The 55809-nt window shown below is 41.7% G+C and overlaps 1 protein-coding gene across 1 annotated transcript; it reads left to right on the forward strand.

Moving 5' to 3' along the window:
- Positions 1–799: 799 nt before the first annotated feature.
- Positions 800–26565, forward strand: LOC100694386 (zonadhesin). Its single transcript, XM_019356494.2, has 45 exons — positions 800–997; positions 1413–1615; positions 2434–2578; positions 2967–3160; positions 3250–3391; positions 3650–3894; positions 5891–6039; positions 6515–6643; positions 6730–6868; positions 7032–7173; positions 7562–7758; positions 7947–8085; positions 8635–8751; positions 9034–9158; positions 9587–9732; positions 10184–10327; positions 10457–10564; positions 12619–12788; positions 13334–13536; positions 14082–14226; positions 14389–14636; positions 15160–15337; positions 15448–15556; positions 15859–15953; positions 17369–17545; positions 18291–18499; positions 18584–18728; positions 18834–18931; positions 19022–19168; positions 19271–19435; positions 19563–19690; positions 20704–20975; positions 21054–21262; positions 21446–21590; positions 21687–21934; positions 22025–22154; positions 22247–22442; positions 22714–22875; positions 23121–23251; positions 23607–23809; positions 23892–24027; positions 24105–24248; positions 24676–24772; positions 24986–25029; positions 26351–26565. The coding sequence occupies exons 1-45, from the start codon at positions 883–885 to the stop codon at positions 26404–26406; spliced, it is 6969 nt and encodes a 2322-aa protein (XP_019212039.1). The 5' UTR covers positions 800–882; the 3' UTR covers positions 26407–26565.
- Positions 26566–55809: the final 29244 nt, after the last annotated feature.

The raw sequence follows: 55809 nt of genomic DNA on the forward strand, positions 1-55809 counted from the left end.
TAGCACGCAGTACGAAAATGTCAGCATACCGAAAATAAACTCCACCTTAAACTTGGTTTATCTGACTCCGATAGACTGCAGGTCATAACTTCTTACCTGAAGTTCAGTTCACCTGACACGCGGACCGGCGGCCGCTTCGGGTCTCTCCTCTTGCCTCCCTTTTCCTTCATCCACCTGCTGGCCTCCACCACTTGCTAATGTTATTGAATCTGTGGAAGCTCCGCGATATCCACCACACGAAGTAACGAGTAACGAGCCTATCTAAATCCCAGTACGAGTAACGCGTTCCTGGTTTGGCATAATAACTAGTTACCGTGCTCGTTACCACAATAATAACGTAGTTACTGTAACGCGTTACTTAATAACGCGTTAGTCCCAACACTGATTATTGTAGGGCCTACCTTATATATAAAGCGCCTTGAGGCGACTGTTGTTGTGATTTGGTGCTGTATAAATAAATTGGAATTAAATTTGAATTATTACTGCAGAGGTATTTGACCTTCACAATGCACAGTTATTGCTGCTTCTAGGGGATGCCTTCTTTGGGGATCTGCCAGGCCCGGGAGCCGCCAGTACCCAGCGAGGCCTTCCCCAACCGCAGTTCAATTCATGTTTAAGCCATTCACCTTTTTCTAATAGAAACACTGTCAAATGTAAAATGAGCATGTGGCCCCAGCTAGTGAATTGTTGCTAAACTAATGCAAGAGTTGTTGACTGTTTCACCCCAAATGTAGTTTGTCTGTTTGTTTGTTTGAACTCAGATTTCAGTATATATGAGCCTCTGCCTTTTCCTGCCTAAACTAAGTGAATGTTTTTCTCTGTTCCAGGGAGTGCATCAGTGTAGTTAATCCCACTCCATTCTTCCAAAGCTGTGTGTTTGACATGTGTCAGTTCAATGGCCAGCAGCACGTGCTGTGTGACCAGCTCCAGGCCTACACTGACGCATGTCATAGTGCTGGAGCCAAAGTCTACCCATGGAGGACTCCAGACTTCTGCTGTAAGTTTGAATATGAGATATACTAAATATATCTATATGATATATGATATTTTAATATTAATATCAGCTGTGAACATCATAAACTGTATATAAAACATAGTCACAGTGACATCACCCATTGGCTTGATGAGCCCCATTCTGAAGCATGAATGAATAAAGCCTTGAATAATACCTTTTTAAATGGGATGCATGCCGTAGGTTCTCTTTTTGGAAGTTGTCTCCACCTGTAAATATAACTAACATATATTACATCCTGCTGACCAACATTATAATTGAACTTATAATCATATTTATAATTGTATATGGAGGAGAGGTTAAGATACATCCTACCCCCCCCCCCCCCCCCTTCCTCTGTTGCCATTTGTCCACCATTGTCTCCTCTCATTATTGTTCATCCCTGTGTTTGTCCACACAGCTCTCACCTGTCCTCCCAACAGCTCCTACTCCCTTTGTGTGAGTTCATGTCCTGAGACATGTCTTGGTGTGGTGGGACCACCTGGCTGTGAGGAAGTGTGTGTGGAGGGTTGTGAGTGTAACCCTGGCTTCATTCTCAGTGATGACAAATGTGTGGAACTGAGAGACTGTGGTTGTGTGGACCCCAGTGGAACCTATCACCCTGTAAGTGGAAACAGCCTCCAAGCAATTAAAACCACATTCCATTTACCCTTAAAATGTGCTAAGCTCATGCTAACATCATTTTCAGTTCTCTTTATATGTACCACTTCAACAGGAGAGACACCAAAAGGGCACAAAGACCTTACAGTACAAAAGAAATCAAAACTCAGCTAAATTAAGGGTGCATAGACTGCAGTGAGCTGTTGGCACAAAAATACTGGTTTTACAACAAAGGTTTTTACTTTCAACTTATCAAGCACAGATTATGTTGTTTACACTGTATTTTACCTGACTTTAAAAGACACTGGTGTTATAGCATTTGTGTTTATGTAAGAGCATTTATATACTAGAGCCACCAAATTTAGCAAGCACAAAATCAGTAAATAAATGAGTGTAGGTTGGCTTAATTAGTTAATGGCATACAGAATCCCTGGTTTGAATCCAAATCTATATTAGAAATCTCACGGGAACTTTTACGAGGCGTCAACCCATTACCTCAAGTCTTAAAATCCAGACATGCATCCATCCAGGCTCCACATGAGTCATCTTTAAGGTCTTTCATTGTCTGAAATTTGGTTTGATCTCTTCTCCCGCCATTCCTTCCTAATTTTCTGAACTCATCCACTCCACTCTCTGGATTCCTTACCACCTTATTGAGGCCATGGGCTGTTTATCTTTACTCGCCTGCCTACCAGTTATATTTCTCTCATTTGGATCTAAATGATATTTATCATTTAGATCTTTATATTCATGGGACATACAAGAGAGAATTACATGACAAAATTTCTGATTATTTTTTGCATTCTGTGTACATTTGTCAGGTGGGCGATGACTGGTACTTGGAGGGTTGTGAACAAAAGTGTACGTGCCACAGTGGAGGTCTGCTACAGTGTCATAACACCAGCTGTAACCCAACTACTGAGAGCTGCAAACTACAAGATGGAGAATATGAATGCCACCCTCTGGGTATATTAATCACACAGCTTCACATACATCTATAGGATATATTATATTTCTATTGAGGCTTCTATTGAGGCTTGAGCCAGTTATCCATCTTATACAGCGGCTCCACAATCTGCGATACATGTGTTTATCAGTGAGTGAGTGTGACAGAGAAACAGCTGCATGAATGCATGGATGTGTATTATGGTGTCAAGTGGTTTATCCGACTGGTCTTAGAAATGCAGTAAATAAATGCAGTCATTTTAGCAACAGGTGCTCCAAACCTCCACTGTCTCTACTGATATTGTTAGTTTGGACTGAGTTTGTTAAGACTGCATAATAACTTCCTACCTTTTTTGTTCAGGAAATCGTATCTACTCAGTTTCCAGTAATCCTTATTCTTTCTGTACAGACCTGTGTCCACCTAACGCAGAGTATATAGAGTGCGGTCCAGCTTGCATTCCTACATGTATGGAACCCTCTACCAACTGTTCTGGCTCCTGCATCACTGGGTGTTTCTGCAAACCAGGCTTTGTCTTCAAAGGACGGCACTGCGTGCCATTGGACAAATGTGGTTGTTTAGATGACAACAATAACTATTATGAGGTCAGATGTCCTAGTTAGTACTGTGTACTGTGTACATTTACAGACATACAGTATACTTTCTCAGTACTGATTGTGTTCATTTTATCCAGCCTGGTGAGATAGTATTTGGAGACGGCTGCACAAAGCTGTGTCGCTGTGCAGGGAACTACACTTTGGAATGTGTTGATAACTCCTGTGACCCCACTGAAGAGTGTCGAGAGGTTAATGGTGTTGCAGGCTGCTATCCTAAAGGTAATAATGTTTGTTGAAATATTAAAGAATTTGGACTGGAATGATCCCTTGCGCCTTAAGAAAGTATCATTTAAGGAATGGATGGTCTAGCCACACCTCAAGACAACATTATTTGGACTGGTGCTCAACTGTGATTTAATGCACTGTAATAAATTACATCAGCAAAAGGAGCACCTTGTGTTGTGCTTTACAGTCAGTCGGAATAACTTGATAGTTGACAGTGTGGAAATTACAATTTCTTATTTATTATTCCTTTAGGTACATCCACGTGCGTCGCATCTGGTGATCCACACTACACCAGCTTTGACAAACGCAAATATGACTTCATGGGCAACTGCAGCTATCTGATGTCTAGTCCATGCAATGACACAACTGTGCCCTACTTTGAGGTCCATACTGACAATGATAACCGGTATAACAGGCCGACCATCTCCTATGTGAAGGCCGTACATGTATACGCACAGATGGTAAAGATCTCCATTCTCAAAGGTGGCACTGTGCAGGTAAGACATGAGAGGAGGAAACAGGATGTTTTGCATGTCAAACCCAATCACACTATCACGTTATCAGGCACTACTGCATTACAAACAAACATCATTCTGTGGTACAAATCACTGCACATGCTCAGGAACACTTCTGAAAACCACTGCAATTGACCATGGAAAGAAAGTTGCACTTACACTTTGCACTTAGTTTCTCCTACACCGAGCGACACATCGGGCAGCTAACGATCTCCATCGATGTCGGTCAGCAGCGACTGCTTCAACTTCATCCCAGGCAATGTCAACGGTTTTCAGATCATCCATAAACGTTCGACGCCATGTGATCTTTGGTCGGCTTTGCTTTCGCTGGTTCTGCCGTAGGTTTCTTCCTGTTAAAAGACGCCACTGTCACCAGAGTGCTTGCTCATAGGGGGTCATATCATTGTTGTTTTTTTTCTTTGTATGTATTATTGTAGTGTCCACCTTACAATATAAAGCGCCTTGAGGTGACTGTTGTTGTAATGTGGCGCTATACAAATAAAATTGAATTGAAATGAATTGAATTGGAGACGTCGGAAGACCCCGGCCGCCTTCCCTACTCTGAAGTCTACATCTTGATCAGGGATCCCATCATTCGAGATGATGCTTTCGAAATATGTGAAATTATCCACCTCTTCAGCATGTTGTTGATTGATCAACAGGAACATGCGTAACCAACTTGGAGTACCTTCGTCTTCTTGGTCGTCGTTCTTCATCGCCTCCCTCTGTAAAGCCGCAGTTAACTCTTGGAAGTCTTCCTTAGTCGACCCCAGCAGGGCAATGTCGTCCTCGAAGTCCAAGTCGGTGAGATTGTTCGTGACAGGGGACACCGATGCCAGTTTGGTCAACTGATCGTTGCATGATGAAGTCAGTTACCAACAGGAAGAGGAAAGGCGATAGCATGCATCCCTGTCGGACGCCAGTATTGATCTTGAAGAAATCCATTCAGAAATCATCTGTCCGGGCGCAGCAGCAGCAGTTGGAGTAGAGACCACAAAGGGTGTCTACAAACTGCTGGGGGATTCCATATTGACGTAGAATAGCCCATAGAGTCGGCTGATGGACGCTGTCAAAACCCTTCTTGAAGTCGTTGAAATTTCAATGATCATGCGGAGGGTGGAGATGTGCTCGACGCACGACTGGCCACTCTGAAAGCCAGCAAGCTCTTCTCACAATCGTTCGTCCACTGCATGTCGTAGCCAATTTAAAAGAACGAGGCAAAGCACTTTCCTGGGTATCGACAGCAGCATGATGCCCCGGCAGTTCTTACAGTCGCCCAAATAGCCTTTCGTAGGAAGTTTGGTGATGACGCCTTTTGTCCAATCATAGGGTACACACGATGTTGACCAGCAGGTGTTTAGGGGTCTTCTAAGGGCAGCTTCCAACTGGGCTTCGTCGTGCTTCAGGATTATGGGGAGGTACTCGTCCAGGCCAGCAGCCTTTCCACTCTTGAGGAGTTGGATCGCTGTCTTGACTTTAGCATCGCTGATTTGTCCGATATCGACAAGAAGAAAATCCATGGAGGGTGCAAGTTCTTCGGCCTCAAACAGGTGGAGTGGCTCGGGCTGGTTTAAAGTATCGCAGAACTGTTTGACTCAACGTGGGTTGCTCAGCTGCAGTGAGGAGGACTCATCCATTTTTGTCTCCGATTGGGACCAAGCGGCCACCGGGAGCCCCAGTTAGATCTCGTACAATGCAATTTAAGGTTTGGGTATCGTTCTGGTCGACTGCTTCTTGGGCTTCCATGCCTTTAGCTTCGATCCACTCTCACTTGTAACGCCGGCAGCTGCGTTTGACCGGTCAGGCAAGATCTCAGTAGGCGGCCATGGCCCTCTCAGAGAGGGACTGTTGTTCATACATCATTGGCATAATGAGGGAACGTCTCTTTTTAGTTACAAATAGTAATGTTGTGACATAGGTAATTCAAAAATGAAAATGTTGGCCAGATTTGATGTACTGTGCCTATTTTCCCACACAGGTTAATGGGACCAATGTCAATCTGCCACTGTCCCCGGCCCCTGGTATTTCTGTGTTCAAGTCAGGAAAACACTACACTGTCTCCATGAACTTTGGTGTGATGGTTCGCTATGATGGAAACACCTTCATGGACATCAAAGTGATCGAAGAGTGAGTGAAGACCAAATTCATGGTTTCCTTAAAAAATGGTGTTTTAATCAAAAATTCACCAGTCCAGAAATCTACATCCCTAATAATACAACTAAAACAATAACACATATTCATATACTGAACATGACTCCTTTATCTGTAACCAGTAGTAAGGTGATAAAGACAGAGATTAATGGCACAGCTAGGATAGTTTATTTAAGCAATCTAGCAGAGGCAACACAAACAGCTCACTCAAAATTTCAAGATAGAATCACACAAAACTTATCATTTCCTGACTAGTTCATTCTATGCTGATGCTGTCAAACGCATCAAATGTGCATGTCCGATCGTTTAGTCTTACTAATGTGTGGGGTTTAGTCTACTGTTGAAAAGCAACTTGGCTGGAATTAAAACACGTTGTAAGACGTAGTTCTGACTGAGTTGTTAGCATTTCTTGCAAAAGACTCCAACACAATTATTTTACTGTAATCTGCAGCTATCAGAACAAGCTGTGTGGCCTGTGTGGCAACTATGATGGAGATACTAAAGATGACTTCCGCAAACCAGATGGAAGCTTAGCTGAAAATACCAATGACTTTGGACACAGTTGGAACATGAATCCAGAGTGAGTATTGCAGAGATGCAAGTGTAAAGAAACATTTACCATTGACAAAAGACAAATGTTCTTAAGATGAAAGTCTGTCTTGACAGATGCAATAAGAAACCCAACACTACCATCCCTGGGTGCAATAAAGAAGAACAGGAACTGTATGAAAGCTCTGGATATTGTGGCATTCTGCTGGACAAAAATGGACCTTTTGCTGTGTGCCATCGCAAAGTCAACCCCAATGTATGTTCATGTAGAGGATAGTGCATTGCTTGTTGCATTTGTGTATGTGTGTGTGTACTCGGGTTGAAAATGTGATGTTAGTAATAGTGGAATAATTTGAATTTGTGCTTTTAGATGGTCAGACAATATAAAGCATTGTAACAAAGTGATTGTTTGTTCTCAGAATTACTTCAGGGACTGTGTCTTTGACTTGTGTGAGCTGGATGGAGCCAAGCCCATTTTGTGTGAAGCCATTGAAGCCTATGTCAATGAATGCCAAGATCGTGGGGTCAACCTTGGACCATGGAGGAATGAAACCTTCTGCCGTGAGTATTAGAAGGACAAATGATTTAATTTAGTAGTAAAATATCTTTAGGTAAAATCAGCTCGGCTGAGTAGTTGGGAGAAAATCACACAAAGAAGTTTATGTCAGTTCTGACTTGAGGAAGAGTACTTCATACGGGCTTTCTACTCACTAAAGTTAACTGAGGGAGTGCTGCTTTAGCATACCTAGTTGGGCAGACAGCATATGCCAAGAGGCTGCAGGAGACTGGGTTACCACCAAACTCAAACAATCTAGTTACACAGAAGACAACACAGCTGGAAGTGCCAAAGACACATTTTTTTTTCTTATAAAAAGCTGTGATTTTATATTTTAAGCAGCACATACTTTTGTCTCCTATCACTAACTTCAACCTCTTGTGGTCTCCTTAGCACTGAACTGCCCCCCAAACAGCCACTACGAACCCTGTGCAGATCCTTGTCAGGAAACATGCTTTGGAAAACCCCCCTCCTGCTCTGGTCCCTGCTCTGAGTCCTGTGTGTGTGATCCCAGCTACGTCCTGAGTGCTGGCAAGTGCGTTAAGGAGAACATGTGTGGCTGCAACCACACGAACGGCCAGTATTATGAGGTATGGTGAAGTGGGTCTGATAGGCCGGCAGTGAATCATTTGGTCCTTTGTATTTCAAGTCAGGTCACTTGCAGTGTCTTTATGTCCTGTCTAAAACAACATTTTCATACATACATGCATATAATGATTTACAAAGAATCATCTGTGCCTGCTATGCTGAATTGTCAATTTTGTTGCCTGTCTGTCAGCCCGGAGAGGAGTTTTTTGAGGAAGACTGCAAGCGAAAATGTTGGTGTGGTCCAGCTGGAATTACCTGTGAAGCCTCTGAATGCCCCCCAATGCATGAATGTAAACTTCAGCATGGAGAGCTGGGCTGCTATCCTACGAGTATGTTTGTTATGTTCACACCTAAAAAAACAAACAAAGCAAAGCTGTAGACATTATATTCTAAGTAGGTTTCCAGATCTCATGGGTTGGACTGCCAACCTGAAAAGTTTTGCAACTGTGTTTGATGTGATGCTGCAGACTTTGTCAAAGTTCTCAAACTAGCATTTTCTGTCCCTGCTCAAATATACATCAGAAATAAAATGGTAATGGAAGATAGAGAAACACAAACCAGAGCTGTCTTCACTTTCAGCAACAGTGAAATATTTATGTGTGTGTTGCTGTTATGTTTCTTTTCCTCGCTTCTGTACAGTTTGTCTATAACAACACTTGTTACATGCATTTCTTTATAATACAAAATCACAGAGTTGGAGAAAACAAATGCAAATAATACAAATTTTTGTCTAGTCAGGAAATGTTATATTCTATGCATTTATTTAATGCCATTATAGGTCCAAAGCAGCAGTGAACTGCACTGTTATTAGGTAATTGTTCTACAGTGGCTTCTTCTGTGTTTCAGTCTGATGTTCCTGATGTTTGTCCCTCTCTCAGGCTTCCAGGATTGTGTAGTTTCTGGGGATCCACACTACAACACCTTTGACAAGAAGTACTACACCTTCATGGGAACCTGTACTTACACACTGGCCAGAACCTGTAGGAACAGCACAGGTACACACCAATTCAGACATTTATTTATTAAGATGTTTGGGTTTCATTGCACCTGTTCTAGTCTTGCCACACCCACAAATTCATCCAAGTTTAAATGAGCTAAATTTACTCATTCATTATTTTCATCACAAAGCATGACACATGTTGTTTTCATTCACGTTTGCTGCAAAAAGAAGACACTGAATGTCAGTGATGGTTTGTATGTTAATGCCAATATCTGCCAATGTTCACCTTTAATATAAACACACAATATTCCTGATTGTCGTGGTCTTCTCTGTGCAGGCCCTTGGTTCTCTGTGGAGGCAAAGAATGAAGAGAGAGGAGTTGCAGGAGTGTCATACCTGAGGAAGCTATATGTGACAGTGGATGGAATTACTGTGACCCTGATGAAGAGCAGTAGAACACTGGTCAGTATATGAATGATTTACTATCTGTTATATTTCCCATCTTTAGGTAAAATGTGTGCCAATACACATCCCAGACACCAGCTGTATCATCACCATGGATGTATCATGTCTACACATAACTGACATTTTAGCAAAACAACTAATGTGAAATTATATCTTTAGTTACATTGTTGCTAACACCTTGCCAAAAAACAGATTTGTCCCATGTTGTCAGTTGAACCTATACAAATGCCAAAGATAACACAGTGTGATAGGCATCAAGCAGTATCTTTCTTGCTTGTTAAAACTGTACAAAGTTTTTTTTTGCCTGATATACTGCACACTCCACACTCTTTCTACTTTTATACTCCCTGACCTGTCCACCAATTAGAAGTTTACACAGTCTGTTTAACATCTTTATATTATCCTTTTCTTCATCACTGAATCAGGTGAACGGAGTACGGGTGGCTCTGCCCCACTCCCCCTCTCCTCTCATGTCTATTAGTCTTGCTGGTCAGTTCATCACCCTTCAAACATCCTTTGGCCTGAGGGTGCGTTGGGATGGAAACCATTATGCCCAGATCTCAGTTCCCAGGTTAGTATAAATATTGATTTGAACTATTTTGATATTGCAGAACTTCTTTTTATTTGCTTCGCACACTCATACAATACACCTGACCACCGTCTCCACTGCTACATCATTCTTTTTTTGATGGCCACTTTCCTCCAATGCAACCATAACCTAATGATCTGAAGAAACTCTGATAGATAACAATCTAAACTGCTAAATGTCACCAGTTGTTTTATGTATGTTGTGGAAACTAAAAAAAACATAGCAGTCCATTTGTGTGCATTTTGTGGACACATGCAACTTTTAATAAATACTAAGGATGCCCTGGTTTATTGTGTCAGAGATTTTTGCATTCTCTTCATTTGTTTCTAGAATTACAATAAAAGGCCAAGCAACACCTTATTAAACATTGCAAATATTCTTAAGACTGTGTTATCTTAATCCTACATATCCTGCCTTGACTTTATCCTACCAGCTCCTACTATGACCAAATGTGTGGCCTTTGTGGTGACTATGATGGGAACCCAGACAATGACTTCACCAAACCAGATGGCACTGTGGCAGGAAATAGTAATGACTTTGGGAACAGCTGGCAGACTGAAGTCGATGAAGATGACTCGTGAGTTCAAACACATTCATCTTACTGTCTTTTGGATTTCTTATGGTTATGTCTTTTGTTACCTTACTGTCGGACTCCTCCTGACACACTGAAGAGAATGTAACTGTGTTTCGTATTTGTATTGACCAGATGTACCCCAGGAACAAAGCCTGATCCAGACTGTGACCCCAACTTGGAAACTGAAGTTGTAAAACCAGAGAAATGTGGTAAAATTGCAGACCCTACTGGTCCCTTCCGGTAAGAATTCACAACCCCTCCACTTTTGGTTATCGACTGGGTTAAACTGATGGGATTCCTGGGATTTTATAAGGTTTTTTCCTGACCTTGAAAGATCTTGAAATAAATGGCAGAATGGCTGGTAATCACCCAACTGACCTGTAAAATACTCAAAAATCTTTTCAATACTATTATTGTAATGCTGTAACGAACCCATCTGGCACTGGGATGCCAGGTTTGTTCTATATCCCTTTTTTGCTAATGCAAAAGTGAGCTGCAACAAGGATCCAATTCCCCTTCCCTTTATCCCTCCTTCACAAATGCACCAGGATACTTTTGGCACCAGGATGACAGGTTCTCCCTCTCTATCGCTCTTTTGCAAATCCAACAGCAGGTTTTTGGCACCGGGATGCCAGGTTCTCGTCCCTCATTCGCAATCGCAGCAGCAAGCTTTTCTACCAACAAGCTGCCAGTTTCCCTTCCCACTATCACTCCTTCGCAAATTGCAGCACCATGCTTTTCCCACTGGGATGCCAGTTTCCATGATTCTATCCATCTTTCACAAGATATAACATTGTGCATTCAACAACAACTAACACCGTGTTGCCAGTCTTTGTTTCCATATCGGTCATTTGCAAACACAGTAGTAAAGTGGGTACTGGGATGCCATCTTTTCTGCCTTCGCAAAGCGCCGGTGACTCCTCATGGTGTTGGGATGCCACATTCTGTCTGCTATGACTCCTTTTAAGACATCTAATCTCCGCCATGCGCATAATTCCTTACTTCTGCCTTCTCATGTGCTTTCACTAGCATCATCTAAATTCTCCCTTCTTGACACAGTCATTAGAGACAGATCTCCAAACTGACTCGAGGTTCTGACAACATCCAAAATGGCATTATCATCTTCTGTGTGGTTCAGTTGAATTCTACTCAGCTCTCTGCTGGTTGTGGGGGTTATCATTATGGAAGGCTCTTCTCCTCTAACCAGTCTTTCAATTCAGCCAGCCCTTCCAAAACTACTTACCATCACCTCTGTTCCTTTCCGAAATTGGCATAGTAGTTATCGCTACCTTACCCAAACTAAATTAACCAGCCAGGCACTCCTTCTCCATCTTCTCCATCTTGACAAGCTCAACTTTTAAGAGGCGTCAAAACATTACCTCAAGTCTTAAAATCCAGGCATGCGTCACTGTCAGAGCCTCAGTTCAGAGTTGAGCCACATCGCTACCTGATCAAGGGTTCTCTGCATTCATCTATTAAGGTTTTTGTTGTCCGAAATTTGCTTTGATCTCTTCTCCCGCCATTCCTTCCTAGTTTTCCGAGCTCATCCACTCCACTGGAACCTTGACCACCTTGTTGAGGCCATGGTCTGTTCATCTTTGCTGGCCTGCCTACCAGTTATAATCCTCTCCTTTGGGTGGCGTTGTCACTTTGCGTTCGCCCTCTCTGCGCACGTTTTTTGTCTTGCTTTCCTTCTCTCACCCCAACCAGTCGTAGCAGATGGCTGTACTTCCCTGGGCCTGGTTTTGCCAGAGGTTTCTTCCCGCTAAAAGGGAGTTTTTCTTTACCACTGTCACCAAAGTGCTTACTTGTAGGGGGTCATATGATGTTGGGTTTTTCTCTGTATGTATTATTGTAGGGCCTACCTTATATATAAAGCGCCTTGAGGCGACTGTTGTTGTGATTTGGTGCTGTATAAATAAATTGGAATTAAATTTGAATTATTACTGCAGAGGTATTTGACCTTCACAATGCACAGTTATTGCTGCTTCTAGGGGCTGCCTTCTTTGGGGATCTGCCAGGCCCAGGCGCCGCCAGTCCCCAGCGAGGCCTTCCCCAAACCGCAGTTCAATTCATGTTTAAGCCATTCACCTTTTTCTAATAGAAACACTGTCAAATGTAAAATGAGCATGTGGCCCCAGCTAGTGAATTGTTGCTAAACTAATGCAAGAGTTGTTGACTGTTTCACCCCCAAATTTAGTTTGTTTGTTTGTATGTTTAAAATCAGATTTTCAGTATATATGAGCCTCTGCCTTTTCCTGCCTAAACTAAGTGAATGTTTTTCTCTGTTCCAGGGAGTGTATCAGTGTAGTTAATCCCACTCCATTCTTCCAAAGCTGTGTGTTTGACATGTGTCAGTTGAATGGCCAGCAGCACGTGCTGTGTGACCAGCTCCAGGCCTACACTGACGCATGTCATAGTGCTGGAGCCAAAGTCTACCCATGGAGGACTCCAGACTTCTGCTGTAAGTTTGAATCTGACATATACTAAATATATCTATATGATATATGATAGTTTAATAATAATATCAGTTGTGCTTTGTGAACATCATAAAGTATATATAAAACACAGTCACAGTGACATCACCCATTGGCTTGATGAGCCCCATTCTGAAGCATGAATGAATAAAGCCTTGAATAATACCTTTTTAAATGGGGTGCATGCCGTAGGTTCTCTTTTTGGAAGTTGTCTCCACCTGTAAATATAACTAACATATATTACATCCTGCTGACCAACATTATAATTGAACTTATAATCATATTTATAATTGTATATGGAGGAGAGGTTAAGATACAGTGCACAATACTGAAACCAATTTAAAACGAACAATGCCGTTAATATTGTCTATCCTTTCATTTATGACACTGCACAAAGTAAAATCAATATGAGATACCTAGATGCCCTGTCGTTGAATCATCCAACCCCCCCCCCCCCCCCCCCTTCCTCTGTTGCCATTTGTCCACCATTGTTCCCTCTCATTATTGTTCATCCCTGTGTTTGTCCACACAGCTCTGACCTGTCCTCCCAACAGCTCCTACTCCCTTTGTGTGAGTTCATGTCCTGAGACATGTCTTGGTGTGGTGGGACCACCTGGCTGTGAGGAAGTGTGTGTGGAGGGTTGTGAGTGTAACCCTGGCTTCATTCTCAGTGATGACAAATGTGTGGAACTGAGAGACTGTGGTTGTGTGGACCCCAGTGGAACCTATCACCCTGTAAGTGGAAACAGCCTCCAAGCAATTAAAACCACATTCCATTTACCCTTAAAATGTGCTAAGCTCATGCTAACATCATTTTCAGTTCTCTTTATATTGTACCACTTCAACAGGAGAGACACCAAAAGGGCACAAAGACCTTACAGTACAAAAGAAATCAAAACTCAGCTAAATTAAGGGTGCATAGACTGCAGTGAGCTGTTGGCACAAAAATACTGGTTTTACAACAAAGGTTTTTACTTTCAACTTATCAAGCACAGATTATGTTGTTTACACTGTATTTTACCTGACTTTAAAAGACACTGGTGTTATAGCGTTTGTATTTATGTAAGAGCATTTATATACTGGAGCCACCAAAATTAGCAAGCACAAAATCAGTAAATAAATGAGTGTAGGTTGGCTTAATTAGTTAATGGCATACAGAATCCCTGGTTTGAATCCAAATGTATATTTATCATTTAGATCTTTATATTCATGGGACATACAAGAGAGAATTACATGACAACATTTCTGATTACTTTTTGCATTCTGTGTACATTTGTCAGGTGGGCGATGACTGGTACTTGGAGGGTTGTGAACAAAAGTGTATGTGTCACAGTGGAGGTCTGCTACAGTGTCATAACACCAGCTGTAACCCAACTACTGAGAGCTGCCAACTACAAGATGGAGAATATGAATGCCACCCTCTGGGTATATTAATCACACAGCTTCACATACATCTAAAGATTATTATTTCATTTAACACATCTGACATCTCAGTGAATTATCCATCTTATGTAGTGCCACTGACATCTGCATTTGTTTTGCTCATCATGGTAAATGATAAACTAACTTCCTGCCTTCTTTGTTCAGGAAATGGTATCTGTTCAGTTTCTGGTGATCCTCACTACATAACCTTTGATAAACGCACTCACCATTACATGGGTTCATGCTCCTACACCTTGACCAAACCCTGCAATGTCTCCTCCGGCTTGCCACATTTCGCGGTCCATACCCAGAATGAGCACAGAGGAAGTAATAAGAAGGTTTCCTATGTGAGGGCTGTGGTGATCAATGTGAATGGTATCACTGTCATCCTTGGCAAGGGACACACGGTCCAGGTATGCAGAAGGTTCTTCCAGTCACTCATACAATAAACAGTATCTCTGTTTGTTATCTTAGTGCTTTTACCCATTTAATTTACTACCAACTGAATAATTTTAAGGCCAATATGTACAGCCTCGGCCTATTAAAACAAGAACCACATGTAAGATTTTTTTAAAATCTCTTCATAATCAGACTTGATATTTGTATAACCTGCAGCAGTCAAAATAAAACACAATTTTTAAAAAAATTAAATTAATTCTCTACCAAACGTAATGCAACAGAAGGCAAGTATAACAATGCTATATTTATAGTCATAGTAATGCAAGGCAGCCTCTTTACTGAATGTGTTTTCCTAAAATGTGTTTTAATAACGGATTCAGCCTCGTCTCAGTACAGGGTGGAAACTGTCCCCTGCTGCATTTGTACACAAAGATGGTTGATTTAAAGGAAAAGTCTACTGTAGAGGAACAATGAACAAGTACACATAATAAGCTGTGTTTTTCTGGCAATAATATTGTGATCTCTGGCTGTTGTCAGGTCAATGGCACTGCGGTTGTTCCACCTGTTACCTCCATCAGTGGAGTTAAGATCTACATGAGTGGAAAGTTTGTTGTCCTAGAAACATCTTTTAATCTGAGGGTGCGTTTTGATGGAAACCATCATGCTGATGTCACTTTGCCAACTTCCTACAACGGCCTACTCTGTGGGATGTGTGGTAAGAGCCAGTGCAATTATTAGCTGTTGTTCCTTACTGAATGAGTAAAACACAGGTAGGATTTTGACTAATTAAAATAGAGTGATTCTGAATATCTGTTGTCCCCACAGGAAATTTCAATGGGGACCCTAACGATGACAACTTGAAACCAGATAACGCACCAGCTGCTAACACCAATGAGCTAGGAGACAGCTGGCAGGTTGCTGACTCAGATCCCGAGTGAGTCACATTACAGAAAACAGAATATCAGACCTGTAATTTTACCTGTTTGTAGATTTTCATTTCTTCATCATTATGCCGATACAAGAATTGTTGATCCCACTTTATTCCTAAGTTCCTTTTATTTCATCGTCATTCAGCTTTGACTGCTATGTCTGCATTAAATATCGCTATTAAACTGTTCAAATTCTCCTCAGAAATTGTCCTGTACATGTCATCAGTCTCCTGCTAATCTTAGCCTTAGAATTACCAAACACAAACATGTTGACTCCATTCCAATGAATGCTCCCATCTCCTCTCAGATGTACTGATGGTACAGAAGAAGAAGATTGTGATGTAAAGGTGGAGGAAGAGGCCACGAAGCCTACCAGCTGTGGCATGATCACTGATCTCAACGGTAAACGGAAAAACACATATGCACACGCACGCTCTCTCTCTCTCTCTCTCCAAGAAACACACACACATAAAAGAATGTTATCATGACAACTAATTGTCTAATATCATCCATCCATCCATCCATCCATCCATCCATCCATCCATGGTCCTTGAGGCAGTAGTTTAAGGAGACAATCCCAGACTTTCCTCATCCTAGTCAGCTGTTGACATTAATAAGTTATATTTCAAGTGATCTCTCACTCCAGCAAGTCCTGGAACTGACCCAGAGCCTCCTTCATTCACTGAATACCTTAATTCAAATGTGTCCAGATGGCATCCTAGTCAATGCCCGAACCACCTTTGGCTCCTTTGAATGTGGAGGAGCTGCCACTCTACTCTAAGCTCTTCACCCTATCTTGGAGCCCAGCCACCATTTGAAGGAAACTCTTTTCCGCCGCTTATGTACATGACCTCATTTTTTTCAGTTGCTACCCAGAGCTCTGCACCGTAGGTCAGGGACGGATCCTAGATTACCCAGATGCTATCCTAATCCGTCTGTTAAATCTGACACGCCACTCTTCCTCTTCCCTTACTCAATTCAATTCAGTTTTATTTATACAGCGCAAAATCACAACAGCAGTTGCCTCAAGGTGCTTCATACTGAAAGGTCGACCCCACAATAATACATACGCACAAGATCCCAAGACCCCTGAACTCGTCCCTGACCTGGAGTGAGCACTCCACCTTTTTCTGGCTGAGAACCGTGGTCTTGGACTTGGAGGTTCTCACTTCAAACTCAGCTGCGAAACGCTTCAGTGGAAGCTGGAGCTCACCATGTGATGAACGACAAAATCCACCAAATGGACAGCCTTCACTACTTTGCTGTGCCAAGATATTTTGTCCAAAAAAACTATGAACAGAATCAGTGACAAAGGGCACCCCCGGCAACCTGCCACTGATTTTCCCAGGGAGGGTGAGAAATGTGATCCCTTATAGTTGGTGCAAAGACTCTGCTTCCATTACAGAAGACCTGACTGTAGGACTGAGGAGACCCTCAGAGTGTAGGTGTAAACGTTTGTCATCCACTGCCTTTCACTCCATTTGGCCCACCGGCATCTGTTGGTTGCCTTTACAGAGTGTACTTAATCTTATTAAGCACTGACATTTGACGACTTCACCACCCTTGCAGACAAAACATGGTGCTCAGCACAAGCCATGTCCAGGGACTGTGGAAGTGATGCTTGGGAAATGAATACATGCAGTAAAAAACTGGTTTGGTGATGTGAAATATAGATATGTACTGTTAGCTGAAGTAAGGCCTTCATGCTTTTTTCCCACTTTGTATATGTTTCACTGTTAGGCTAGACACTATGGTGAAAATGATGTGCAAGCAGTCACTTCAACTACACTTTGTTCTGTCTTTGATCGTAACCTCAGGAATCTTTAAGCCCTGCCACTCTGTTGTGTCCCCTGAGCCATACTTTGAGAGTTGTGTATTCGACATGTGTGCCACTGGAGGTGAGACCGTGGCTCTGTGCCAGGCCATAGAGACCTACGCCGACATGTGTGCTGCTGCAGGAGTCCTTATTGAATGGAGGACGAACACCTTCTGCCGTGAGTCCTGTTTTTCTTTGTGTGTGTAAAGAAACAAAAAGGATGTTAAGTAATACTTTTTCCATTGCTACCATATGTATTACTTAAGTAATAATAGCAGTATTTGATGTTTCCCTGAGAAATCAGTGCCTTCATTTTGAGCGTGACAAAATGATCCTTTTAAATATAAAAAGTATAAAGTAATAAAATGCCCATGATTTGTCGAATACACCCAGGTCATCTTCCACTTTCTCTATTACTAGTATTCTATGACATTATATTAGTTTATATTTCCATTTAAAACTGCAGTGTCTGCTGTCTAACAAAGGTTACATAGGCTTAATGCTGCTTTATGGGAAACACAAAGGATTATTGGTCCACGGAAACATACAGTGGACGTTCCAGACTCTCCTACTTTACTGATTTCAAGAAAATTTACCAACATTTGTTTGTTTTTTCAGAAAAATATCCTGGTGAGAATAGTGCAGTTTATATTATATACTCTCATTCATCTCATTTTCACTAGGTTACATCTCTCACAACTTTTAGATAATTCCACTGGGAGCACCAAAACTGTCCCTCTTCTGAGTTAGGGGCCCACAATGGTTCAAAAAGAAATGACGTACACAAACTTTATGAGTTTTGCTGTAACACGTTTCCTGTAGACAGATACAGCCTTCTTTTTGCTTATAGATATGTAGCAACTGTTGTGCATTTTTACAAACAATCCTAAAAATTCCTTTACCAAATGTGTGACTCCCTCCAGCTCTGAAGTGCCTCCCCGGCAGTCATTACACCCCATGCGGCCCTGCATGTCCTCAGCCGAGCTGTCAGAACCCTGCAGGCCACGGCGGCTCTTGCAATCTTCCCTGTGTGGAGGGCTGCATCTGTGACACTGGCCTCATCCTCAGCGGAGACAAATGTGTCCCACTCAGCCAGTGTGGATGCACTGATGATGATGGGAAATACAGGCCGGTGGGTGTGCTGTGGGAGATTTTCCTTTTTGCAAGAAAATGTGTTTTATGTAAGTGTGCGTTAAACTTTTTTGTGTATGTTTAGGTTGGAGACAGTTGGTTCACAAAGGCTGACTGCTCAGAGCAATGCAAGTGTGCTGGAAACAACAACATCAGCTGTGAGTCTTGGCAGTGCAGCCCTGCACAGGAGTGCAAAGTGGTGGAAGGAGTACTAGGCTGTCATTCGACAGGTAAACTGAACAAAGGGCTGGATAATTACATGTTCACTTCACCTGAAACTGTATCAGTGTTAAGTATGTTTTTGCCCTTTTACCGAGTCTCATATCCGACCTCAGGTAAAGGAGTGTGTCATGTAGCTGGAGATCCGCACTACTACACTTTTGATGGTGTGATGCACACGTTCATGGGAACTTGCACATATACTCTGGTGGAGGTATGGGAAGGGTTTAACTTACTTTGTACACAACAGATATTCCTGTGGTGCTGTTTTGTCTTTGAAAACGAAATCTACGTTATTTTAAAGGTGTGCAACGCCACCCAAGTCACTCCCTTCAACATAGTGGCTAAGAATGAGGAACGTGGTCAACCAGAGGCGTCATATGTTCGCTCTGTGAAAGTCACCCTGTACCCTGGCACTGTTATTGAACTGCAAAAGAGCCGCAGAGTTCTGGTATGTGACATAGTTTATGATTTTACAGACATTCAGTGATAGAGGAACCACGCCATACTGAAACAATCAGCAGCTGACATGATTTCATGTTTCTGTGTTTAGCTGAACGGACAGCGGGTGAAAACCCCAGTTTCCGTTGACTTGGTCGGAGCTAAAGTGATAACCAGCGGAGCTTATAGTCTGCTGGACACAAACTTTGGTCTACAGGTGAAATTTGACGGAGTCCATCACGTAGAGATCACTGTTCCAGGAGAATATTTTGATAAGGTATCAGAAATTAAGACCAAACTTTTTTTTAGTGTCTGCATCACAACTCTTTCAATGTCAAGTCACATAAGGAAATTAAAAGTTACAAATAGTTGCTATAACCTTGTTCCACTGGCCTCTTCTCCAGGTGTGTGGCATGTGTGGAAACTACAACCAGAACCCCTCTGATGACAACCTAATGCCCAACAAGAAACCAGCCAAGGATGACATTGAACTGGGAAACAGCTGGAAATCAGATGGAGACAGTGATCCTGGGTCAGTGGGTAACAACCAATGAACAACTTTTAGTGTTGTTATGTGGATAGTCTGAGTTGTAACTCTATCCGGTCTTTAAGTGATGATGTGTTGAATCCTGCTTCCAGGTCCAAACAACTCTGCGTTTAATAAGGCTGTTGTGTTTTTAACATGTTTTAATGCTTTGTATCTTGTTCTATTTAATCTGAACAAGCCCCTAAAAACAGTCAGTGATCACTGTCGGCTTCTCTCAGTTTTTTGGGTTTTTTTTTTTACCACTGTTCATTTTAAAGCTCAGTTTTTAAAACCTTACATGTAACTACAGCCCAGCCCTGCAGCAGTATATGAATGACTAACCTTGTATTGTGGATGGATTATCGCAGCTGTTCTCCTGACTGAAGTTTGGTCCGTTTACAGCATCCTGCCAGGCGATTGCATTTGTCTCTAACCATCAGGAACCCTCACGTTAACTTTTATCGAGTGGAAAAAGTGATATATAAACATGTAGCACATGATTATATACCAGCTAGCCTACAAACGTCACTGCTGTTTAGTTTTCTGTCTTCATTTATGTTGGAAATGGTAGCAGAGCTGTACATTTTAATTTGTTTTGGAAATCCCTCAGTCAGAACATGCTATATTACATATAGATGGAAACTAGCGAGCTAACTTCCTGCTAACTTCTAACTCCATTAAATTTCATAAATTCGGTTTCTTTGGATTCCTGGACATTAAACTTAATTGTTCCACCTGGTAAAGCAGCAACGCTGATCATTTTATTAGAGATGAAAGAATTTAGACAGTTTGTAACTCTCAGTGATGTCACAGTGATCGTGTGACTTTGGGACCTGCAGCGGAGTTTGGACCCGGGCATGGCTAATGACCTCAGACTTAAAGATCAGATAGTAGTGGTCTACAGATTCATCTAACACGCAAAACACCCCTGGTTCCAGATAGTGGTTACTCTAATGAATCAAATGTATGCTGTCCATGTTGGGGAAATTACATCCTGATCCAAACGTTCTCCTCTTCAGTTGTCAGCCAGACACCCGTCCAGACATCCACCCAGACTGTAGCGAAGCAGAAGAGACGCTGTACAAGGTTCAGTGTGGTGGGGTCATCCTCTCCAATAACTTCAAGCCGTGCCACGCTCTAGTGCCCCCTGAGGCTTTCCTGGGTAACTGCATCTATGACATGTGCGAGTATGACGGCATGCAGACTACGCTCTGTGACAACGTGGAGGCATATGCTCAGGCCTGTCAGAGTGCCGGTGTCACCATCAGCTGGAGAAACAGCAGCTTTTGCCGTGAGTTACAGTAACAAAGATTCACGTAAAGATTCAGGTTTATTGTTTGTCTTACCTAATTCTCTTCCCCCTCTGCAGCCCTGCCCTGTCCTCCTAACAGCCACTACTCAGACTGCACAGCCCCCTGCCCTCCCACGTGCTCTGACCTCTTCCCTGTCTTCTGCCATCTTCCTCCAACTACTTGTCTCGAGGGCTGCCAGTGCAATGCTGGTTACGTCCTCAGTGACAGCAAGTGTGTTACTCTGGACCAGTGTGGCTGTCTGGACTCGAACAGAGAGTACCATGATGTGAGTACAGTACTGCCCGTACTGTTGCTAGATGATGGACTCAGTGGGATGTTCTATAATAGAAAATCCTGAGCTCAAAAGCACACGGAGGCTATGAGGATTTAATATTAGCATATTGAAAACCCTTTATTGTAAGTCCAGGTATAACCAGTCCTATGCATGTCTGTGTGTGTGCGCCCACAGGTAGGAGATTTGTGGCTAACAGATAAATGCACTGAGTCGTGTACCTGTAAACCTGGTGGTGAAGTCAGATGTGAGGACCACAGCTGTAATTCTAATTCACTGTGTGACCTGGACAAGAATGGAAACCGCTACTGCAGACCCACCGGTGAGTTTGAGAGACTTCAAACCTTATTAAACAAGCAGAGTGACAAAAATGACTGTGGATTTGACCGTGAATCCTTCCACTTTCCATCCTCTTTAGAGTTCAATAAGTGCAGCATCTCCGGGGATCCTCACTACCTAACATTCGATGGCTTCAAGCATCACTTCCAAGGTTTCGACACCTATGAACTTGCTCTGGGTCACAACCTGTCGAGCTCCCTGACGCCCCTGGTGGTGAGAGGAAAGAACGTTAGACGTGGATTGAACAAGAGGGTGTCGTTCCTGGAGGAGATGTACATCGATGTTTACGGTGTCAATGTTAAATTCCTGCAGAAGAAGACTGTCCTGGTCAGCTGACACTTCGTTCATAAAGAGCAGGTTTTTATCAATTTCTAGTGGTAAAAATGATGTAACGCAATCCTACCTGATCTCCTGTAGGTCAACGGGGAGTATGTAACACCTCCTCTCACACCAGTTGATGGTTTGACCATCACAAGGAACTCCAGGCAGATCCAGCTCACCACTGACTTTGGACTCACTGTACGCTTTGATGGCAACAATCGAGGAGGTAAAAGAAGAGGACAGTTCTGTCTGAGAACGTCTTAGGCTTTTGTACAAATCTGTTCACGTTCCTCTCATGTCTCTCTGTTTGTGTATCAGAAATCATACTTCCTGGTACCTATAAGAATTCTGTTAGAGGACTGTGTGGGAACTATGATGGCATCACCAGAAATGAATACATGAAGCCAGATGGGACAGTAGTCAGGGATCTGACTGAATTTGGAGATAGTTGGAAGGTCAATGACCGACCAGCCAACAGACTTAGGATCTTGGACCGTCCTATCCGTGCACTGAGGTACGATCACAACCAGGCTCACTGCTTCTACAGATTTCTGTGACTATTTAACAGAGAATATTGTTGTTAAAGAAAACTGCCTTATCTAAAAAAAGATAATTATTGCTGCCCGACAATAATTAACAGAGCTTGGCCCAAGTCTGTCTGTCTGTTAAGTGCTTGATAAAAGAAATTGTTCAGACAGAATAGGCTCATTTCATGTTACAGTTTTTGTGGAAACTAAACTTCATGTTACACATGGCTGTTTTAATAACAGTTTCTCTGTCTCCAGACAAGAAGCAGAGACTGATCCAGACTCAGGGTTCGAGGTGTCAGACTGCTCTCAGTCACAGTTCAGCGACTACAACAGCCTGACAAAGTGTGGGGCGCTGTCTGATTCCAGTGGGCCATTTGCTGCCTGCCACGCCACCGTGCCACCCCAAATCTACCAGGAGTAAGTAGTCTGCACTTCTGTGGAGATGTATGAAGCTGTCTTCTGGAAACATTTCAGTACAACATAATCGATATAAATCATCTGGAAAATGCAACGTCCAGATGAACAGAATCAGCCTTTTGGGATTCACGTACCTGGATGATTGAGCGTGCATCAAGACATATTCAATATAACACATGACAGCAGCTGTATGAACCAACGTGCATGTGTGAGCTTTGTGCTTGTGCTCATGTTTGTCCTTTCAGAGACTGTCTGTTTGACCTGTGTGCTGAGGGAGGCAGTGACGCTCTGCGCTGTGCCAGTTATGAAGCATATGCTGCAGCTTGTCAACAGGCTGGAGTTACATTAGGATTGTGGAGGCAGCAGCTGGACTGCGGTAAGAAATGCTGCTCTTCATTCACATCATATGAGAAGACAAACAGTTCAGAGTCCGTCTCCTCACACCACCTGTTGTGTGTTTTTGTTTGTATTCATAATTTGAAGTAAATAAAAAACAAACTGCATTTCAAAACTGTCAGAAAATGCAGATTGTAACGTGCTGTCCTCAATGAGACAGATATGTGGTAATGCAGTTTGTATTCATCTTATATAGTTTAGATACTCTGAGAAGCGTGCACATTATCACAAATATACAACTTATAAATGTTAACGTGAGACACATTTATAAAACAAAGAGTTACATTCTGCCGAACGGTTTGCTGTAAATAACACATCACGTTTCTCTTTCCCAGTCCTCTCTTGCACCGCCAACAGCACTTACTCCCCCTGCATGTCATCTTGCCCCGCCTCCTGCGCCAACCTGGCAGCACCCTCGGAGTGTGAAGTCACTTCTTGTGTGGAAGGCTGCCAGTGTGCCGCCGGCTTTGTAATGAGTGAGGGGACTTGTGTGCCATATGCACAGTGTGGCTGCACCTTCCTCAACAGATACTACCCTGTAAGTGGCCTTCAGTTACACGAGTGACTGTTTATCTATGTGACCACGTGACGATGCACGCTCACGTCTCTCCATCCTGCAGCTCAAAGAGAAGTTTGTGACCGAGGACTGCTCTCAGTCTTGTGAGTGTAGCAGTACCGGTGCTGTGTGTGAGCTGAAGACCTGCCAGGACGGTTACATGTGCACCATCTACAACTTCAAACGTGACTGCTACAAAGGTGCGTGTTCATGCAAGTGTAAATTAAAGTTAGTCTAAATTAAACTGTCAACAACACCTATTCTTGTCTTCTTGCAGCAAGTCCCTGCCTCAGTTACCCCTGTTTGAATGAAGGCACATGTCAGGACTCGGGCAACAACACGTACACCTGTCTGTGTGCAGAAGGCTTTGAAGGCACAAACTGTGAGAGGGAAGTGATACCACCCACCGGTGGAGGACTTGGTACGACTCAAACATGACGTCATTCTTTAAAGCTGTCACATCGCTTTATGACTTTTCCTGTGTCTATACTACTCTGTGTGTCTTTGTGGATGCAAAACTAAACATAGAAACATTTTAGTATCAAACACTGAAAAACTAACGTTCAGCTAGATGTCTCATACTTGACTGTTTATCATCACGAGATCTATTTGCACTAACTGATATCAGAGGTATTAGCCGACACGGCGTTCTGGACTAAAGTAGAATTATAATGTCTGTGGTTGATATATCCCAGAAAAATGTTCAAAGTGACAATATAATGTTGAGATAAGAGGTATCATATAAAATATTGACTTCACTGTGATTGGTCAAATGAATTTTTTCACTGAGAGTGGAGGACATGTGGTTAACAGTTAAAGACTTTGTTTCTCATTTTTGTGTGTTTCAGAAACTAAGTGGATTATCCTGATTGCGGTTCTGGTCCCAGTTGCTGTCATTATCATCACCGTGACTACCGTTGTTCTTGTTTGCAAAAAGAAAACCATGTGAGTGTTAACAGATCATCTTAACAAAAATAAGTGCTTGAATAAGTATGTCTGTGTGCACTGTATGAAATTTAAACACAAATACATGTTTTAAAAATATATCGGGGCCAATATGTTTTGTTTTTTCCAAATACCATTATAAAACTTGAAATAAAAATATAACTGTATGCACGCACACATTAAAGTCTCTAAGCTCAGTTTTTCTCTTTTCAGGAAAAAGAAGAACAATCAGACAAATATCAGCATGGAATCAACAAGTAAGGATCAGGAAAAAGATTAAATGAGCTTTAAAAAAAAAAATAAAGCTGCTCTACCACTATAAACATTTAGTTAGTGTAACACTTACTACTGTTAGTAGTAGTTGTTGTTTCCATAATGTCACTATAAACATCAAATTGAAAGGGTGTGTAGCAGTCAAGCTCCTGCTCATCAAATCCACATGACCATCAGAGTGACCAGTTTGCTGGGCTGGAACATTCAGGTGTATATTAACACTACACCACCAGGCAGGATGTCCCAGCAAATTCACTCAACGGTCTGACAGTAAAAAGCACAAAGAAAGCGCAAAAAATAAAAATCTCAGACTCTGTGTGCCTCGCTTAGCATGTTATGTGTAAAAATTCATGACAGCGTCCTTCGAAAAAGAATAAGTGTCGCTTGTTCGGAAGCTTTTTCTCTCCTAAAAAAAGAACATGGCAGCACAGCTTAGGTCTGCAAAGACTCCTCTTACTGTCAAACTGTCAACAATAGTAGAGGAAGGATGTGGTGGTCGCAAGTGTGAGTAATTCCTCAGATTAGAAGTAGATGGGTTTCTGCTTCTCAATTCCAATTAAAGTCAAAAACACAAAAATCACAGGAGAGGAGCAAAGGTATAGACCTGTATTATTAAACAGAGAGAAACAGAAGGAAAGGCAAAGCTCCCCTGGGGTGTTTGCTGTAAGCGCATGCAGGTTGGGACCAACCCCAACGGACAGACAGCAGGAAAAAGCCCAGAGGACTTTCCCAGATCCCCTTTTACAGAAACCCACCTCCCTGCTGCGGAGTAACTTTCCCACGTGCCCCAAAACAGCATACTTTTTGTGATAATCTTATGATATACATGTGAATAATACTTGACTAACTACATCAAATATATGGGTTAAATGCTTTACATAATAATAAACACTCCATTGTAGGTTAATAGTGTGTTTCAGTATCTCTGTTACCATGTTACTATCTTTGAAGAGAGAATGTGCTGCATGAAAAATGTTTATTGTGTGTGTGTGTGTGTGTGTGTGTGTGTGTGTGTGTGTGTAACGGCAAAATACCTCGTACCTAATATTCTACGTGAAAGTTACAGTACATATGTTCAGTGCAGATATATAGTGTATAGAGTTGTATAGGTATACATGTCATACAAAAATCCACCACAGGGGGTGATGAAGGGGCAACATGAACTCCTCTGTATACCAAAGAGTCAAATGTGATGTCATCTCTCTGACAGCTAAAGCTTGGTGTATAAATACTCGTATGTATATAATGTGTGTGTATTTTACTCATTTTTCAGCTCTAATATGTCTCCCATGTCTTCTGTTGTAGGTGTTCCATATACAAACAATGAAAACCAGAAAAAGGTGAAAGTCACTGCTTTTTGATGACGAACTTCAATGAAACTATTTTTTCTCTATGTAACCACTTGTAATCAAAGAAGAGTAAAAATGAAGATAAGACTTGCTTATTTGTTGCTTTTTTAAGTTATACTTGAACATGTCATTTGAAGTGAATGTTTAATTAAATAAATACTTATATCTGTACGTGCTTCTTGTAGTGTTTCTGTGTTCCTAAAATGATGCCTGCAGTTTTTCAGAGTAATAACTTCCACCCTGTCTTTACTTCAGAGCGTGCCCATTACTGACCTGCTGTCTAATAACCAGACAGTAGATGTATTTTAATGATTAGTCTTTACTGGTTGGAAACAGTGTAGAGAGAGACAGCAAAGCGAAACACCACTGTCCCCTCTGCACCAAAGCTCATGGAAAAAACGACTGAAAGTAGAAAACCATTCTGTATTCAGGCAAATCAAACATTTTTTATTCTTTTTGAACTCCAGACAATCTGATGGAGTCACTAAAATCATATATTAAAACAAGAATAAGACAACATTCCTCTCAAAGAAACCTCAGTTCTGAAATATTTGCAGACTGTTGAACGAATAGGGAACGCTGCACATTAGTACGCACTGCCATATCTCCTCTTTTTTGATAAATGTTGCTGTTATCAAATTTAAAATTATTTTTCCCAAAAACTGTACTTTTAAAAATCCATTTTAAATACTGGAAGTTCTGTTGTGAATAATACATGTGTTTATAAAACTGGCCCGCTCTGTTTTTATTTACCTTTTACATGGAGTCCAAACATTTTCAGAGCATTTGTAAGAGGGGTGGCACATTTCTGGAAAAAGTCTTTGGACAGATACAGTCAAGTTTAACTTGTATCCAAATGATGGGAAGATAAAAATATAGAGAAGGAAAGGAACACCTTGTGATCCAAAGCCTATCATCATCTGTGAAACACCGTGGAATATGAAGTGTGCCGGGCTATAATCACTGTGGAGAGTCAGCAAAGTGCTATAACACACTGCAAATGGGGGGGAAATGTATACTATTACCGCGGAAGCACTAGCTCAGGGGTCGGCAACCCTTGGCACGCGTGACACCGTTGGCACGTGAAGAGTTAACTGATGGCACGCATGACCATAGCTGGATCAGGCATTTGCTCGGTGGCCCGATGATTTTTTTTTTTTTTTTATAACGGTATAAACAATGAAAGGTGGTGGATTGGCCAGATGCTGGCCGGTGTGTACAGATTCCACAGATTCAGGTGGCCATATAGCATCACTGAGAGCGAGACAGTTTGTTGGTTGCCGTAGCAACACATCCAGGAGTAAACATACTTGGAACACTGCCAACTTTTCAACTCCTCTGAACCTGACTGGAAGGTTGATTCACCAGTAGCTGGGAAGGTGAACTGCTCTGGTACGACAGACCTGCTAGTCTGACTCCAAGTATCTGACTTGCTGCAGGACATTGAACAGCTAAATGAACTGGAAACAGGCCAGTTACCTATGTGTATGAAGGGCAATGGATTAGTCCAAGTTGGAGATTTACCATGAAATTTGTGCAACGTCACCTATTGTTTGTGTCCTCTGCAAGAAGGATGCAGACAGAGAAGCCTTTTGTCTACAGTTACATGAACACTTCTCTAAGCTGGTTGAGGCTTTGAGCCAAGAAGATCAAGACACCTTGATTGAATTTCCTTTACAAAGCTTTTCCTGCGGTGACAACAGGACAGGAGAAGAGTTGTAAATGTAGATAATTCACCAGTTGACTCTAACCCCCACAGGATGCCTACAGTGAAAAGATCTGGGGGGTTGATAGGAGTCATAAAGAAGGCTGTTGACCAGGCTACAGCTTTGAAGTTAGCTGAGAGCCACATGGACAAACGATAAAGTCAACTGATGTGTTTGAACGTCAATGTCTGTATACAGTTGGATTGTAGTGACATATGAGTTTTGAGAATGTTGATTCTTCTTGTTTGACTGTTACATTCAGTTGTTTACTTGCAGGAATACATAATGAATCGTACGACAGGAGTAGATGCACCACAAGGCTGGATAGCTTGGTGAATGTCTGGTCCTTTTTGGCATCTTCTTTTGAAAATATTAATCCCTGTTTTTGGACTGTTGACATTGATTTGCTTATGTATAGGATGCATTTTACAGTATATAAGATCAATGCTAACTAAAATGACTTCTAATACATTTGTTAATTATGTACTTTTACAACAATATGAATTGACTGAAATGAATGACGTGACAGAAGTCTGTGTATAAATGACGCCTGCGCTGAAATTGTCAAGCAAGAGGTGCACGGCTAAGAATATACTGCACAGGAATAATTTGGAGCATTAAAATCACAAAACAGGAGGGAATGTTAGAGTGAATTGTTAAATGTTTGTCATTTTTATGCTTACCATCCATTTCTACATTGTTTAACTGTTGGATGAAAGGAATTCCACAGACCCCTCCCCAGATTCTCGAGGTTCTGGGTGAGGGGCTGTAGTCTTTTATTGTAGATACATCCTATCTGAAAGATCTGTTTCTTGTGTTGTAAGCTTCCTGCTTTTATGACCCTTTTGGTCAGCAGGAGGTCACACACACACACACACACACACACACACACACACACACACATTCCTACTTACATTTAGAAGTTCACACATATACATACAAAGCCTTGTCTTAGAACTATGTGGGCATTACTTCTTGTGTGAACTGTCTCTCAATAAAAGGCAGCAGGAGGAGGCCATCGTCGGGGTCATTTTCGTGGTGAACACAGATGAGGCCTCCCTTGCACAAGTAATCGATCGAACGCTGTTGCCTTGTTTTTCTTTCATGGGAATAAGTCCTGGATACAGCGGGGTCTGAGTTTAGACCCAACAGTTGGCATGTATGGTTGTGGCAACATCACTAACCTTGTCAAACACCTCAGAGTAAATCATATCACAGAATATGACGAGCGTATGTTGAGGTGAACTGAAGAGGAGGACAGGGACAGGTGCTGCTAGGGCGAGACAGACGTCTCTCACGGAGTCCTTTAGTGCTGCAGGCAGGCAAGGTGTTCAAATAGCGCACAACTTCAGTTTTTTTTATTTCTATGTGATGAACTCTACTTGTTCTTATCACTTCATAATGCAATCTGATGTCCTGTAATCATTATGATGCTATAATTTGAGATACAATAAATAAAATACGTTTTTGTACAAAGTATCGGTATCGGATCAGTATCGTCGATACCACCCTGAATATTACTTGGTATCGGATCGGAAAGGAAATCAGTGGTATCGCACATCACTAGTGATAAGAGCAGAAAATGTCGCAAACAGAGGAGACTCGCTGCTCTTAAAGTGTGTGACTGGCTGTGATGCGCTGCCGCGTCACAGCCAGTAAAAATGAGTGGGCGCGGAAAGACAGGCGGCAAAGCCAGAGCTAAGGCCAAGACCCGCTCATCCTGTGCTGGGCTTCAGTTCCCTGTGGGTCGTGTTCACAGACTGCTGCGCAAAGGCAACTATGCGGAGCGTGTGGGAGCCGGTGTTCCAGATCTACTGGTGTTTAGATTAACTGGCGTTGGTCGAACAGATGTGTGGCAGTCTTGCGTTTCAGGAGCTGCTACCGACAAACCAGCAAAAAAAACGCCAAATCTCAAGGACTCGAGGTCCAAATCTCGAGGTTATCTCAAACACACTCCGTCAGTCTTGATGCTGCTGAACAACAAAATGTTTAAAAATGTCGCGAGTTTACCTGGTGATATCCTCATGTGCGACGCGATCGCGAAAACAGCAAACAATTAACACCACGCCAATGTTGTTCACAGGACAGCAAGAGTAAACGATCGGGAGACTCTTGTCGTCGTTATCGTTCCCCTCGCACGTTTTATTTCTCCGATTTCAGCGTTTTTGCTGCACAACTAAAGCGTGCAGTTTACTTTGTGTGCACTAACATGTACTCGAGTCAACCAGCGCCACCTCTGGCCAAGTGCCACAGCCTACAGCCAGATCAACTTGTGACACACATCTGCAGCACGTCTGAATTCGTTTCATGCACAACACATTTGTACCTTTCAATTGTGTCTGTTTGTGCGTCATGCAAATAAACCTTTGAAATGAATGAAATGACACTAATATTTCACTAGTGTTGTAACATCACATGTCGTTAGCGTAGTCTGCCTGGGTCTTTTCTCTGCGAACAAACATTTTAGAGTTGGTTGTTATATACAGTCTGTATAAGTGTAGTCAATCTAATAAACATTTGTAAGGAGATGGCAGTTACTGTGAATGTACAGCAGGTACACAGTGATTAGTAATAAACAGTCAGACAATGACTCTGACAATCTCATTCAGTCTTGCAGATTGAATGCACCATCTGCGGAAAGTGGTACCACACAGTGTGTGGGGACTTCCCCTGTGCAGAAGGCGACTACAAATGTTGTGGGTGCTAAATAAACAGAAAAAATTGATCCCTGTTGTCTTTGCTTACTGATTGTTTTTAGTGTTGACAATCCACATTGCTGGCATTGCATCTTTCAACATGTTGGTGGGTATTCATTTTGATGGCGTGGGATGGGGAGTGACTGTGCTTATTTTACATGTTCAAGGCCCGGCTGTAGCTCTGGCAGGCTTGTTTTCTCCACCTACTTGGTTTCTCTGTTGCTCCACCTCTCTCTGGTTGCTTTCTGCCCCTCTGGGGATTCCCTGGGTGGACCTTCTGGACCTTCGTCTTGCTCCTGCTGGCTACGGGGGGGTGGAGACTTATCTGGGTGCTGGGTCTGCGGGGCGGGGACTGGGGTGATAGCTTGGCCTTATACTAGATCTCCGTGGGGGCTTTGGACACTGGTGCAGACTTATATGCATGTTTCTCACATAGCACACTGGTGTTCTTCATTCATGAGGGGAAATTACAGTGAGAACATGTGGAGGCTGTTAGGTGGATAACATAGTGAGTTCAGTGCATTGATGTGACATTGTCCTGAAGGATTTAGTTATTCTCTGTGATTAAAGAAATTGCAATAATTTATTCATATTTATTATAAATAATTCTTTTCAGACATCTTGCTTCCATGTTTGTATCCTGTGTCACTAAAAATACATTTTATTTTAGTTTTATACATTGATTAATGACCTGCAGAATCTCCTTATCATATTAAGTGATTCATAATTGTCACTTTATGCTTTCTCCATCTTGACAGTGATGACATCCTTGCATTACATACTTTAGGTTCATTTTCTGCAGGCAGATTTAGACTATAATATGCAGCCTTCTATAGATGGATGCATGAAGAAATGAAAAACTACATGTATGTGCCAACTTTCTAAACACTTTGTTACATTTATGATAAAGTAGATAAAACACATTTATGTCGGCCTTGGCTCATAGTTCTTGTCTTTAAATGAACTTTGTGTGTGTTTCAGGTGCTGCACTCTCAAAGACTGAATGAAGCAGCATTGCAGCCGTGGGTCACTGTGAGCATCACAGGGAAGGTTGAAGCGCCCACTGCACCTGTATGGCCGGAGTCGCGGAGACCTGCAGCCATGTCGCTGCTCTTCTGTTTAATGTAGAAGCAACAGTGTTGATCTGTGGCACAAGGACTGTTACAGATGAACCTGCATACTGAGTTTTGCTGGGTAATATGACCAAGATACAGCCAGAGGTTGGCCATAAGATGGACTTCTCCTCTTCAGCTGCCCCAAAAAAGGCTCTTGATCAAAACATAAACAGACCATCCGTATTGAAACGTAAAAGAAAAAAAGAAAAATCCCAGCTGCTACTGTGGAGGAGTTGTCACTGCTATTGGATACTTTGCTGGAACACAGTAAAGCTGTGGGTTGTGGGAATGACCCATAATGTTTCATGTAGGGGTCTAGATTTATGCCTGTAGTGCACTGCCATGTAAATAATTTGCATTTACTGAATATGTACTGACTGAGTACCACTGTTCAAAAGTTGAATAAAGAAACAAACTAATTTTTGCCTCTTTTTTTTTTTTTATTAAAACCACTTTATAGAACATCACATCAGTTACAATGTAGAATCCATCTCATTTATAGTTTATAAATGACAAAATGTTTACACAAAATCATGACAGTGTTTACATCATATCACCCACTACTAACATTACTTTAATTACTGTATCTTTTGAAAAAATACAGCAATTGCAACAGCACAAGACTTAAGAATATTTAACAGGAGCAAGTTTCATTTTTCCCTGGTTTTACTACCACACTGTTCACCAAACGCAGCAAACCTTCACCATCTTATCCTGAAGGGTCACCTCTTCACCCTCACATGGAAGAAGTAATCTGATTGGCATGGTGGTATGTTTGAAGCAGGTCTCTTGTGTAGCGCTGGAACCCACTCACGATGTGTTTTATCCATTTCATAGGCTGGTTTGCTGCAATAATGCCAAATAATTAGCAACTCTATAAATAGAAGGTAGTTCTGCAAAATCACTCAGTAGGATGTTTGTTCTAATTTGTTATGACCTCAGAGGGCATCGAAAATAAAACTAATAGGCTATAAAGAGTGATGTGAACATATTTAGAACTTACCGGAATGAAAATGTCTGGAGCACCAACAGATATTTGGAGATGGAAGAGAGCTGGATATCAGCTCGTCTCACAGCTGCTATCCAGGCTAGACGCCTTCGTTTGGTAACAGCTGCCTCATGTTGCTTCCAGGTTGGGAAAGAATGAAAACATAAACCATTTTCAAGCTTATTCTCTTGCCGGTCGTGCGATCGAACATTGCAGCCGACCACACAGCAAATACGAACCATGGCTGTTGTGTGTGCCTTGGCTCCTTTTTCCCTTGCGCTTTGTTTTGACCCCGAAAATGGCACATCAGGCCAAAATCCTTTCCACGCCCACCCCCGTGACATCACGCTCCAAAGCCTCCGTTCAGAGCAGCAGGAGCTGCTTGTGAGGGGTGGATTGTATTGAATGCTGAACTGAAGTCTATAAACAGCATTCTGGCGTAGGTGTTGTTGTTGTCCAGGTGTGAGAGGACGGAGTGCAGTGCGATGGAGACTGCATCCTCTGTGCTCCTGTTCTGGGTGGGGGGGAGACAGGATTTGAAGTGTGCTAGGACCAGCTGCTCTAAGCACTTAGTGATGATGGGGGTGAGTGCTACTGGGCGGTAGTCATTGAGGCTAGATGGGTTGGAGTTTTTGGGTATCGGGACAATGGAGGTGGATTTGAAGCAGGCCGGTACCACAGCGTGGGCCAAGGACAGGTTGAATATGTCTGTGAGCACTCCTGCAAGCTCCCCAGAACACGCTCTGAGAACACGCCCGGGGATGCCATTAGGACCTGAAGCCTTGTGGACATTGATCCTGCTCAGCACCGCTCCTACATCGGTGTACATTTTCTGTTTCTCTCCAGTTCCTTTCTGCTACGAGTCAATTTGTTGTTGGTTTGGCAACATTAACAATATTAACACTGCATAGAAAATCCCAGCTATGACCGCATTAATGTGAGAGTGAAACACAAACTGTTCAACATTAAGTTCAGTGAAGAAGAAGGAACATCTTTATTGATATACTCAGCAGAGGGTGGATGTCTGTGTTTCACTGGTAACAAACGTTTGTTCCACTAAAGTGCTGTCATTTCAATTTACTTAACTACACTGTGTGGAAACTGTTGACGTATCCTGGTTTAGTAAATCAACTTAAGACTTCTACGGTTATACCACTTAAAACAGGTTAAATAAAATAAAATCCAGTGACTGCCGCACTAATGTCAGTCAGCTAAGTTGGAGCTGCAAAGTATTGTTTGACTGGTTTTACTAAAGAAAAGTTGTGTTTACATATATACATGTCTGCACTCATCAACACTTTAATTATGTGAACACAGACTTAAATCAGAGCTGAGCAGGGGCGGATCTAGAAAGGTGGCATGGGGTGGCAAGTGCCACCCTAAAATAAGCCCTTGCCACCCCAAGTGCCATGTTTCTTCTTATGACATAAAATAATTCCACGCTGTTCGTGTCTGTGGGTGAAATGTGAGGCCGGTCGGCTCCTCTGAACGCTGGTTTCCTGTAAGTAGAGAGGAAGTGAGTTTAGCTGAGCCTCCGTTTAGTGTGAGAGAGCAGGAGGAGAGTGAGAGCTGTGCTGAGGCAGGGTGAGTGTTAACACCGCTCTGACATTACTGTGTCTCTGTGGCGGGAACAACAGGCTCCGCCAGTGGAGGCAAAAATAATCAGACTTTGGTTTTTCAAAGGAAACAACTTTATGTCGGAAGTTCCCGCACGCTCATTGGATAACGATGTGTCAATCTCGAGCTATTAGCTATTAGCCAATGAGAGAAAGACCCCATCACGAAACTAAAATGGCGACAGTGGAAAAGTCGCAGGCGATTCTTAATATGCGTACTTGGCTGTATCCCAATTCAGGGTCTGCAGCCTTAACGGTCCTCAAGGGCCGCGTACTTAAAGACCGCTAAGGCCGGAAGTGCGAGGCTTGTGAAATGGGACGGTCTAGCCTCCATCGCGCTGCCCAGGTTGCCTAGCAACCATGATACTAACAGCTGGAAACGTTTCATACAGCTTTGTTTGACAGAAATGAAGGAGAACATATTTTGTACATTTGTTTCTACATGAGCTCTGTGTGATTTGATAAGTATCTGAAGCTGAGACCATGTGCTAACCTCATTTCTGTACTGAAGTCATTTTAAGATTAGCTAGTAAATAACAATTAGCTAATGTTGTTCATGAGACTAAAGTCATCTCACTTTGGTAATGTAACTATAAAATGGCCAATATTATATATATTATATTAATCATTTTACTTATCACAGCAGTGAGTTTGAACTCTCTGTCAAATACTGAGCTTCAGCAAAGATTCAAGTTGCAGTTGTTTATATGTCCTATCACCTTAAATCTCCACTCAAAGACAAGTATCTTTGACAGTGTATATATAGATGTATTATATATATATATATCTAAGAGACAAATATTGTTTGTTTAATTTGTTGGCATTACTAAATTTGACTCAATTCTTACATATATGTATAAAAAGAAAATGTACAAGCTGTGATAACTGTTTCTGATAGAATGAAGATCAGACTGATATATTAAATATCCCTTTATTGGGTGAGAAAATCAGACCATGTCATAACTGCTTTAAGTCATACAGAATAGATATCAGAGCCTTAAACAGGCTGACTTCTGCTAAATGGGTCAAACTGGGCAGAAAGTATACAAACACATAACATCCTTATAGAATATGATGTAACACTATAGATCAACTTACCTCAGAATATATAAAGCATATAAACAATTACAGCAATATGATGCAACAAACACAGCAGTGCTACAAATCCAAAATACTCAAAGCTTCATAGAACTGAAACAAACATTTATTTTTAGCTCCATTCTGCTGCTGATACATACTTTAGGTTTCTGAATATTAAACTTGTTGCTGCCTTTCATAGTGTGTAACTTGAAGGCCCTGAGTACTTTCTCCCACACTGAAAACACTGGGATGATAACATTATTTGAACATTACCTAATAAGACTGATTCAGGACAGACAATTAGTGATGTTAAACTTTCCTAGCAGTCCTTCACAAACAGGGAACAGTCTGTCTATTCTCTCCATCTGTCAGCTGCTGCTGGCTCTTCCTCCTCCTCTTCCTCACACACTGCTGAGTTTGTCCTGGTGGATCATCAGGGGTGCAAAGCCTCACAGATGATGTGCAGCAGTGGGTCCCTCAGTCTGTCCTCACTCTGGACACTTGCAGTCGTCACACATGGAAATCAAATGTATGATAAGCTGCAGGATTCAAACACAAGTGTAACTTATAAATACATGTTCATACTTTTATTCCACAATCAGAGAGAAAGAAACAGAGAGAGAGTGCAGGACAGACAGACAGGTGACAGTCTCAGGTGTATACACTGCTACAAAACAGCACAAGAGAAGGAGGATTTAGTGTTTGTGTTATTACGAGTGCTAAACAAGAAGAGTTCCCAGATGGTACAGTGGACACATGTGTGACTGCTGAGGCTCTCCTGACTCTTGGTGGCGCTGTCACTTGGTGTTCGCTCGCTTTGTGGTAGAGTATCACTTCCTGTTCCTGCTCAAACACAGTGGTGTTTCTGAGTAGCTTTTCTGCTTAGCAATTTAATTAAAATCTTTTGATACATTCCTTCTTCATAGTATAATCTTCACGTGCTTCATCTGAATCACCCTTTCTGTGTGCTCACTACCTAATTTATAGCCAAAGTATTCACTCACTGTCTCTTTACTGTTTCGCTAGCTTAGCTTAGCTCGTAGCCGACTCATTAGCACCATGGCTTCTTCACCTGTCCCTCCTGCACTTTCCTGCTCATTGTGTCAGATGTTTAGCTACTCCTCGGCCTCCTTTAGCAGTAATGATACCTGTAACAAATGTAGCATATTTGCAGCTCTGGAGGCCAGGATTACTGAATTGGAGACTCAGCTTCGCACCCTTCATTCACCCGTAGCTAGCCAGGCCCTGTAGCTGGTGCAGCCGAAGATAGCGTAGGCCCCGCTAGCTGTTCCCCGGCAGACCCCAAGCAGCTGGGGAAAGAGGGCGGCTGGGTGACGGTGAGGAGGAAGCATAGTCCTAAACAGAAGCCCCAGGTACACCACCAACCTGTTCATGTGTCTAACCGTTTTTCCCCACTCGGCGACACACCCGCGGGGGTCAAACTCTGGTAATTGGGATTCTGTTCTCAGACAGTGAAGCTAGAGACACCGGCAACCATAGTCAATTGTCTTCCAGGGGCCAGAGCAGGCGACATTGAAGGAAATTTAAAACTGCTGGCTAAGGGTAAACGTAAATACAGTAAGATCATAATTCACGTCGGCAGTAATGACACCCGGTTACGCCAATTGGAGGTCACTAAAATCAATATTGAATCGGTGTGTAACTTTGCCAAAACAATGTGGGACTCTGTAGTTTTCTCTGGTCCCCTCCCCAATCAGACCAGGAGTGACATGTTTAGCCGCATGTTCTCCTTAAATTGCTGGCTGTCTGAGTGGTGTCCCAGAAACAATGTGGGCTTCATAGATAATTGGCAAACCTTCTGGAGGAAACCTGGTCTTGTTAGGAGAGACGGCATCCATCCCACTTTGGATGGAGCAGCTCTCATTTCTAGAAATATGGACCAATTTATTAAACCCCCCAAAATATGACTATCCAGAGTTGGGACCAGGAAGCAGAGTTGCAGTCTTACACGCCTCTCTGCAGCTTCTCTCCTCCTGCTACCCCCCCAAAAACCCATCTCCATTGAGACTGTGTCAGCTCCCAAACGGACAAAAAACAAACTAAAAACCAGCAAAAAACAACTTAAACATAAAAAAATCACAAAGAAAGAACAATACAGTATCCACATCTGAACCAAAGAGTAAAACAATGAAATGTGGATTATTAAATATTAGGTCTCTCTCCTCCAAGTCTCTGTTAGTACATGACTTAATAATTGATCAACAAATCGATTTACTCTGCCTTACAGAAACCTGGTTGCAGCCGGATGATTATGTTAGTTTAAATGAATCAACACCCCCGAGTCATTCTAACTACCAGAAACCTCGAAGCACAGGCCGAGGGGGCGGTGTGGCAGCAATTTTTCACACCAGCCTATTAATTAACCAAAGACCAAGACAGACTTTTAATTCATTTGAAAGCCTGATGCTTAGCCTCGTCCACCCCAGCTGTAAAACTCAGAAACCAGTCTTACTTGTTATCATCTATTGTCCACCTGGGCCTTACACAGAGTTTCTCTCTGATTTCTCAGACTTTTTATCTGATTTAGTGCTCAGCTCAGATAAAATAATTATTGTGGGTGATTTTAACATCCATGTAGATGCTAAAAATGACAGCCTCAACATGGCATTTAATCTGTTATTAGACTCAATTGGCTTCTCTCAAAATGTAAAAGAACCCACCCACCACTTTAATCACACTCTAGATCTTGTTTTAACATATGGCATAGAAACTGAACATTTAACAGTGTTTCCTGAAAACCCTCTGCTGTCTGATCATTTCCTGATAACATTTACATTTACAATAATTGATTACACAGCAGTGGAGAGTAGACTTTATCACAGTAGATGTCTTTCTGAAAGTGCTGTAACTAAGTTTAAGAATATAATCCACCCACTGTTATCATCTTCAATGCCCTGTACTAACATAGAGCAGAGCAGCTATCTGAACGCTACTCCAACAGAGGTCGATTATCTTGTTAAAGATTTTACCTCCTCACTACGTACGACTCTGGATACTGTAGCTCCTGTGAAAACTAAGGCCTCAAATCCAAAGTCCCTGACTCCGTGGTATAATTCTCAAACACGTAGCCTAAAGCAGATAACTCGTAAGCTGGAGAGGAAATGGCGTGTCACAAATTTAGAGGATCATCATTTAGCCTGGAGAAATAGTTTGCTGCTTTATAAGAAAGCCCTCCGCAAAGCCAGAACATCTTACTATTCGTCACTGATTGAAGAAAATAAGAACAACCCCAGGTTTCTCTTCAGCACTGTAGCCAGGCTGACAAAAAGTCAGAGCACTGTTGAGCAGAGATGGGCAGTAACGCGTTACTTGTAACGCGTTACTGTAATCCGATTACTTTTTTCAAGTAACGAGTAATGTAAGGGATTACCATTGCAAAAACGGTAATTAGATTACCGTTACCCTCCCGTAGGAACGCTGCGTTACTGCGTTACTAAAACCGTGAGTTTTTTGCGAGAATGTCTCATGACAGTGACGTAAGCGAGTGCGACGTTCGTGACAACAGCTGTCTGCAGATCAACAATGGATAATATATCGAGTGCGGGAGAAAGCATGAGCATGCAGCGTTTAAAGTGTGGAAGTACTGACCTTATTTTGAGTTTGATTCCATAAAAAGTGACAAAAACATTAGTGTCCGTTGTGCGTGGGAAGAAAACTTCTTTTTACAGCGAAAAAACCCCCCTAAACTTCCAAGCAAGCACCGAATGCGCTACGACTGTAATGGGAAATTCACAGAGAAACTCGCGGAGTCTTCAACTGACCGCTGCGGCACACCTGCACCAGGGCAAACCTCCACCTAAACCTCCTGCTTTACAGGTGAAAATAGAGCAACTAGTCTTTGACTTTATTTATTTTCTGCTGTGTTTTACTTGCATCTATTTGAAAGAGTGAGTGTAAACACAAAAAAATATTTAATTTTATGTGCTGGAATGTGCAGAAAATAAGTTTAAATGTTAAACAAATTTCTTCCAGTCAGAGAATGTTGCATATAATTTAAGTTAAAAGATTAAAACTAATAAAACAAGTTTTAAAAAGAGACGTTTCCATTTGATTACATTTTGTATGATGGATTATGCAGAAAAAGTAGAATTGGGCTGAAAGATCTATTGCTTTATTACCTATTCAGGTTGTAAATTGTGTTTTTAAAAAGTAACTAAGTAACTAAGTAACTAAGTAATTAATTACTTTTGAAAATAAGTAATCAGTAAAGTAACGGGATTACTTTTTTGGGGAAGTAATCAGTAATTAGTAACTGATTACTTTTTTCAAGTAACTTGACCAACACTGCTGTTGAGCCAACCATCCCTTTAACGTTAACTAGTAATGACTTCATGAACTTCTTCACAAATAAAATTTTTATCATTAGAGAAAAAATTACCAATAATCATCCCACAGATGTAATATCGTCTACAGCTACTCTTAATACCATCGATGTTAAGTTAGACTCTTTTTCTCCAATTGATCTTTCTGAGTTAACTTCAATAATTACTTCCTCCAAACCATCAACGTGTCTTTTAGACCCCATTCCTACAAAACTGCTCAAAGAAGTCCTGCCATTAATTAATGCTTCAATCTTAAATATGATCAACCTATCTCTAATAATCGGCTATGTACCACAGGCCTTCAAGCTGGCTGTAGTTAAACCTTTACTTAAAAAGCATCTCTAGACCCAGCTGTCTTAGCTAATTATAGGCCAATCTCCAACCTTCCTTTCATATCAAACATCCTTGAAAGAGTAGTTGTCAAACAGCTAACAGATCATCTGCAGAGGAATGGCTTATTTGAAGAGTTTCAGTCAGGTTTCAGAGCTCATCACAGCACAGAAACAGCTTTAGTGAAGGTTACAAATGATCTTCTTATGGCCTCTGACAGTGGACTCATCTCTGTGCTTGTCCTGCTAGACCTTAGTGCAGCGTTTGATACTGTTGACCATAATATCCTATTAGAGCGATTAGAACATGCTGTAGGTATTACAGGTACTGTACTGCAGTGGTTTGTATCATATCTATCTAATAGACTCCAATTTGTACATGTAAATGGAGAGTCCTCTTCACACACTAAGGTCAATTATGGAGTTCCACAGGGTTCAGTGCTAGGACCAATTCTATTTACATTATACATGCTTCCCTTAGGCAACATCATTAGAAGACATAGCATAAATTTTCACTGCTATGCAGATGACACGCAGCTCTATCTATCCATGAAGCCAGGTAACACACACCAATTAGTTAAACTGCAGGAATGTCTTAAAGACATAAAGACCTGGATGGCCGCTAACTTTCTGCTTCTTAATTCAGATAAAACTGAGGTTATTGTACTCGGCCCTGAAAATCTTAGAAATATGGTGTCTAACCAGATTCTTACTCTGGATGGCATTACCTTGGCCTCCAGTAATGCTGTGAGGAACCTTGGAGTCATTTTTAACCAGGACATGTCCTTCAACGCACATATTAAACAAATATGTAAGACTGCTTTCTTCCATTTGTGCAACATCTCTAAAATTAGAAATATCCTGTCTCAGAGTGATGCTGAAAAACTAGTTCATGCATTTATTACTTCCAGGCTGGACTACTGTAATTCTTTATTATCAGGATGTCCTAAAAACTCACTGAAAAGCCTTCAGCTGATCCAAAATGCTGCAGCAAGAGTACTGACAAGCACTAGAAAGAGAGAGCATATTTCCCTTCATTGGCTTCCTGTTAAATCCAGAATTGAATTCAAAATCCTGCTCCTCACATACAAGGTCTTAAATAATCAGGCCCCATCTTATCTTAATGACCTTGTAGTACCATATCACCCTATTAGAGCACTTCGCTCTCGCTCTGCAGGCTTACTTGCTGTTCCTAGAGTATTTAAAAGTAGAATGGGAGGGAGAGCCTTCAGTTTTCAGGCCCCTCTTCTGTGGAACCAGCTTCCAGTTTGGATTCGGGAGACAGACACTATCTCTACTTTCAAGATTAGGCTTAAAACTTTCCTATTTGCTAAAGCATATAGTTAGGGCTGGACCAGGTGACCCTGAATCCTCCCTTAGTTATGCTGCAATAGACGTAGGCTGCCAGGGATTCCCATGATGCATTGAGTTTTTCCTTTCCAGTCACCTTTCTCACTCACTATGTGTTAATAGACCTCTCTGCATCAAATCATATCTGTTATTAATCTCTGTCTCTCTTCCACAGCATGTCTTTATCCTGTTTTCCTTCTCTCACCCCAACCGGTCGCAGCAGATGGCCGCCCCTCCCTGAGCCTGGTTCTGCCGGAGGTTTCTTCCTGTTAAAAGGGAGTTTTTCCTTCCCACTGTCGCCAAAGTGCTTGCTCATAGGGGGTCATATGATTGTTGGGTTTTTCTCTGTATTTATTATTGTGCAATCTACTGTACAATATAAAGCGCCTTGAGGCGACTTTTGTTGTGATTTGGCGCTATATAAATAAAATTGAATTGAATTGAATTGAATTGTAACCACAGTGACTCTGATAAAACAGGAATTAGCAGAATCCATCTGATATGAAGCTGTGCTTTGAATACCACTTCCCTCCTCTTTGAAGAGTAGTCAGATATCTGTGTTCAGGTTTTTGTACAGCCTCTTAATAATAATAATAATAATAATGGATTGGATTTATATAGAGCTTTCCAAGGCACCCAAAGCACTTTACAATGCCATTATTCATTCACGCTCACATTCATACACTGGTGGAGGCAAGCTACGGTTGTAGCCACAGCTGCCCTGGGGCAGAGTGACAGAGGCGAGGCTGCCATATCGCGCCATCGGCCCCTCTGGCCAACACCAGTAGGTGGTAGGGTAAAGCCCAAGGACACAAAGACCAGGAGAGAGAGGCCGGGGATCGAACCGGCGACCGTCCGGTTACAGGTGCGCTTCCCAACCCCCCCCCACGGGGGTTGGTGATACACAGTGATACACTTTGTATCACTGTGTTTCTAGAGCACAGTAGTAGAGAGCTGTGTCTGCCAGGGTTAGGGCTGTTATGGTCAGAGTAGTTGATGTAACTGATGTTTGGGTTTTATAACGTTTATCAGGAATATATTCACTCGAGTATCCTTTGGCTCCTTTCCTGAGTATAAACTGTGGAGCCTGAAGGTCAGAATCATGTCTGTACCAGTGAAGGTAAATATGACTGTAACCCGTCTCATAGTTACATGTGAGTTTGACAGATTCTCCTTCTGTTTCAGTGACTTCAGTTTGTTGAGGAGTGATTGAGTCTCCAGCTGTTAGTCCTGGAAAAAGAAAGAAGAAAAGTAGTGAAATGCAGTCTGTATATTTGCTTAATGCAGCAGCTTCAACTAAACTTTAATCCCTGTTCTTAAACTCACCTATAATGTGAGATAGAAGCAAAAAGAGGTGCAGCAACATGTCTTTGGAGTTATTAAAGCCAGACAGACAGCACATGAACAATGTTCTTCCACTGCAGCACAATGACCAAGGTTCAGTGGGCGGGACCAATTACATTTTAACATCATAGTTTCAGTTTATCTCAGCCAATCAAATAGTTTTGTGCTTCCACAGCAGCTCTGTCTCTGATGTTTTCTGCTTCGTTTCTCTGTCTATTCAAATGATAATATTTGTGATTTTCTTGTTTTTCATGGATGTAAAACACAACAACATTGTTTTCAGCTAGAAACTGATTTGAAACAGAGAGAAATCTTCGACAGCGGAACAGTTAAAGGTAAATGCCCTCTGCCGGAACAACAACCGTGTGACACCAAGAAAGGAAAAGCGCGTGTGTGAACAGAGCCGAGAGTGTGGGACCGAAAGAGTCAGCTCATCACTGTGGTGTTAGCGGCTTTGTACTGACTGCCCGAGCTCTCTGTAACACTTTACATTCATTAATAAGAGAGAGAGAGAGGGAGGTGCGTTAACAGTCCCGCTCTGTCGGAGCTTTATCACGTGACACCAGGCGGACGTAAACAAAAGAAAGGCGCTAATGCCGTTAGCTTTCCTCTTGTGTGCCTGAGCAGAGACTCTTCTGTTGTGTTGTTTTATGTGAGCTGTGGCAGTAACAATGCCTTCAGTTCAGTATCTGAGAGAGTTTATCAACGAGCGACTAACTGCTGCTGCTGAACAAATATTCTTGGAGTTTGAAAAAACGATCGTCCAGTACGAGGAAGAGATCGACCGTCAGCGCAGACTGCTGGATATCACCTGGAAACCCGAAATCAAGCTTCGGAGGATAGGTGAGTGTCCCTCTGAGGGAGGATCCTGATCACAGCTCTGCGGGATGTTTATGATTGTGAGGGTTAATAAAAACTCGACTGCATCTTTTGCATCCCTGCTGGTGTTACAGATTAACTGGTGACGATCATTGTTGGGTTCATTTAGAGAGAAAAGAAAAATATCCTCAAAGTAGATTTTCTTAAATGTATTAAGCAGTTGAAGGCTCAAGTTAAAAAAAATAATAAAATAAAACAACTGCTTCGCTTAGGAGGCCCAAACAAACAAAGAGCCCCACTCCCAGACAGTAAACGCTTTTTATTATGTGTGATAAACAGGACGCTATGGTCACTGGTCAAAGGTTGGAGGAAAGGCACCGTCCTCCTTATTAGAGCAGGGCGATATGACCAAAAATATTTATCACGATATACATTTGAAAATTTGCGATAACGATATAACTGACAATATAATTGACACGAGACAAGATCATTTACAACTCCACAACTTTATTAGTGCAAAAATAAAGGCCGACATATCCTCAACATAACCATGTATAATATCCACACAACGTAAAAAGAGGTTATACACACACAATACGGTAATATTATGTTGAAGCACAGTAGTATCACTCCGCGAGGCTCCTGCCTACGGTAGCCGTAATGCTCCGACAATCCATCAAGCGGTGCGGCTTCGTAGTTAGCAAAGTCGTACTGAAACATTTGACAGATTTTCGTGTACCACATAAAATCGTTTCGAGGTCAGTACACAACCAGAATTCATACATAAGGCACATGGGATTATAAGGGGCGCTGTCGACTTTCAGAAAAATCAAAGCATTGATTTTAAATGTGCCATATTTTCCAAAACACATGGAATAACGACGGCCCGCTAGCATGCGCTACCAAAAATAGTGCTTTGTTGTGTATCTGACGGACGAAAGCTAAACCAGTTCCACACCACTGAAGTTGCAGCATTTTTACAAACCAGTTCTGGTTCATCCGTTTCATTCAACGATCCACTTTCGCTCTTCTCATTCTGCTTTGCCGCCATGCTTTTTCCACCATGCGCATATGAAAACAAAGGCACTGCGCACGCGCGTTTTACCCAGATTCTTTTGCGATATTTCATTTTCTTATCGTTGCCTAACATTATACTGGTATTACTGTGAATGGTATGATATGACCCAGCCCTACTCCTTATTTGGCTGAAATCCAGCACTTCAGCTCACATTTCTTCTTCTGCAGCTTTCTGAGCATCTCCTTACGTGGAGACGCCACTTCACCCCTCTGCAGTGATTAACTGTGTCATGAATAAACTGGTGACAGTCAAACAGATGTGTGGTAGATTTGCTTTTCAGGAGCCGCTACTGACAAACCAGCAAATAAACACTGAATATCTCACCTGAGACATTTGAGATTAATTTGTGTCTTTTTCTCTGAAATGAATTCAATTTGAAAATTATTTGAAATGGTGGTTTAGTGAGTTTGTGGTCACCTGGGACAATCATGTACTGTTTGTCAGAAACACTTGGGGCCAAAATAGATAACTGATCGTCACAGCTAGTGAGAGTTGGTAGTTAGATACAGTCTGTATAGGTTTGGTTAATTAACAAACATTTGTGGGGGGACAGGATTACAGTAGTTAGACAATGATCGATAAGCAACAGAGCCAGTGTGACTGAGTCGATCTCCTGAAAGTGAGTGGGTTTAAGAAAGTGAGTGGCTCAGGTGTGCCAGTTGGTGTGTCATGTGTGTTTTTTGAGTTTGAGGTGAGTTGGCTTTAAAACATCAACTTCTAAGTTGAGAATATTCATAATTTAATTTCCAAAAATTGCATATGATGGTTATATTGTAGCTGGATCGGCTGAAGTATCACATAGTAGCTGCAGCAGTCTCAAATGGAGTCCTGTCCAGTGCCATAGCATACAGCCAGATTAACCTGTAACACATCTGCGCCTGGATCTATCACCATGCTGAGTAAGGACTGAGTGGCTGCACTTACACCTGAGCATTCAAAACAACCCACAAACATCATGTTGAAAGATGCGGTGCCAGCAATGGACTGACTAAAACAGGCCGTTAGCAAAGACAACAAGAATCATTTTTTCGGTTTATTTAAAATGCAAAACATCTGCACTCACTGCACAAGGAAAGTGTGACGCCTGCACTTACAGCCACACAGTGGTAATAGCCACATATTAGTGTAGAGGCTCATACATAACATTGCATTCACATTTGTGTTCTTAAATATAGGAATTAATTTACAGGACAATAAATAACTGGTTTTGGTTTAGAATTAATTCACATACCCACATAACACTGCATTCTAAATAAGTGCACACATTTTAGTTTACACTGTTATGCATGATTTGTTCTTGTCTGAGTTACGTTAGTTGCAGCTGCTCCAGTTGATTGAGAGCCAAGAGGTGGAAAAGGGGCGGAGCGAGCCTTGATGGAAAGCTGCAAATTGGCTCATCCTCGGGACCATGGGGGGGAATTGGAGTTCTTTATGTTAGTTTCAGTTAGGTTTTGTGTGTTTTACCCCTTTTTGTGAGCTGATCAGACACTATTTAAGTTTCCCCTTTGTCTCGTTAAGTTAGGTCAGTTTGAGTTATCAGTAGGGTGCAACGGATCACGGTTTATCGAAATCCGAACCGATCCCACTCCACGGTTCGGTACGCACGTGATCCGAAGATTCGAAAAAGAAAAAAAAGTATGTGTATGGTGCGCGTCGTCAGTCTGTCAAGCGGTAGCGCTAGCGGTCCAAGTAGCGGAGCAGAGGAGTTTGCGGCATTTAAGCAGCCCTTTGCTGCCCAGTCCGACCGGGCTAAAGCTAAAGCTAATGGGGTGTTTAGCTGCAGACGGGAGGCCGTCGTCTGTTGTGCAAACAAGGTTTAAACTGTGATGAACGTGCTTGACCCACGCTATGATATCTCGTTGCGCGTCCACTTCAGTGACAAGATCCTTCCAAGCATGTATGAGCAGGAGAAGTTTAAAGTTATGGCTGAACTGTCCCAGGCATCTTCTGTTGCTCCAACTACAAATGGGTGGAGCTCCAGGGCAACGGAAAGCCACGTGCCGTGACCGCCCGTTATTATCACAGCGGAGAGGTAGATACAAAGCCCTGCACTGCCCTATAGATTACATTAGATTAGATGAAACTTTATTTATTTCTCGGGTGGGTTCCTCCGGGAAATTCAGTTTCCAGTAGCACAGCACCCACAGAAGTTGCAGAATGTGAGCAGAAATATACAATGTTTACACATATATAAATACAGAGTATACAAAAGGGATAAATAGAATAAATAGGAATAAGGATACAAGGGAACGGCACATTTCAAGTATTGTGAGTCTATTACACCGTTGGATATTAACAAAAACTATTGCACAGTGAAAGGCACTACAGCTTACTTGTTCCCCTCCTCTGTCCCCGTTTCCCCTCCAGCGAGGAGTTAAACAGTTTGATGGCGTGTGGGACAAAGGACTTGAGTTTGGGAGAAGCAACCTGTCACTGAACAGACTCCTCTGGTTTTTATGGCCATGTGCAGATGATGCAGGGCTGCCCAGCATGGTCCATAATGTCCATATTGCACCTTAATTTGTTTTATATAAGTGCGTGGAATGAGTCTTCAGTTGATGTTTTTAATAGGCAAAAAATACTTAAATAAGTAAACGGCGAGTAGAATTTTTGTCTTTTTTTTTCTATTTTTGCTGATCCGAAAATTGATCCGATCCGTGACTTTAAAACCGTGATCTGATCCGAACCGTGAGATTTTGATCCGTTGCACCCCTAGTTATCAGTATGGTTTGCTAACTTTGAGTAGAGTTCTGTTTATTTTGACCTCTTTTATGGGCCCAAGATTTTCATTCTTTTTGCATGATTTAACCAATTATGTTTTTGGGTTAATAAAAATCCTTTTTTTGGACTTTAACCTGTGCCTAAGTATCCTTCGCTGCTCGGTCTGTCACAGAAAGTCAACGCACACTGTGCACTACCACCATCTGCAGTAGGTTCATTCAATCTAGAAAGAGAGAAATTGTATGTTGTCACGGTCACACGGTCTAAAGTCAGGTTGTTGAATGAAGAAACTGCGCTTAGCAGTTTAGGAGGCTGCCATGTGTAAATGTGCAGTTACTGCAGATTTGTGTGCACAAGTCTATCTGTGTGTACCGTGATATGGCCAGCCCTAAGACAAAGCACTGTGCCCAGTCTGAGGCTGGAGTCAGTGTTTGTTCAAGTACAATACACCGTGACCATTATAGCTAGCATACAAAGACACCATAGGATGTAGCGCTCTGCTGTTTGGGATGTTTGTCACAGACTCCTCCAGCTGCTGCGTCACCCACAAATGTTTGTTAAAATAATCAAGCTGTGTTGTAGGCAGTGTTGAGGAGTAACGGAATACATGTACCTGCGTTACATATTTAAAATACCAAATATGAGTAACTGTATTCCGTTACAGTTACCGTTTTAAAAGGTGGTATTCAGAATACAGTTACTTTGTCGAAAGAAATGGATTACACGACGGCTTAGAGCGTTTATTGTCAGTGTGCAGTTTCTTACACAGCGAATTGGGAGCTGGACCACAAAGGTGCAAAGTAAGAAGAGTAAACGATATACAAGGAGGGAAAAAATGAAAAATGAAATAAAAAGCAATATATATGTATACATATATGTGAGTGAAGCATTTAATTTAGTTTAAAGGTTTATGTGCAAGACGCAAGAACAGAAAACACTGAAAGCTACAAATGTGTTGTGCATGAAACTGGAATTAAAACGTGGTGTGGAGCCAGAGCCGGATGTTTGTCAGAAGGTAATCTGGCTGTGCACTATCGCACTTGGCCACAGGTGGCGCTAGTTGACTTGCCTACATTTGAGTGCACACAAAGTAAACTGCACGCTTCAGTTGTGTGGCGAAGACGCTGAAATCGAAGTAATAAAACGTACGAGGGGAATGATAACGAAGACAAGATTCTCCAGTAACTCAGTTTGCTGTTTCAGAAAGCTGCTGATCTCAGACCTGCACAACTTCAGCTGCATGAAGAGCACATGAGATTTTCTCTGACAGCATTAAATTAAACCTGATTAAGGTCAAAGGTCATCACTTGTATGTTAAATTAAAAACTTCAATCTAGAATTTTTTCACACTGTGTTTTGCCAATGTTGTATCATTCATACAAGAGTAACCAGAGAGGATGTATATTTAACCCTCTGGGTCCACGGCATAATTGGCCATTTTAACCACTTTGAGTAAATTGGTTTGGCTGAGATTAAAGTTATTAGATTAGATTAGATAAAATAAAACTTTATTAATCCCCCGGTGGTTTTCACACAGCTGAATAAATGCCAAACAGAAAACTGATTAAACAGAAGTGTCAGATGGTTGAGAATTTACACCAGTGTCCTGTTATATTTAGATAGCAAGGAGCAGACGGCTGAGTTTATTAAACTCCACCGACACAGCGGTGATGCAAATCTGAAGGCTAGACCGTCCAATTTCACAGCAGTTTACTTCCGGCCTACCCGATCTTCCGAGGACCCGACCCACGTAGACCACAAAGGCCGGGTCCTCAGGAGGATGCAGCCCATGTTCCAATGACTTGGAACCACCTTATCTGCAATACTTCAACAGTTGTAAATGCACTAATAAAATCAGCCATTACTTATATCCAACCCTGGGTTGCTGCTTTACTCACAACCTCTTCACATTCTGTGAAGCAAAGCTGTTTTTTAAAAATGATTTTCACGGTTTATCATCATTACTTTTCTTTTCCTCTTGTCTTTTTGTCCCTCCAGAACTCCCACAGCAGCCTGTCTGTAAGGACGAGGTGGTTCTCCCTGAGCAGCAGCTCTGGAACCAGGAGAGGAACTCTCTGCACCAGGAGGAACCAGAACTTCCACATATTAAAGAAGAACATGAGGAACACTTCACCAGTCAGGAGGGTGAGCAGGTTGGACTCAAGGAGGAGACTGATACCTTTATGGTGACTGCTGCTGAGGAAAGAGACCACCATGACCCAGAAGCAAAAGTAACCAGCTCCCTTCTCAAACCTGTCCTATAGATGAGAGCCAAAATCACAGAGGAAGCAGGAATTTAGACTCAGGGACAAATAGTAACTTAGAAAGTCAGAGTAATTGTGACACAGGTAAAGAGTCTTTATCATGTAATCTTTGTGGAAAATCCTTTAAGAATAAGTACAAAATGAGTCAACATCACAGAATCCACACAGGTGAGAAGCCATATTCTTGTGAAACGTGTGGGAAAAAGTTTAGTCTGTCATCAAAGCTTAAAAGCCATAAGACTATCCATACAGGTGAGAAACCGTATTCTTGTAAAATATGTGGCAAAAGTTTCACACGAAGCGATTGTGACCATACACATGAGAATGCACACAGGTGAGAGACCATACCATTGTAAATCATGCGGGAAAATGTTCACATCTAGCAGTCATTTATCGGCACACAGAAGATCGCACACAGGTGAGAGACCGTATCATTGTAAAACATGCGGGAAAATGTTCACATCTAGCAGTCATGTATGGCGCCACATGAAAACGCACACGGGTGAGAAGTCGTAGTCTTGAAACATTTAGAGAACAATGTCTGAGAAGCCAAGCGTGAAAGAAGATCTAAGAATTTATACAGGTTCACAGGAGAACTTTCAGAGTTTAAATACCTTTAGGCTGTGTTCCGAAATCATTATTTATTGTTTTTGCTGTGCATTAGAGGATAGCTGATGGCTGTTGCTGATTTGGATTTAGTGTCTTTTGATGTAAAACTGGATTTGAGCTATTTGTTTTTTAATAACAGAAAAAATTGAAGATTTTTGTTACATTGGTAGCTGTTTAGTTTATTTGGTTCATATAACTTTTGGTTATTCCTTTCATTAAGACTGACATAAGTTTTTGTTTTTGCTTTTTTTATTTTTAACTTTTGAGTTTTCTAAGAATGTAGACGTGTTGTGCTGATGGGATCAGGTTGGGTAGGCAGGTCCACCATGGGGAGGGTCTTTGTTTTGTTGTGTTTATGTACACAGCAGTAACTAATGGATGAATACTTTGACAGTAGTAAAGTAGAAAGTTTTGAGGGATGTGTGTTGCTTGGACTCCAGCCTGCAGAAACTGCTGTTCCTGTAGCTGCACAAGTGTGTCTCTGCTTGATTTGCCTCACAGTGTGAGGCAAAGATGTTTTCCTGTGTAATGGGGACCTGCCAGAGCTCATCTTTGATCTTTCATTTCATAAAATGGACTAGGGATAATGAAGATAACAGTTTACTTCAGTTGTACTTGTATCCTTTATATCCGTTGAATAGATTTTTATAGGTTATTGCTGTTAGCTTCTGCATACATTAAATTGAATCTGTGATTAAAGCCCACCTGTCATTACTTTATTTCATTCCTCAGACTCCTCCCACCTGAATGCTGTCATTACAAAGCACTTGCGCTCGGTCCTTAACCCTTTAAAGCCGGTCGGAGCGGGCACACTTTTGCATAGCTATTTTTAAATCCCTGTAGAACTGCAACCACGTAAGCTAGCACAATAATTGTTTTTTGCATATGAACCGGAGGAGTTGTACTTGCATCATATGCCATCAGCTTGTCCTAGGTCACGGTTTCCTTCCACACATAGCTTTGCAAAAACTGCATAAAAAGCACTTGCAGCAACAAAAACATAATCTCCAGAAACACGCTTTGCTGATCCAATCAGCTGTTTAAAACGTTTCCTACGTTGGAATAGACGTCAGAGCGAACTATCGCATGTCTGCCATTACTTGCCCGAAACCGGAAGTGATGTCATTTTCGCGGAAAATGTAGTTGTTGGTTTTTTTGTTGTTTTTTTACCTTCGGGGCCTTATAAGCCTATACTGGTATTTCTAAAACTCATGTTGACTTTATGCTTTCCTGAATAGTTTCTGGGATGATTAGAACTCAAATTGCACTGCTGGAAATAGTTTTTTTGATGCACATGCTGTTTTGTTTTATTTTTTTGCAAATTTGGATTCCTGTAGTATATTAAATTGGTGAATCTCAAAAACAAAACTATGAAGACACTCAAAATAAATTTCCTGTTGTTGGAAACTTTTTTTGTGCAACTTTTTTTGTATTTACAGTTTTGAGGGATAAACCTCTTAAAATTCTCTAACTAGAAATATATGTAAAAACAAAACAAAAACAATTTTCTTTTTTTGTAGTTCATTGCACTTTTTTGCAATTTATGTAGTTACTATGGACTTAATGCATACATATTATTAAAACTTGTGCTATAACGGTTGTATTGCTGTATAGCAACTTGAAATGCTCCCAAAATGGCACTACAGCATGTAAAAATATAAAGATAAGCTCTGGCGGACTTGGTTCTATGGTAGGTCTTAAAGGGTTAAGATGTTTCATGTTTAAAAATCTGGCACTTTGGCTCCATGAATATGGACTCTCAGAAGTGGAACTCGTGGAATGATGGATGGAAGTCTGTCAATAGAAAATTGTACTTAGTAGTCAGTATAAGCTTTTAATGATATAAGTTTGCATATGATAGAATACTGTATGTTGACCTTTTGATGACTTAGACTGTTGTCCACTACAAGACTGTTTTATAAATTCTTTCTCACAGTGATATTAGCTGAACAAGCAGGAAGAGGAGAGCTGGACACTCTTATCTGCTGTATCCCACAACACACACACATACACCTGAACCACTCTTCACTCCCTACGCACTAACATTCCTCTGCCTATGAATGGACGTATTCACTGTTGTATCACTTTTGCATATAAATAAAGACAAGTGCAGGAGCAGAGCGCGCATCGCAGGGCCCCCACTCTGGTGTGAGCGTTCTGTGATCGCCCTTGTATACAAGTAAATGCTGCAGCGTCTGTGTGTTTCTACCCTTAGACTCTTAGCTGAAGAAGTGTCTTTAGAATAAATCTCTTGACAAAGTCCCAAAAATATTTGGTTGTCGGATCTCTGATGCAGAGTTGGAGGTGTGTAGAAAACAGAATTTTACAAGTAGGAGGCTGACATTTGAGTTCCAGCTGCTCATATATATATATAATGACGTTCAGACCACATCAACTGTTTAATCAACCATTTTATTATAGTGAATTAAAAGAAATGTGGAACAGCTGACATTCATGTGGTGAGTGTGTGGCTGTCTGTATGTAGCTAAGGTCTGAAAAGAATGAAAATTAAACCAATGCCAGAGAAACCACATCCCTACCTGCTGGAGAAAAGACTGAACATTTGTTACCAAGTCTTTTTGAACAATACCCCAATGGTAACAGGTGTGCCTCCTCTCATCACCTGCCTCACAACCTATCTAATCCTACACAAACCCAGAAAGGGCAAAGACCTGAGTGGGCGGGGTTATCTGGGAAGCAGTGAAGATTTTTATGTAAAAGACATATAGTAATCTGTAAACAGTCAAAATCACATCGATGTTTTCACAGGTATTAAAGTTTGAATGTTAAAGAAAAAAAAAACTTTTTTTTTCATCTGTCACTTTGGGTTAGGGCTGTTATGGTCAGAGTAGTTGATGTAGGAGATGTTTGGGTTTTATATCGATTATCAGGATATATTGAGCTGTCTACTATTTCCCTCCTTTCCATAGTATAAACTGAGGAGCCTGAAGGTCAGAATTATGTCTGTACAGTGAAGTAGAGGATGTGTATCACTTGTCTCATAGCTACATGTGAGTGTGACAGATTTTCCTTCTGTTTCAGTGACTTCAGTTTGTTGAGGAGTGATTGAGTCTCCAGCTGTGAGTCCTGGAAAAAGAAAGAAGAAAAGTAGTGAAATGCAGTCTGTATATCTGCTTAATGCAGCAGCTTCAACTAAACTTTAATCCCTGTTCTTAACTCACCTATAATGTGAGATAGAAGCAAAAAGAGGTGCAGCAACATGTCTTTGGAGTTATTAAAGCCAGACAGACAGCACATGAACAATGTTCTTCCACTGCAGCACAATGACCAAACAATAATGTCATTGAATGAGCTCAACTTCAGTGGGCGGGGTCAGGTACCTCGTGACATCGTAGTTTCAGTTCATCTCAGCCAATCAAATAGTTTTGTGCTTCCACAGCAGCTCTGTCTCTGTCTCTGATCTTTACTGCTTCATTTCTCTGTTGTCTTTGTCATCAGTCCAATGACACAAGAATCAGAGGTTTAACAGTGTGTGGCTCCCTCTAGTGGATGTTGTGGAGTATTCTGTTGTCTTTGCTCCAAAGGTTTTTGTACAGAGTTTTGTGTTTCCTGTCACTGTGGGCCTCACAGCACAGTAGTACACAGCAGAGTCTGTCACTGCAGCAGAGGAGATCTGAAGAGTCATTTGTCTGTTATTATCAACTGCTTTTACAGTTAATCCTGTGACTGGATTTAATATTTTCTCTCCTGTTCCTGAGTGAGAGATCAGGAACTCTGGTGGTTTTCCAGGATATTGTCGATACCAGAAGAAATAATCATCATAAACTGCAGCTTTGGAGTATCTATAGGACAGAGTAACAGTGCTGCCTTCTACACTGAACACTTCTTTGTTGGTTGGAGTGAGATCTTCACAGCTGACACCTAAAGGAACAGAAACATATTTGATACTTTTATAAATCATCACAGTTCAAATGTATTTCTTTAAACACACAGACTGTAACGTACCTGTTAGAATGGTGAGAATCAGTAAAGAAAGTGCATAATAGTCCAAAGACAACATGTTGAATGAAGGTAAAGTTTATGGTTTGTGTGCTGAACTCTGTTGAATGTGGAGGTTTCTCTCTCTTCTAGTTCAGTAACAGCTCAGCTCCTCCCTGAATCTCTCCTCCTCCTCTCTGATCTGGGTTTGAACTTCTCTCACTTCCTCCTCTTTACACACTAGTAGCAGCTTTTTCACTTTCAGGTGGGAGCTCATATTTCATCAGGCTCCAGCTTCCCTGCATCACTGAATTGGGATAATCTGAAAATGGATGGATGATTAAGTTTTCAGTGTAAGTGGCTGAAATGAAAAGAATAATTCAAAGTCTAAACAAAATACACTGCTCAGAAAAATAAAGGGAACACAAAAATAAGGCATTCTAGATCTAAATGGATGAAATATTCTTATTAATACTTTGTTCTTTACGTAGTTGAATGTGCTGACAACAAAATTTAAAAGAAATATCACTGGAAATCAAATTCAGCAACCCACGTAGGTCTGAATTTGGAGTCACACTCAAAATCAAAGTGGAAAAACACACTACAGTAATGTCCTTAAAACAAGTCAAATGAGGCTCAGTGGTGTGTGTGGCCTCCACGTGTCTGTATGACCTCCCTACATACCAGCGCGTGGCCTGGGCATGCTCCTGATGAGGTGGAGGATGGATCACCCCCAGACCTGGACTAAAACATCTGCCAACTCCTGGACAGTCTTTGGTGGATGGAGTGAGACATGATGTCCCAGATGTGCTCAACTGGATTCAGGTCTGGGGACTGGGCGGGTCAGTCAATAGCATCAATGCCTTCATCTCGCAGGAACTTGCTGTGGCAGATCTCTTTTCGGATGTATCAGTCATATATTTTAATCATATCATATTAGTAATAATAATATCACTGTCTTACTTAGTATAGCAAGATCACTCCTGCCTTTTAGTTGTCTGCCTGTGCACTACAAATGGGCCTTATGCTCTATGACACCTACACACTGGGAGACTTCTGCTTATCAGGGATGTAAAACCTTGGGTGACGTTGAAGCAGAAAACAACATCATAATTCTCTCTGTGAGGGAGGAGGTTTTAAGGATGGAGCTGATGGTACAGCCCCCCATGAGATGAGCTAACATGTAAGACTTATGGAATGTCTTTGTCTGTCTCTGTATATAACATGTAAGGGTGACGGACAAATTTTGGAGATGATCCTATGTGTTGTTGGATGTTTCTCTCACATTGCAATGTGTTTATTAAACCCACTTCAAATCACGCTCACTGGGTGTTTTGCAGTTCTTGTTAAAATTTCCACAACAAACTGCTGACACACTCCAGCCACATGAGGTCTAGCATTGTCTTGCTTTAGAAGGA

This window comes from Oreochromis niloticus, unplaced genomic scaffold (genome assembly GCF_001858045.2).
Source record: "Oreochromis niloticus isolate F11D_XX unplaced genomic scaffold, O_niloticus_UMD_NMBU tig00007765_pilon, whole genome shotgun sequence".
Lineage (NCBI taxonomy): Eukaryota > Metazoa > Chordata > Actinopteri > Cichliformes > Cichlidae > Oreochromis > Oreochromis niloticus.

Bases quoted from the DNA above. Each gene is read 5' to 3' on its own strand.
- LOC100694386 (XM_019356494.2), top strand. From the start codon at position 883: ATGTGTCAGTTCAATGGCCAGCAGCACGTGCTGTGTGACCAGCTCCAG. The intron at 8,752-9,033 runs GTACACACCAAT...TTCTCTGTGCAG, and splicing joins AACCTGTAGGAACAGCACAG to GCCCTTGGTTCTCTGTGGAG. The intron at 9,733-10,183 runs GTTAGTATAAAT...TTATCCTACCAG, and splicing joins GCCCAGATCTCAGTTCCCAG to CTCCTACTATGACCAAATGT.